Here is a 52,604-nt window from a genome sequence, read left to right as displayed (position 1 = left end):
AGTGTAAACCAGTATAAACCAGTGTGAACCAGTATAGACCAGTATAGACCAGTATAAACCAGTGTGAACCAGTATAAACCAGTATAGACCAGTATGAACCAGTGTGAACCAGTGTGAACCAGTATAAACCAGTAACACCAAACGCCAAACCAGTATAAACCAGTATAAACCAGTGTGAACCAGTATGAACCAGTATAGACCAGTATAAACTAGTGTGAACCAGTATGAACTGCTATAAACCAGTATAAACCAGTATGAACCGGTATAAACCACTATAAACCAGTATAGACCAGTATAAACCAGTAACACCCAACGCCAAACCAGTACAAACCAGTACAAACCAGTAACCCCAGCTCCCCTTTTCCCCCCTCCCAGTACAAACCAGTACAAACCAGTAACCCCAGCTCCCCTTTTCCCCCCTCCCAGTACAAACCAGTACAAACCAGTAACCCCAGCTCCCCTTTTCCCCCCTCCCAGTACAAACCAGTACAAACCAGTAACCCCAGCTCCCCTTTTCCCCCCTCCCAGTACAAACCAGTACAAACCAGTAACCCCAGCTCCCCTTTTCCCCCCTCCCAGTACAAACCAGTACAAACCAGTAACCCCAGCTCCCCTTTTCCCCCCTCCCAGTACAAACCAGTATAAACCAGTCCAAAGCAGTCGCTCACCCCCAGCGCCAGGGGCTCCCCCCACAGCCCCGCCCCCTTCTTGGGGTGGGGGAGGGGTCCCGGGGGGGGTGGGGGAGGGGCCGCGGCCCCCGCCCCTCCCCCCGCGCCCGGCACCACCCGCGTCAGCAGCAGCAGCTCCGCCATGGACCAGTACGGACCAGTATGGACCAGTATAAACCAGTATGGACCAGTATAAACCGGTATGGACCAGTATGGACCAGTACGGACCAGTATAAACCAGTATGGACTGGTATGGACCAGTAACACCAGTCCCTCCCAGTCCGTCCCAGTCCCGCCCAGTTCCCTCCCAGTAACCCCAAATTCCAAACCAGTAACAAACCAGTATAAACCAGTAACCCCCAGTCCCCTCCCAGTCCCTCCCAGTTCCCTCCCAGTAACCCCAAACTCCAAACCAGTACAAACCAGTAACCGCAAATCCCCTCCCAGTCCCCTCCCAGTTCCCTCCCAGTCCCTCCCACTTCATCCCAGTCCCTCCCAGTTTGTCCCAGTCCCTCCCAGTCCCCTCTCAATCCCTTCCCAGTTCCCTCCCAGTAACCCCAAATTCCAAACCAGTACAAACCAGTACAAACCAGTAACCACAAATTCCCTCCCAGTCCCTCCCAGTCCCTCCCACTTCATCCCAGTCCCTCCCAGTTTGTCCCAGTCCCTCCCAGTTCCCTCTCAATCCCTTCCCAGTTCCCTCCCAGTAATCTCAAACTCCAAACCAGTAACAAACCAGTACAAACCAGTATAAACCAGTAACCCCAGATCCCCTCCCAGTCCCCTCCCAGTACAAACCAGTAACAAACCAGTATAAACCAGTAACCGCAAATTCCCTCCCAGTTCCTCCCAGTCCATCCCAGTTCCCTCCCAGTAACCCCAAACTCCAAACCAGTAACAAACCAGTAAAAACCAGTACAAACCAGTATAAACCAGTAACCCCCAGATCCCCTCCCAGTCCATCCCAGTCCCCTCCCAGTACAAACCAGCAACCCCAGATCCTCTCCCAGTTCCCTCCCAGTATAAACCAGTATAAACCAGTACAAACCAGTATAAACCAGTAACCCCAGATCCCCTCCCAGTCCCCTCCCAATCCCCTCCCAGTATAAACCAGTATAAACCAGTACAAACCAGTGTAAACCAGTACAAACCAGTAACCCCAGATCCCCTCCCAGTCCCCTCCCAGTCCCCTCCCAGTACAAACCAGTACAAACCAGTATAAACCAGTAACCCTTTATGGTCCCCCTTTTAAAGGCGGGGAGAAGGGGACAAAAGGGGGCGTGGCCAAACCAAACCCCGCCCCCGATTCAGGCCACGCCCATCCCTCAAAATGGCGCCGAAATGGCCCCAAAATGGCGCCGAATTTGGCCCCTCCCCCGTCCCAAAAGGCCCCGGATTTTCCCAATTTTGGGGCTAAAAATTCCGAATTTGGGGTAAAAAATAAAAATTTCCCCTTTTTTTTTTTGGTTTTCAGCAGCCGGGAGACGAAATTTGGGGTTGAAAATCTTTATTTTGGGTCAAAATTCACAAATTTGGCTGAAAAATCACAAATTTGGGTTAAAAAATCACAAAATTTGGGTTAAAATTACAATTTTGGGGTTAAAAATCACAGCTTTTGGTAACAAATCGCAATTTTGGGGTAAAAATATCCCAAATTTTGGGTTATAAAATCCTGATTTGGGGGCTTTAAAAAAATCCCAACTTTTGCCTATAAAATCCGAAATTTTGGGTTACAAAATCCCAATTTTTGCCTTACAAAATTCAAATTTTTGGCCAATAAAATTCCAATTTTTAGGCTATAAAATCCCAATTTTTGGGTTATAAAATCCCAATTTTTGCGTTACAAAATCCCAACTTTTTGGGTTATAAAATCTCAATTTTTTGCCTATAAAGTCCCAATTTTTGGGTTACAAAATCCCAATTTTTTGCCTATAAAAATCCCAATTTTGGGGGCTATAAAACCCCAATTTTTACCCACCAAATCCCAATTTTTTGCCTATAAAGTCCCAATTTTTGGGTTACAAAATCCCAACATTTTGCCTCTAAAATCCCAATTTTTTGCCAATAAAAATCCCAATTTTTGGGCTATAAAATCCGAAATTTTGGGTTACAAAATCCCAATTTTTTTGCCTACAAAAATTCCAATTTTTGGGTTATAAAATCCCAATTTTTTGCCTATAAAAATCCCAATTTTTGCCTATAAAAATCCCAATTTTTGGCCTATAAAATCCGAAATTTTGGGTTACAAAATCCCAATTTTTTGCCTATAAAATCCCAATTTTTGGGGCTATAAAATCCCAACTTTTTCCCTATAAAATCCCAATTTTTGGGTTATAAAATCCCAATTTTTTGCCTATAACAATCCCAATTTTTTGCCTATAAAGTCCCAATTTTTGGGTTACAAAATCCCAACTTTTTGCCTATAAAAATCCCAATTTTTGGGCTACAAAATCCGAAATTTTGGGTTATAAAATCCCAATTTTTTGCCTATAAAGTCCCAATTTTTGGGTTACAAAATCCCAATTTTTTGCCTATAGAAATCCCAATTTTGGGGGCTATAAAATCCCAATTTTTTGCCAATAAAAATCCCAATTTTTGGGGCTATAAAATCCCAATTTTTACCCACCAAATCCCAATTTTTTGCCTATAAAGTCCCAATTTTTGGGTTACAAAATCCCAGCTTTTTGCTCTAAAATCCCAATTTTTTGGCTACAAAATTCCAATTTTTTGCCTACAAAAATCCCAATTTTTGGCCTATAAAATCTCAATTTTTGGGCTACAAAATCCCAATTTTTTGCCTACAAAATCCCAATTTTTGGGTTATAAAATCCCAATTTTTTGCCGAAAAAATCCCAATTTTTTGCCTATAACAATCGCAATTTTTGGGGCTATAAAATCCGAATTTTTGGGTTATAAAATCTCAATTTTTTGCCTATAAAGTCCCAATTTTTGGGTTACAAAATCCCAATTTTTTGCCTATAAAAATCCCAATTTTTGGGCTATAAAATCCGAAATTTTTGGTTATAAAATCCCAATTTTTTGCCAATAAAATCCCAATTTTTTGCCAATAACAATCCCAATTTTTTGCCTATAAAGTCCCAATTTTGGGGCTATAAAATCCCAATTTTTTGCCTATAAAATCCCAATTTTTGGGGCCAAAAAATCCCAATTTTTTTGCTTTCAAAAGCGTCGATTTTGGGGTCCAGCTCCGGATTTTTGGGGTTAAAAGCAGCGGATTTGGGGCTGGGGCTCCCCCAGCAGCGCCACCCGTGGAGCCCCGAGCGTCACCAGCGCCGGCGGCGGCAAAATGACGTAGGCGGGGACGGCTGACGTCATCGGCGACGTCGGCGGTGACGTCATCGGTGGGCGGGGCAGCTGCGGGGGGGGAAGAGAGGGGGAAAAAAGGGTTAAAAATGGGGAATTTTGGGGGTAAAAATGGGGATTTTGGGGGGTAAAAAAGGGGAATTTTGGGGGTTAAAAATGGGGATTTGGGGGGGTTAAAAATGGGGATTTGGGGGGTTAAAAAATGGGGATTTTGGGGGGTAAAAATGGGGAAATTTGGGGTTAAAAATGGGGATTTTGGGGGGTTGAAAATGGGGAATTTTGGGGTTAAAAATGGGGATTTTGGGAGGGTAAAAAAGGGGAATTTTGGGGTTAAAATGGGGAATTTGGGGTTAAAAATGGGGATTTTGGGGGGGTAAAAAAGGGGGATTTGGGGGTTAAAAATGGGGGATTTTGGAGGGTTAAAAATGGGGATTTGGGGGGTAAAAAGGGGAATTTTGGGGTTAAAAATGGGGAAATTTGGGAGGGTAAAAATGGGGATTTTGGGGTTAAAAATGGGGATTTTGGGGGGTAAAAATGGGGATTTTGGGGGTTGCAAATTGGATTTTTTGGGGTAAAAAAGGGGAGTTTTGGGGTTAAAAATGGGGAATTTTGGGGTTAAAAATGGGGATTTTGGGGGTTGCAAATTGGATTTTTTGGGGTTAAAATGGGGATTTTGGGGGTTAAAAATGGGGAATTTTACGGGGTAAAAATGGGGATTTTGGGAGGGTAAAAAAGGGGATTTTTTTTGAGGTTAAAATGGGGATTTTTGGTGTTAAAAATGGGGATTTTGGGGGTTGAAAATGGGGAATTTGGGGGGTAAAAAAGGGATTTTTTTCAGGTTAAAACGGGAATTTTTGGGGTTAAAAATGGGAAATTTGGGGAGGGTAAAAAAGGGGGATTTTAGGGGGTTGAAAATGGGGAATTTGGGGTTAAAAAAATCGGATGTTTGGGGGCGTAAAAAATGGAATTTTTGAGTTGAAAAGTGGGGATTTTGGGGCTAAAAAATTGAATTTTGGGGTGTTTAAAAACGGCATTTTTGGGGGGTTGCAAATTGGATTTTTTGGGGTTAGAAAGGGGAATTTTGGGGGGTTAAAAATTTCTATTTTTAGGGTTAAGAATGGGATATTGGGGGTAAGAAAAAAACAGGATTTGGGGTTAAAAAGGGGAATTTGGGGCGTAAAAAAATTGAAATTTTTGCGGTGAGAAATGAAACGTTTGGGGCTAAAAATGGGAATTTTTTGGGGTTAAAAAATCGGATGTTTGGGGGCGTAAAAAATGGAATTTTTGAGTTGAAAAGTGGGGATTTTGGGGCTAAAAAATTGAATTTTGGGGTGTTTAAAAACGGCATTTTTGGGGGTTGCAAATTGGATTTTTTGGGGTTAGAAAGGGGAATTTTGGGGGGTTAAAAATTTACATTTTTAGGGTTAAGAATGGGATATTGGGGGTAAGAAAAAAACAGGATTTGGGGTTAAAAATTTTGAAATTTCGCGGTGAGAAATGAAACGTTTGGGGCTAAAAATGGGAATTTTTTGGGGGTTAAAAAATCGGATTTTTGGGGGGTTAAAACCTGAAATTTGGGGGGGTTAAAAATGGAATTTTGGGGGGGCTGAGGAACTGAAAATTTAGGGGATAAAAATGGTAAATTTGGGTTAAAAAAGGGGGAATTTGGGGACTTACCTGGGCTGGGGGAGGGGAGCAGGGCCGGGGGTGGCGCTGGGCCCTGGGGGGAGCCCGGGGGGGACCCTTGGGGTGACTTTTGGGGTGACCCCGGGAGGGGCCCTTGGAACGGCCCCGGCGGCGGCGGCAGCAGCGGCAAAGGCGCCCCATGGCCTCAGAACTGGGGGAAAACGGGGGGAAAATCGGCCAAAAACGAGCCAAAATGGGCAAAAAATGAGGCAAAACCCAAAAACAGTCAAGGTAAACCCCAAAAAAACCGGCCCAGAATGACCCAAATAGGCCCAGAATCGCCCCGAAATTGCCAAAAATACGCCCAAAATGAGCGAAATATTTTAAGTATTCCGGGATAGCCCAAAATTACCCGAAATAAGGCAAAAAAAATTCTTAAAATTCTTCAAATCCCACACGAATCCAACTCACCCCAAAATTCCCCCAAATCCCCCAAAAAAATCACCCTAAGAGTCCCAAAATTCCCCTAAAAATTCAAATCTCCCCCAAAACCTCCTGAAATTGCCCCAAATTTCCCCCAAATCCGCCCAAAAAACCCAAATCCCCCCAAGCCCTCGCTGCCTCCACAAAATCCCAAAATTCCCCAAAATTCCCCCAAAATTCCCCCAAAATTCTCCCCAAATCCCCCTAAAAAACCCAAATCCCCAAAATTTCCTCAAACCCCCCCGAACCTCCCCAAATTCCCCTAAAAACCCCAAATTCTCCTCAAATCCTCCTCAAATTTCTCCCAAATCCCCAAAAATCTCCCAAATTCTCCCCAAATCCCCCCAAATCCCCCAAAACGTCCCAAATTTCCCCTAAAAATCCCCAAAATTGCCCCAAAACCTCCCCAAATCCCCCCAAAATCCCCTGAATTCCTAAAAAACCCAAAATCCCCCCAAAATCCCCAAATCTCCCCAAAATCTCCCCAAATCCCCCCAAATTTTCTCCCCTAAACCTCCCAAAATCCCCTAAAAATCCCCATTAAAAATGCCCCAAATTCCCCCCAAAACCGCCACAAATTCCCCCCAAAATTCCAAATTTCCCCCCCCCAAAAAACCCCAAAATTCCCCCAAACCTTCCCAAAAAAAAAAATCCCCAAATTCCCCTAAAATGTCCCCAAAATCCCCCAAAATTCCCCTCCAAAAAACCCCAAATTCACCTAAAAAGCCCCAAATCCCCAAAAATCTCCAGAATTCCTCTCCCAAAAACCCCAAATCCCCCTAAAACATCCCAAAATCCCCAAAATCCCGAAAACCCCCAAAATTCCCCTCCAAAAAACCCCAAAATCCCCAAAATTCCCCCAAAATTCCCCTCCAAAAAACCCCAAAATTCCCCGAATTTCCCCTTAAAACCCCAAAAATCGCTTTGAAAATCCCCACAAAACCCCCAAAATTTTCCCCAAATTTCCCCCAAAACCACCCCAAAAACCCCAAATTTCCCCTCAAACCCTCCCGCACCCCAAAATCCCCCAAATTTCCCCCAAAACTTCCCCAAATCCGCCCAAATTTTCTCCCCTAAATCTCCCAAAACTCCCCTAAAAATCCCCAAAATTCGCCCCAAAAACTCCACAAAATCGCCCCAAAATCCCAAATTTTCCCCCAAAAAAACCCCAAATTTCCCCCAAACCCTCCCGCACCCCAAAATCCCCCAAATTTCCCCCAAAATTCCCATTTTCCCCTTGCCTGATCTCGAGCAGTTTCACCCCAAATTCGGCCGCGGCCGCTCTGGGATTTTTGGGGTGTGTGTGGGGGGCGGGGTCGCATTTTTTGGGGCGCGGTGACGTCATCACCGCAACCCCTTCATTCCCACCCTTATGACGTCATCAGCGCCCCAAAAAAAACCCCCTTTAATTAAAACCCCTCCAAACCTTTAATTAAAACCCCAAAAAACGAGGTCGATCCTAAAAAACAAAAAAACCCCAAAACCGGTCCGGGCACCCCAAAAACCGGCTCGGGAGCGTGATGACGTCATCGGGGCGCCGATTTAGGTCACGGAGCCCCAAAATGGCCCCGGGCACCCCAAAAATTGAGGCGGAAACCGCAAAATTGGGGGAGGGGAGGGGAGGGGAGAGAAGGAAAGAAAATGGCGGCGGTGACGTCATCGGGGAGGCGGGAAAGGGGCGGGGCTTGGGAAAGGGGGCGGGGCTTGGGAATGGGGACGGGAATTGGGGGATTTGAGGCCAAAAATCGGGGATTTCGCCCCAAAATTTGGGGATTTCACCCCAAAATTGGGGATTTCTGAGGGCAAATCGGGGATGGGGACCCGGAATTTGGGGATTGGAGCCCGAAATTTGGGGATTTGAGCTCAAAATTTGGGGATTTTAAACCCAAAATTTGGGGATTTCAGGCCAAAAATTGGGGATTTAACCCCAAAATTTGGGATTTGAGTGCAAAAATTTGGGGATTTCACCCCAAAATTGGGGATTTTTGAGGGCAAATCGGGGATGGGGACCTGGAATTTGGGGATTGGAGCCCGAAATTTGGGGATTTGAGCTCAAAATTTGGGGATTTTAAACCCGAAATTTGGGGATTTCAGGCCAAAAATTGGGGATTTAACCCCAAAATTTGGGATTTGAGTGCAAAAATTTGGGGATTTCACCCCAAAATTGGGGATTTTTGAGGGCAAATCGGGGATGGGGACCTGGAATTTGGGGATTGGAGCCCGAAATTTGGGGATTTGAGCTCAAAATTTGGGGATTTTAAACCCGAAATTTGGGGATTTCAGGCCAAAAATTGGGGATTTAACCCCAAAATTTGGGATTTGAGTGCAAAAATTTGGGGATTTCACCCCAAAATTGGGGATTTTTGAGGGCAAATCGGGGATGGGGACCTGGAATTTGGGGATTGGAGCCCGAAATTTGGGGATTTGAGACGAAAATTTGGGGATTTCACCCCAAAATTGGGGATTTTTGAGGCCAAATCTGGGATGGGGACCCGGAATTTGGGGATTTGAGCTCAAAATTTGGGGATTTAACCAAAAAAATCCAGGAAGGGACCCAAAAATTGGGGATTTAACCCCAAAACTTGGGGATTTGAGTGCAAAAATTTGGGGATTTCACCCCAAAATTGGGGATTTTTGAGGGCAAATCAGGGATGGGGACCCGGAATTTGGGGATTGAACCCCGAAATTTGGGGATGGGGGCTCAAAATTTGGGGATTTTAAACCCAAAATTTGGGGATTTGAGCCCAAAAATTGGGGATTTCACCCAAAAATCCGGGAAGGGGAGTGGAAATTTGGGGACTGGACTCCGAAATTTGGGATTTTGAGCCCAAATCTGGGAAGGGAACCAAAAATTGGGGATTTAACCCCAAAATTTGGGGATGGGACTCCAAAATTTGGGGATGGGACCCAAAATTTTGGGCATTCTGCCCCAAAATGAGCCCAGGAGCCCCAAAATTCGGGGAATTGACCCCAAAAATGGGACCTGGACCCCAAAATTTGAGATCTTAACCCCAAAATCGGACTGGGAACCCCAAAATTTGGGGATTTAACCCCAAAATCCGGAAGGGGACCCAAAATTTGGGATCTGGACCCCGAAATTGGGGAATGGGACCCGAAATTCTGGGATTTCACCCCAAAATTTGGGGATGGGACCAGAAATTTGGGGATTGAACCCCAAAATTTGGGAATTGGACCCCAAAATTTGTGAATGTGAGCCCAAAATTTGGAACTGAGCCCCAAAATTTGGGAATTTTGTCCCAAAAATTTGGGAAAGGGACCCAAAATTACGGGATTGGACCCCAAAATTGGGTTCTGGACCCCAAAATTTGGGAATTTCACCCCAAAATTTGGGATTTGCCTCGAAAATTTGGGAATTTCGGCCCCAAATCCCCCAGTGACATCACCGCCTCATTTGCATATGGCTCATTTGCATAGCCCACCCCACCGCGGCTCTCCATTTGTGCGTCCCTCATTAGCATAAATCTAATTTGCATATCGGCGCCCCACCCACACCAAGGAGTCGAGGCTCGGCAATCCAGCTCATTTGCATGTTCATTTGCATGTTCATTTACATATCGGGGCTTGGCACAATAAATCCGTTAATTATGGCACTCATTTGCATACGGGCGTTCATTTGCATACAGCGATGTGTAGACACGGCGGTGCTCATTTGCATACGGTGCTCGGTGCTCATTTGCATGCCCCGCCTCATTTGCAGGTTCATTTGCATATCGCAGTTAAGTGAGATGTGCATTTGTGCGGCTGTGTCAGTGCTCATTTGCATAATGCTTGTTTATGTACAGCTCATTTACATATTAAATAACCCGCGCTCACAATTGTCGTCCCTCATCTCCATCTCATTTGCATATCGACATTACAACGTCCCATTTGCATATAACCTCATTTACATATATTTACACATCCCTCATTTGCATATCACCCTCACTTGTATTGCCACACCCCCCTCATTTGCATAAAGTGCTGTTGAGGTCTTGTCCTCTTGACTCATTTACATATTGCTCTTTTAAATATCGCTCATTTGCATACAGCTCATTTACATACAGCTCATTTACATGCACACTCTCTCTCACACTGGGGGGGGGGATCGACCCCAAATTTGGGGAATTTGACCCCAAAATTTTGGGGATTTTCCCCAAAAATTTGGGGGTTTTTTAATCCCAAATTTTGGATTTTTCACCCCAAAATTTTGGGGGAATTTCAGGGCAATTTTGGGATCGTTTTTTTCTAAATTTTGAAAGATTTTATCCCAAATTTGGGGTATTTTTATACTAAATTTTGAGAGGTTTTGTCGAAATTTTGGATTTTTTTTCTCCCAAATTTTGTAGGATTTTTTTTCCTAAATTTTGGCTTCTTTTCCCTCAAATTTTGAGGCTTTTGCCCCCAAACTTTGGGATTTTTTTCCCCAAAATTTTGGTATTTTTTCCCCCTAAATTTTGGAATTTTTCCTCTCAAGTTTTTGGGAATTGTTCCCTCCAAATTTTGGGATTTTTTTCCCCTCAATTTTTCGGGAAATTTTCCTTAAAATTTGGAATTTTTCTGCTCCAAAATCTGGGATTTTCTTCTCCAACTTTTAAGGAAATTTTCCCCAAATTTTGCAGAATTTCCCCAGAAATTTTTGTATTTTTTCCCCTAAATTTTGAGATTTTTTCATCCAAATTTTGTGACTTTCCCTCTCGAATTTTTCTGATTTTCCTCCAAATTTTCAGATTTTTTTACCTCCAAATTTTCGGATTTTTTTACCTCAAATTTTCGAATTTTTTCTCTCAATTTGGGGCATTTTCCCTCCCAATTTTGTGGATTCCCCTCCCTCCCCCCTCCCAAATTTTTGAGATTTTATTCCTCAAATTTTTGATGTTTTTTCCTCCAGCTTTTGGGAATTTTTTTCCCCAAATTTTGGGGATTTTTCCCCCGGGATTTTGGGAAATTTTTGGTGGATTTTTGGTGATTTTTCCCTCCAACTTTTGGGACTTTTTTCCCCAAATTTTTGGTGTTTTTCCCTCCAGCTTTTGGGAATTTTTTTGCCCAAATTTTGGGATTTTTCCCCAAGATTTTGGGAATTTTTTTCCCCAAATTTTGTGGATTCCCCCACCCCACCCCCCCAAATTTTTGAGATTTTTTTCCCTCAAATTTTTGGTATTTTTTGGTGTTTTTCCCTCCAACTTTTGGGATTTTTTTTGCCCAAATTTTGGGAATTTTCCCCCAAGATTTTGGGAATTTTTTTCCCCAACTTTTGGGAATTTTCCCCCAGATTTTGGGAATTTTTTTTGCCCAAATTTTTGAGATTTTTTCCTCAAATTTTTGGTGTTTTTCCCACAGATTTTGGGAATTTTTTTGCCCAAATTTTTGAGATTTTTTTCCTCAAATTTTTGGTGTTTTTCCCCCAGATTTTGGGAATTTTTTTCCCCAAATTTTGGGATTTTTCCCCCGAGATTTTGGGAATTTTTTTCCCCAACTTTTGGGAATTTTCCCCCGGATTTTGGGAATTTTTTTGCCCAAATTTTTGAGATTTTTTTCCTCAAATTTTTGGTGTTTTTCCCACAGATTTTGGGAATTTTTTTCCCCAACTTTTGGGAATTTTCCCCCAGATTTTGGGAATTTTTTTGCCCAAATTTTTGAGATTTTTTTTCCTCAAATTTTTGGTGTTTTTCCCACAGATTTTGGGAATTTTTTTGCCCAAATTTTGGGATTTTTCCCCCAGATTTTGGGAATTTTTTTGCCCAAACTTTGGAAATTTTCCCCCGCGATTTTGGGAATTTTTTTCCCCAACTTTTGGGAATTTTCCCACAGATTTTGGGAATTTTTTTGCCCAAATTTTTGAGATTTTTTTCCTCAAATTTTTGGTGTTTTTCCCACAGATTTTGGGATTTTTTTTCCCCAAATTTTGGGATTTTTCCCCCGAGATTTTGGGAATATTTTTCCCCAAATTTTGGGATTTTTCCCCCGAGATTTTGGGAATTTTTTTCCCCAAATTTTGGGATTTTTTCCCCAGATTTTGGGATTTTTTTCCCCAAATTTTGGGATTTTTCCCCCGAGATTTTGGGAATATTTTTCCCCAAATTTTGGGATTTTTCCCCCCAGATTTTGGGAATTTTTGTGCCCAAATTTTGGGGATTTTTCCCCAATTTTGGGGTCTTGGGGGGAGGGGGATCGGGGCCATGCGGGGTCAGGGTGGGGCCCCCCCGGGGGGGGTTATTGCAGGGGGGGGCCTGGGGGGGTCAGGGGTCACTCGGGGTCACTCGGGGTCACTCGGGGTCACTCAGGGGTCACTCGGGGTCACTCGGGGTCACTCGGCCACCTGGACGCCGCCGCAGTTTTCTTTGCTCTCCGAGGTGATGGCCAAATACTCCGACCTGAGGAGGGGGGAGGGGAGAAATTCGGGGTGTGGGAGGGGCCCCAAAATTCCGGGAAGCCCAAAATCCCAAAAATCCCACCCCCAAAATGCCCGAAAATAAAAAAAAATCCGGTGCAAAAAGGGCAAAAATCGCCAAAATTCCCACCCCGAAAAGTCCCCAAAAAATTCGCCCGAGAAAATCCGGAAAATTCCAGCCCGAAAAGTCCCAAAATCAAAAAGGAATTCCAGCCAAAATCCCAAGAATTTCACTGGAAAATGTCCCAAAATAAAAAAAAAAAACCACCCCAAAAAGCATCAGAATTAAAAAAATTCCACCTAAAAATCCCCAAAAATTCCACCCAGAAAATCCCAAAAATTCCACCCCAAAATGCCCCAAAATGTCGCCCAAAAATGCTCCAAAATCTCAGAAATTCGACCCCGAATGGTCCCAAAAATCCCACAAATTCCACCCCAAAAAGTCCCAAAAATCCCCAAAAATTCCCCCCAGAAAAATTCCACCCCAAAAAGTCCCAAAATCAAAAAGAAATCCCAGCCAAAATCCCAAGAATTCTGCCCAAAAATGTTCCAAAATAAAAAAAAATCCGGTCCAAAAAGTCCCAAAAATCTCAAAAATTCCGCCCCAAAATGTCCCCAAAAAATCCCAAAAATTCCATCCCAAAATGCCCCAAAAATGCTCCAAAATCCCAGAAATTCGACCCCTAATGGTCCCAAAAAATCCCAAAAAATTCCACCCCAAAAAGTCCCAAAAATCCCCAAAAATTCCCCCCAGAAAATCCCAAAAATTCCATCCCAAAAAGTCCCGAAATCAAAAAGAAATTCCAGCCAAGAATCCCCAAAATTTCCCCAAAAAAATCCCACAAATTCCACCCCAAAAAGCCCCAAAATCCAAAAAATCCAGTTTTTTGCGTTTCCCCCCCAAATCCCAACCCAAACCCCTCCAAATTTAAACCACGCCCCTTTGGACCACACCCTCTCCCAAAGCCACGCCCCCACGCTTTAAGCCACGCCCCCTCCCACCATTTTGAGACCCCATTTTCCTCCCAATTTCCCCATTTTTCGCCCCATTTTCACCCAATTTTTTACATTTCCCCCCAAATCCCAACCCAAACCACTCCTAATTTAAACCACGCCCCCCACGCCCAAAGCCACGCCCTCACGCCTTAAGCCACGCCCCCTCCCACCATTTTGAGACCCCATTTTCCTCCCAATTTCCCCATTTTTTGCCCAATTCTCACCCAATTTTTTACATTTCCCCCCCAAATCCCAACCCAAACCACTCCTAATTTAAACCACGCCCCCACTCCCAAAGCCACGCCCTCACGCCTTAAGCCACGCCCCCTCCCACCATTTTGAGACCCCATTTTCCTCCCAATTTCCCCATTTTTCGCCCCATTTTCACCCAATTTTTTACATTTACCCCCAAATCCCAACCCAAACCACTCCTAATTTAAACCACGCCCCCACTCCCAAAGCCACGCCCTCACGCCTTAAGCCACGCCCCCTCCCACCATTTTGAAACCTCGTTTTCCTCCTAATTTCCCCATTTTTCGCCCCATTTTCACCCAATTTTTTACATTTACCCCCAAATCCCAACCCAAACCACTCCTAATTTAAACCACGCCCCCACTCCCAAAGCCACGCCCTCACGCCTTAAGCCACGCCCCCTCCCACCATTTTGAAACCCCGTTTTCCTCCTAATTTCCCCATTTTTCGCCCCATTTTCACCCAATTTTTTACATTTACCCCCAAATCCCAACCCAAACCACTCCTAATTTAAACCACGCCCCCACTCCCAAAGCCACGCCCTCACGCCTTAAGCCACGCCCCCTCCCACCATTTTGAGACCCCATTTTCCTCCCAATTTCCCCATTTTTTGCCCAATTCTCACCCAGTTTTTTACATTTCCCCCTCAAATTCCAACCCAAACCACTCCTAATTTAAACCACGCCCCCCACTCCCAAAGCCACGCCCCCTCCGCCATTTTGAAACCCCGTTTTCCTCCTAATTTCCTCAATTTTTTCCTTTTTTCCGCCCGTTTTTTTTTTCATTTTTCCCCCCCCAAATTTCGCCTGCTGGTTAAGCCCCGCCTCCCCCCCTTCCTGGCCCCGCCCACTCACGCGCTGTCGGGGGGCGGGGACGCGGCCGCCACCTTGCGGTAGCAGTAGAGCATCTCGGCGGCGAGCCAGAGCGTCAGCACCACGATCAGCACGTACATCAGGATCTCGGACACGATGGACGCCAGGTCCCGCCGCGCTTCAGGGGGGGAAAAGGGGGCACCAAAAAATTCCCAAAACCCTCAGGAATTGTCCCCAAAAAGTTTCCCTCAAAGTTCCCAAAAAAATCCCCCCAAAAAATGCCCGGAAAATTCCGCGGTTTTGGAGGTAAAATTGTCCTTCTGGGGCTAAGCCACGCCCATTCCCGCCTAAGCCACGCCCACCTGCTGCCTTATATGGGTATGGAGCCTTCCCAGTGCTGGCCAGCAGCTTCCAGTGAGGCCCAGTTTGATCCCAGTTTGATCCCAGTTTGATCCCAGTGCCCTCCCAGTGCAATCCCAGTGCTCCCAGTTTGATCCCAGTGCCCTCCCAGTTTGATCCCAGTGCCCTCCCAGTGCTCCCAGTTTGATCCCAGTTTGATCCCAGCGCTCCCAGTTTGATCCCAGTTCCCTCCCAGTTTGATCCCAGTGATCCCAGTACGATTGAAATGTGATCCCAGTGATTCCCAGTCCCTCCCAGTTTGATCCCAGTGCTCCCAGTTTGATCCCAGTCCCCTCCCAGTCCCCTCCCAGTAACGCCCAGTGCTCCCAGTATGATTGAAATGTGATCCCAGTGATTCCCAGTCCCTCCCAGTTTGATCCCAGCGCTCCCAGTTTGATCCCAGTCCCCTCCCAGTTTGATCCCAGTGATCCCAGTCCCCTCCCAGTAATGCCCAGTGCTCCCAGTATGATTGAAATGTGATCCCAGTGATTCCCAGTCCCTCCTAGTTTGCTCCCAGTTTGCTCCCAGTTTGATCCCAGTCCCCTCCCAGTTTGATCCCAGTGATCCCAATGCCCTCCCAGTAACGCCCAGTGCTCCCAGTATGATTGAAATGTGATCCCAGTGATTCCCAGTCCCTCCCAGTTTGATCCCAGTCCCCTCCCAGTTTGATCCCAGTGATCCCAGTCCCCTCCCAGTAACGCCCAGTGCTCCCAGTATGATTGAAATGTGATCCCAGTGATTCCCAGTCTCCCTCAATGAACTCCCAGTGTCTCCCCCTGGTGGCGGCTTTGGGAATTGAAGCGTCCTCCCAGCGCCTCCCAGTAATTCCCAGTCCCTCCCAGTCCCTCCCAATCCATCCCAATCCCCTCCCAGTCCATTCCAACCAACTCCCAGTCCCTCCCAGTTTATCCCAGTCCCTCCCAGTCCATCCCAGTTCCCCTTTAATCCCTTCCAGCTCCATTCCACTCCCTCCCAGTCCCTTCCAACCAACTCCCAGTCCCTCCCAGTTTATCCCAGTCCCTCCCAGTTTATCCCAGTCCCTCCCAGCACCTTTCTCCACCACGGCCAGCCGCAGGGTCTGGTTCCTGGCCAGGCTCTGGGTGTAACCCAATTCCCTCCCAGTCCATTCCCAGTCCCTCCCAATCCCTTCCAACCACATCCCAGTTCATCCCAGTCCCTCCCAGTTTATCCCAGTGCCTCCCAGTTCATCCCAGTGCCTCCCAGCACCTTTCTCCACCACGGCCAGCCGCAGGGTCTGGTTCCTGGCCAGGCTGTAGGTGTAGCCCTCGAAGGTCAGGTTGCGTTTCAGCCGGCACACGTACTGCCCGGCGTGGCTGCGCTTCACCTCCATCAGCCACACCGACAGGTCCTGCAGGTCCCGCGTGCCCCGCGAGCCGTTCCAGGAGATCACCCCGAAAAACGGCCCAGGAGCCACCCACTCGCCCTCCTCGGGGCTGTAGTGCAGGATCTGCACCGGTAAGAACCAGTAAGAACCAGTAAGAACCAGTAAAGGTTGGTGGGGAGGGATTGGAAATGGGCTTGGTTCAGTGGCACCCTCTGGTGGTTGAGTTTGGTATTGCAATTGTGGCGCAAGTAATTCCCAGTAGCTCCCAGTTTAGCCCAGATCGGCCCAGTGAGTCCCAGTATGGCCCGGGGCTCTTTAGGGTCTCTCCAGTGCCTCCCAGTAGCTCCCACTTCATCCCAGTCCATCCCAGTTCCCCTCAATGAACTCCCAGTGTTTCCCCAGCTCCCCCTGGTGGCGCCACTGGGAACTGCAGCGTCCTCCCAGTAACTCCCAGTCCCTCCCAGTTTATCCCAGTTCCCCCCAGTCCCCTCCCAGTTTGTCGCAATCCCATCCCAGTCCTCCTCAATTCCCTCCCAGTGTTTCCCCAGCTCCCCCTGGTGGTGCCATTGGGAACTGCAGCGTCCTCCCAGTTCCTCCCAGTCCCCCCCAGTCCATCCCAGTTTGTCCCAATCCCATCCCAATCCCTCCCAGTCCTTCTCAATTCGCTCCCAGTGTTTCCCCAGCTCCCCCAGTGTTGCCTTTGGGAACTGCAGCATCCTCCCAGTCCCTCCCAGTTTATCCCAATCCCCTCCCAGTCCCTCCCAGTCATTCCCAATCCCCTTCCAGTTTATCCCAATCCATTTCCAGTCCATTCCCAATCCCTCCCAGTGTTTCCCCAGCTCCCCCTGGTGGCGCCATTGGGAACTGCAGTGTCCTCCCAGTCCCTCCCAGTTTATCCCAATCCCCTCCCAGTCCCTCCCAGTTTATCCCAGTTTATCCCAATCCCCTCCCAGTCCCTCCCAGTCATTCCCAATCCCATCCCAGTCCCCTCCCATTTCATCCCAATCCCATCCCAGTCCTCCTCAATTCGCTCCCAGTGTTTCCCCAGCTCCCCCTGGTGGCGCCATTGGGAACTGCAGCGTCCTCCCAGTAACTCCCAGTCCCTCCCAGTTTATCCCAATCCCATCCCAGTCCCTCCCAGTTTATCCCAATCCCATCCCAGTGCCTCCCAGTGACCTTCTCGAACTGGGGGGCCCCCTCAGGACGGAAGAACCACTCGCTCTCGGCCTCGGCCGGGGTCTCGCTGCGGCGCTTGCAGGCGATGCAGAGCAGCCGGAACGGCGCCCCCAGCACGGCCTCGGTGCCCGAGGCCACCTCCACGCACCCCCCCAGGGCCCCCGAAACTGCAGGGAGGGGGGGAAAAAGATGGGGGGGAGGGATCAGGACAGAATTCCAGAATTTTCCTGAAATTCCCAAAAAAATTGGTGAAATTCCGTAGAAATTTGATGGAAATTTGGTCCAAAAATCCACCCAGAAATGGTTAAAATTGACCCAAAATTGACCCAAAATCCACCCCCAGGACTCCCAAAATTGTGGAGAGGGGAGGGAAGGGGCGGATCAGGAGAGAATTCCCGAATTTTCCTGAAATTCCCAAAAAATTCCCCAAAAATTCCTGTGAAATTCCATTGAAGCTGGAGCGAAATTTGGTCCAAAAAACCACCCCAAAAATGGTTAAAATTGACCCAAATTGGAGTCAAAGTTCAGCCCCAAAATCCGAAAAATGGGGCAGAGGAGAAGAGGAGGGTCAGGAAGAAATTCCCAAATTTTCCCAAAATTCCCCCAAAATTCCTGTGAAATTCTGTTAAAATTTGAATGAAATTTGGTCCAAGAACCACTAAAAATTGTTAAAATCGACCCAAAGTGGAGTCAAAATCCACCCCCAGGACCTCAAAATTACAGGGAGGGGGAGAAAGGGGGAGGTCAGGAAGGAATTCCCAAATTTTCCTAAAATTCAAAAAAATTCCCAAAAAAAAATCCCCCAAAAATTCCTGTGAATTTCTGTTTAAATTTGATGGAAATTTGGTAAAAAAAAGCATTAAAAATTGTTAAAATCGACCCAAATTTGACCTAAAATCCAGCCCCAAGATGCCAAAAATGGGGTCAGGAAGAAATTCCCAAAATTTCCCAAAATTCCCCAAAAATTCAGTGAAATTTGACAGAGATTTGGTCAAAAAATCCACCCAGAAATGGTTAAAATTGACCCAAAATTGACCCCAAATTGACCCCAAATTGACCCCAAATCCACCCCCAGAACCCCAAAATTGTGGAGAGGGGAGAGAACGGGAGGGGTCAGGAAAGAATTCCCGAATTTTCCCAAAATTCCCCCCAAAATTCCTGGGAAATTCCAATAAAATTTGGTCCAAAAATCCACCCAAAGATTTGGGGACATTTTTGGGGTCCCAGGTGACATTTTGGCCACATTTTGGGGACATTTGGGGACATTTTGGGGGTTCCAAGTAACATTTGGGGACATTTTGGGCACATTTTGGGACATTTTGGGGTCCCAGGTGACATTTTAGGACATTTTGGGGGTCCCGGGTGACGTTTGGGGACATTTTTTGACTCATAGGTGACTTGGGGGGGGTCCCAGGTGACATTTAGGGACATTTTGGGGTCTCAGGGGACATCTGGGCATATTTTGGGACATTTTGGGGACATTTTGGGGGTCCCAGTTGACATTTGGGAATATCTCGAGGGTCCCAGGTGACATTTTGGGGACATTTGGGCACATTTTGTGGACATTTTTGGACATTTTGGGGTCCCGGTGACATTCGGGGAGTCCCGAACTCACCCTCGAGGAGCCCGAGGAGAAGCGGCAGCAACATGGCGGCACTTCGGCAATTTCCGGACACCTTCGGCTCTTTCCGACCCACTTCGTCCCCGGTTCGGCTCTTTCCGACCCTCCCCGCTCTTCCTTCGTCTACTTCCGGCCCGCTTCCCTTACTTCCGGCCCAGTTCGGTTCTTTCCGTCCCACTTCGCCTCTTTCCGGCCCGGTTCGGTTCTTTCCGTACAGCTCCGTCCGCACTTCGTTTATCCCGCTCCCTCTTCGGCTCTTTCCGGACAACTTCGCCTCTTTCCGGCCCGGTTCTGATTTCTCCGGCCTAGTTCGGCCCAGTTGAGCCCAGTTGGGCCCAGTTTGGGCCCAGTTCAGCGTCTCCGGTTCCCCTCGGCCCCCTGCCCGGCCCATGGGCCCCTCCCCCTGCCGCAGGAGGAGGATGAGGAGGAGGAGGAGGAGGAGGAAGAGCCCGGGACGGGTCGGAGGAGCCGGTTCAAGGCATGGCCGGACCCTCAGGCGGGTCCGGTTCGGCTCCGCTTCGGCTTTTTTCGCTCCCCGGCCTTCGGCTCTTTCCGCCTCCCGGTTCGTCGGCGTTCGGCTCCGCTTCGGCTCTTTCCGGCTCTTTTCGGCTCCGCTCGGTCCCGGCGCACTGCGGCGCCCGAGGGGGGGGGGCGGAACCGAGGGATTTACGTCATCGAAGTGGGCGTGGTTTCGACCGAGCCGCTCTTGGCCCCGCCTCTCCCGTTGTCCCCAAAAGTGTCGCGATGTCCCCAAGGCCACCCCGAGGGGTCCCCGAGGCTGGCGCCGTGTCCTGGGGGCCACAAGGAGCGCCCAGGTGTCCCCAAGGTGTCCCCGTGTCTCCAAGGTGTCCCTGAGGTTCTCCCAATGTCCCCAAGGGTGTCCCCAGGTCGCTCATGGTGACCCCTGTCATGTCCCAATGTCCCCAAGGGTGTCCCCAAGTCCCTCCTGGTGTCCCCAGGGATGTCCCCCATGTCCCTCCCAGTGTCCCCAAGGGTGTCCCCAAGTCCCTCCCAGTGTCCCCAGTAGTGTCCCCAAGTCCCTCCCAGTGTCCCCAGGTCCCTCCCGGTGTCCCCAAGGGTGTCCCCAAGTCCCTCCCAGTGTCCCCAGGTCCCTCCCGGTGTCCCCAGGGATGTCCCCCTGTCCCTCCCGGTGTCCCCAAGGGTGTCCCCAAGTCCCTCCCGGTGTCCCCAAGGGTGTCCCCAAGTCCCTCCCAGTGTCCCCAACTCCATCCCAGTGTCCCCAGGAGTGTCCCCACATCTCCCCCAATGATGTCCCCATGTCCTTCTCAGTGTCCCCAAGTCCATCCTGGTGTCCCCAGTAGTGTCCCCATGTCCCCAGGACGTCCCCAAGTCCCTCCCAGTGTCCCCAGTGATGTCCCCGTGTCCTCAGGGATGTCCCCATGTCCCTCCCAGTGTCCCCAAGGGCCATACCAGTGTCCCCAAGGGAGTCCCCATGTCCCTCCCAGTGTCCCCATGTCCCTCCCAGTGTCCCCAGGTCCCTCCCAGTGTCCCCATGTCCCTCCCAGGGATGTCCCCAGGCCCCTCCTGGTGTCCCCATGTCCCTCCCGGTGTCCCCAAGGGCCATCCCAGTGTCCCCATGTCCCACCCAGTGTCCCCAGGTCCCTCCCGGTGTCCCCAGGGATGTCCCCAAGTCCCTCTCAATGTCCCCAGGAATGTCCCCAGGTCCCTCCCGGTGTCCCCAAGGGCCATCCCAGTGTCCCCATGTCCATCCCAGTGTCCCCAGGGATGCCCCCAAGTCTCTCCCGGTGTCCCCAGGAATGTCCCCATGTCCCTCTCAGTGTCCCCAAGGGTGTCCCCAAGTCCCACCCAGTGTCCCCAGGGATGCCCCCATGTCCCCCCTCAGTGTCCCCAGGGATGTCCCCAGGCCCCTCCTGGTGTCCCCATGTCCCTCCCAGTGTCCCCAGGAATGTCCCCATGTCCCTCTCAGTGTCCCCAAGGGTGTCCCCAAGTCCCACCCAGTGTCCCCAGGGATGTCCCCATGTCCCCCTCAGTGTCCCCAAGGGTGTCCCCAGGTCCCTCCTGGTGTCCCCAAAAAGGCTCCCACGCTCTCACTCCGGTCTCAGCTTTATTTGAACGTCCCCAGGTGTCCCCGGGGGGTTCCTCCAGGTGTGCCCAGGGTGTCCCCAAGGTGTCACTTGTAGAACTCGTGCTCCTGCTCGTCCTTCTTGATGACGGTTTTGTACGCCTTCTCAAAGTCCTTGGCCAGCACGATGTACCTGTTCTCCCTGACCGCCAGCATGCCACCCTGGGGATGTCACCTGAGTGTCACCTGGGACACCTGAGTGTCACCTGTGTCACCCACAGCCACCCACAGCCACACCTGTGCCAGCACCGTGTACCTGTTCTCCCTGACCGCCAGCATGCCACCCTGCGAATGTCACCTGAGTGTCACCTGGGACACCTGAGTGTCACCTGTGCCACCCACAGCCACACCTGTGTCACCTGTGCCAGCACCGTGTACCTGTTCTCCCGGACCGCCAGCATGCCACCCTGGGAATGTCACCTGAGTGTCACCTGGGACACCTGAGTGTCACCTGTGCCACCCACAGCCACACCTGTGTCACCTGTGCCAGCACCGTGTACCTGTTCTCCCCGACCGCCAGCATGCCACCCTGGGGACAGGGACACCCCAGTGTCACCTGACTGTCACCTGGGACACCTGAGTGTCACCTGTGCCACCCACAGCCACCCACAGCCACACCTGTGTCACCTGTGCCAGCACCGTGTACCTGTTCTCCCCGACCGCCAGCATGCCACCCTGGGGACAGGGACACCTGTGTCACCTGTGTCACCCACAGCCACCCACGTGTCACCTGCACTGAGCTACAGCCACACCTGTGTCACCTACAGCCAGCCCTGTGTCACCTGTGCCAGCACCGTGTACCTGTTCTCCCTGACCGCCAGCATGCCACCCTGCCAATGTCACCCCAGTGTCACCTGGGACACCTGAGTGTCACCTGTGTGACCTACAGCCAGCCCTGTGTCACCTGCACTGAGCCACAGCCACACCTGTGCCACCCACAGCCACACCTGTGTCACCTGTGCCAGCACCGTGTACCTGTTCTCCCTGACCGCCAGCATGCCACCCTGGGGACAATGTCACCCCAGTGTCACCTGAGTGTCACCTGTGTCACCCACAGCCACACCTGTGTCACCTGGGACACCTGAGTGTCCCCTCAGTATCAGCCACACTGAGCTACAGCCACACCTGCCCCAGCTCCACCCAGGCGTGCCCAACACCTGTCCCAGGTGTGCCCAGCTGTGCCCAGGTGTGTGCCAGGTGTGTGCCAGGTGTGCCCAGGTGTGTGCCAGGTGTGTCCAGGTGTGTGTCAGGTGTAGCCAGGTGTGTGTCAGGTGTGTCCAGGTGTGTGTCAGGTGTAGCCAGGTGTGCCCCACACCTGTCCCAGCTGTGCCCAGGTGTATCCCAGGTGTGTCCCAGGTGTACCCAGGTGTATCCCAGGTGTGTCCCAGGTGTACCCAGGTGTGTACCCAGGTGTGTCCCAGGTGTACCCAGGTGTGCCCAGCTGTGCCCTCACCTCCTGGCAGATGGAGTTGATGTCGGCCCCCGAGATCTTGTCCGGCCGCGCCACGTCTGGGTCAGGGGTCAAGGAAACGGCGCAGCTGTGCCCAGGTACCCTCAGGTGTGCCCAGGTGTGCCCAGAGCACGTCCAGGTGTGCCCAGGTGTGCCCAGGGCATGTCCAGGTGTGCCCAGAGCACGTCCAGGTGTGCCCAGGTGTGCCCAGGGCATGTCCAGGTGTGCCCAGAGCACGCCCAGGTGTGCCCAGGTGTGCCCAGGGCATGTCCAGGTGTGCCCAGAGCACGTCCAGGTGTGCCCAGGGCATGTCCAGGTGTGCCCAGGTATACCCTCAGGTGTGCCCAGGGCATGTTCAGGTGTGCCCAGGTGTGTGCCCAGGTGCATGCCCAGGTACCCCCAGCTGTGTTTCTAACCCCATCCACCTGTGCCCAGGTGTGTCTTGAACCCCATCCAGGTGTGCCCAGCTGTGCCCAGGTGTGATTCTAACCCCCTCCAGGTGCCCCCAGGTGTGCCCAGGTGTGTTTCTAACCCCATCCAGCCTTGCCCAGGTGCCCCCAGGTGTCTTGGTAACCCCCCCAGGTGTGCCCAGCTGCCCGCAGCTGTGCCCAGGTGTGCTTTTAACCCCCTCAGGTGTGCCCAGGTGTGTGCCCAAGTGCCCCCAGGTGTGTGCCCAGGAGTGCCCAGGTGTGGCTTTAACCCCCCCAGGTGTGTGCCCAGGTGCCCCCAGCTGTGCCCAGGTGTGCCCAGGTGTATGCCCAGGTGTGTGCCCAGGTGCCCCCAGGTGCGTGCCCAGGTGCGTGCCCAGGTGTGTGCCCAGGTGTGTGCCCAGGTGCCCCCAGGTGTGCCCAGCTGTGCCCCCCGGTATGCCCAGGTGTGTGCCCAGGTGTGTGCCCAGCTGTGCCCAGGTGTGTGCCCAGGTGTGTGCCCAGGTGCCCCCAGGTGCGTGCCCAGGTGTGTGCCCAGGTGCGTGCCCAGGTATGCCCAGGTGTGTGCCCAGCTGTGCCCAGGTGTGTGCCCAGGTGCCCCCAGGTGCCCCCAGGTGTGTGCCCAGGTGCCCCCAGGTGCCCCCAGGTGTGCCCAGGTGTGTGCCCAGGTGTGGGATACAATCCTCCAGGTCCACCTCCTCGGACAGGTTCATCTTGCCGGTGATGGTGGAGAAGATGAGGCGCTTCTGCCGCCGGTCGGGCAGCGGGAACTCGATCTTACGGTCCAGGCGGCCGGGCCGGAGCAGAGCCGGGTCCAGCGTGTCCGCCCGGTTGGTGGCCATGATCACCTGGGCACAGGTGAGGGGTCAGGACACACCTGAGATCCTCAGAACCCCATAAAAATCCATGAAAACTCCATAAAACCTCATAAAACCCCAAAAATACCCCAAAAAACCCCATAGTTCATGGCCCAGGTGTCCACCTGGTTGGTGGCCATGATCTCCTGGGGACAGGTGAGGGGTCAGGACACACCTGAGATCTCCAGAACCCCATAAAAATCCATAAAGACTCCATAAAACCTCATAAAACCCCATAAAACTCCATAAAACCCCCATAGTTCATGGTCCAGGTGTGCCCATGGTTGGTGGCCATGATCTCCTGGGCACAGGTGAGGGGTCAGGTCACACCTGAGATCTCCAGAACCCCATAAAAATCCATAAAAACTCCATAAAACCTCATAAGAACATCTAAAACCCCATAAAAACCCCCAAAAACCCCCATGGTTCATGGCCCAGGTGTCCACCTGGTTGGTGGCCATGATCTCCTGGGCACAGGTGAGGGGTCAGGACACACCTGAGATCTCCAGAACCCCATAAAAATCCATGAAAACTCCATAAAACCTCATAAAACCCCAAAAATATCCAAAAAACCCCATATTTCATGGCCCAGGTGTCCACCTGGTTGGTGGCCATGATCTCCTGGGGACAGGTGAGGGGTCAGGACACACCTGAGATCTCCAGAACCCCATAAAAATCCATAAAAACTCCATAAAACCTCATAAAACCCCAAAAATACCCCAAAAAACCCCCATAGTTCATGGCCCAGGTGTGCCCATGGTTGGTGGCCATGATCTCCTGGGGACAGGTGAGGGGTCAGGACACACCTGAGACCCTCAGAACCCCATAAAAATCCATAAAGACTCCATAAAACCTCAAAAAAACCCCAAGTTCATGGCCCAGGTGTGCCCATGGTTGGTGGCCGTGATCTCCTGGGCACAGGTGACAGGTGAGGACACACCTGAGGTCCCTCCAGAACCATGAGAACCCCAGAACTTCATCTCCAGGTGTCTCCAGGTTGGTGGCTGTGGACACCTGGAGATACCTGAGGACACCTGAGGCCACCTGAGGCCACCCGGTCCCACCTGGGGTCACCTGGGCGCACCTTGACGTTGACGTTCTGGTCGAAGCCGTCCATCTGGTTGAGGAGCTCCAGGAGGATCCGTTGGACCTCGCGGTCGGCTTGGGGCGAAAAACGGCGACTTTGGGACCTCTGGGTTCCGGGGGTTCCGCCCAAAAACCCCAAAATTCCACCCAAAACCCCAAATCCTGGGAAAGCGACCCCAAAATTCCACCCAAAAACCCCGAAATTCCACCCAGGTGCTCCTGAGTTTCATCCCGAGGTTCTCCAGAAGGTTCCTCACCCCAAAATTCCACCAAAAACCCCCAAAATTTCACCCAAAACCCCAAAATTCCGTCCAGGTGACCCCAAAATTCCACCCAGGTGCTCCTGAGCTTCATCCCGAGGTTCTCCAGAAGGTTCCTCACCCCAAAATTCCACCCGAAACCCCCAAAATCCACCCAGGACCTCCCAAATCCACCCAGGTGACCCCAAATTCCACCTAGAACCCCAAATCCTGGGAAAGTGACCCCAAAATTCCACCCAAAACCCCGAAATTCCGTCCAGGTGCTCCTGAGTTTCATCCCGAGGTTCTCCAGAAGGTTCCTCACCCCAAAATTCCACCTAAAACCCCAAATTCTGGGGAAGTGACCCCAAAATTCCGTCCAGGTGACCCCAAAATTCCACCCAAAAACCCCAAAATTCCACCCAGGTGCTCCTGAGCTTCATCCCGAGGTTCTCCAGAAGGTTCCTCACCCCAAAATTCCACCTAAAACCCCCAAAATTCCACCAAAACCCCCCCAGACTCCACCCCAATGGAGACCCCTCCCCAGTCTGGGGGTCCTTGATCTCCTCCCATACTCCAAGACCACCCAAAGGGTCCCCAAATCCCACCCAGGTCTCCATCCTGATGTTCTCCAGAAGGTTCCTCACCTTCAAAACCCACCCCAAATCCACCTGGGACCTCCTAAACTCCACCCCACTGGAGACCCTAGCCCAGGTTGGGTGCCCTGGGCCTTCACCCCTGATCTGGGGCCCTCAAACCCCACCCAGGTGTCCCCAGACCCCACCTTGGTCTCCATCGTGAAGTTCTCCAGAACGTTCCTCAAGCCCAAATCCCACAAAAGACCCTCAAAATCCCACCCGGGACCACCCAAACTCCACCCAGGACCACCCAAACTCCAACCAGGACCACCCAAACTCCACCCAGGACCACCCAAAGTCCAACCAGGACCACCCAAACTCCACCTGGGACCTCCCAAAGTCCAACCAGGACCACCCAAACTCCACCATGGACCACCCAAAGTCCAACCAGGACCACCCAAACTCCACCTGGGACCACCCAAACTCCACCATGGACCTCCCAAACTCCAACCAGGACCTCCCAAACTCCACCCAGGACCACCCAAAGTCCAACCAGGACCACCCAAAGTCCAACCAGGGCCACCCAAACTCCACCTGGGACCTCCCAAACTCCACCCAGGACCACTCAAACTCCAACCAGGAGCTCCCAAACTCCACCTGGGACCTCCCAAATTCCAACCAGGACCACCCAAAGTCCAACCAGCAGCACCCAAACTCCACCCGGGACCTCCCAAACTCCAACCAGGACCACCCAAACTCCAACCAGGACCACTCAAACTCCACCCGGGACCACCCAAAGTCCAACCAGGACCACCCAAACTCCACCTGGGACCTCCCAAAGTCCAACCAGGGCCACCCAAACTCCACCTGGGACCTCCCAAACTCCACCCAGGACCACCCAAACTCCACCTGGGACCTCCCAAACTCCACCCACTGGAGACCCTTGCCCAGGCCGGGGTCCTCACCGCCGGTCTGGGCGTCGAAGCGCTTGGTGGCGATGGCGTCGATCTCGTCGATGAAGATGATGGCCGGCGCGTTCTCCTTGGCCAGGCGGAAGACGTCGCGGACCATGCGCGGGCCCTCGCCCAGGTACTTCTGCACAAACTCCGAGCCCACCACGCGGATGAAGGCGGCTGGAGGAGACCCAGAGGAATCCAAGGTTTGGGATGTCCAAAATGCCACCGGGAATCCATGGACACCACCAAGAACCCAAAACATCTCCCCAGAAACCCCAAAAATCCCACCGGGAATCCATGGAGACCACCAGGAACCCAAAACATCTCCAGAAATCCCAAAAATCCCACCGGGAATCCATGGAGAACGCCAGGAACCCAAAACATCTCCAGAAACCCCAAAAATCCCACCGGGAATCCATGGAGAACGCCAGGAACCCAAAACATCTCCAGAAACCCCAAAAATCCCACCGGGAATCCATGGAGACCACCAGGAACCCAAAACATCTCCAGAAATCCCAAAAATCCCACCGGGAATCCATGGAGAACGCCAGGAACCCAAAACATCTCCAGAAATTGCAAAAATCCCACCGGGAATCCATGGAAACCACCAGGAACCCAAAACATCTCCAGAAATTGCAAAAATCCCACTGGGAATCCATGGAGACCACCAAGAACCCAAAACATCTCCACAAACCCCAAAAAACCCATTGGGAACCCATGGAGAACGCCAGGAACCCAAAACATCTCCACAAACCCCAAAAATCCCATTGGAAATCCATGGAGACCACCAGGAAGCCCAAAGCTCCCACCAGGAGCCAATGGACACCACCAGGAACCCAAAACATCTCCAGAAATCCCAAAAATCCCATTGGGAACCCATGGAGACCACCAGGAAGCCCAAAGCTCCCACCAGGAGCCAATGGACACCACCAGGAACCCAAAACATCTCCAGAAATTCCAAAAATGCCACCAGGAACCCATGGAGACCACCAGGAATACAAAGCAACCTGCAGAACTCCATGGAGACCACCAGGAACCCAAAACATCTCCAGAAACCCCAAAAATCCCACCAGGAACCCAAAACCAACTCGAGAACCCCATGGAGACCACCAGGAACCCAAAACATCTCCAGAAACCCCAAAAATCCCACCAGGAATCCAAAACCAGCTCGAGAACCCCATGGAGACCACCAGGAACCCAAAACATCTCCAGAAACCCCAAAAATCCCACCAGGAACCCAAAACCAGCTCGAGAACCCCATGGAGACCACCAGGAACCCAAAACATCTCCAGAAACCCCAAAAATCCCACCAGGAACCCAAAACCAACTCGAGAACCCCATGGAGACCACCAGGAACCCAAAACATCTCCAGAAACCCAGGTGACCCCAAACCCCATCCGGGTGTTCTTGACCTTCATCCTGAAGATCCCCAGAAGGTTCCTCACCCCCAAAATCTCCTCAAACCCCTCCCAGATGACCCCAAACCCCACCCAGATGACCCCAAACCCCTCCCAGGTGTCTCCAAACCCCACCCAGGTGTCCCCAAACCCCTCCCAGATGACCCAAACTCCACCCAGGTGTCCATGACCTTCATCCCGATGTTCTCCAGAAGGTTCCTCACCCCCAAAAACCACCCAGAACCTCCTCAGACCCCACCCAGATGACGCCAAACCCCACCCAGATGATCCCAAATCTCACCCAGGTGTCTCCAAACCCCACCCAGGTGTCTCCAAACCCCACCCAGGTGTCCCCAAACCCGTCCCAGGTGTCCCCCGGTGTCCCCAGGTGTCCCCAGGAGCTCACCTGTGGTGTGGTGGGCCACGGCCTTGGCCAGCATGGTCTTCCCGCAGCCGGGGGGGCCGTACATGAGCACCCCCCGGGGGGGGTCGATGCCGATCTGCGCCACGAGAGGACACGCGTGAGGACACGCGTGAGGACACGCGTGAGGACACCCGTGAGGACACACCCGCGGGCCTCAGGGGGACCTGGGGACCTCCAAGGTGTCCTGGAGATCACCTGAGGGGCCTCAAGGTGACCTGAAGGTCCTCAAGGTGTCCTGGAGATCTCCAAGGTCACCTGGAGATCACCTGAAGGTCCTCAAAGCCACCTGAGGGTCTCCAAGGTGACCTGAGGAGCCTCAAGGTGTCCTGGAGGTCACCTGAGAGTTTCCAAGGTCACCTGAAGGGTCTCCAAGGTGTCCTGGAGGTCACCTGAGGGGCCTCAAAGCCACCTGAGGGGCCTCAAGGTGACCTGAGAGCCTCAAGGTGTCCTGGAGATCTCCAAGGTGACCTGGAGATCACCTGAGGGGCCTCAAGGTGACCCAGAGGTGATCTGAGGCCACCTGAGGTCCTCAAGGTGACCTGAGGGTCTCCAAGGTGACCTGGAGATCACCTGAGGGGCCTCAAGGTGACCTGAAGGTCCTCAAGGTGTCCTGGAGATCACCTGAGGGTCTCCAAGGTGACCTGAAGGTCCTCAAGGTGTCCTGGAGATCACCTGAGGGGCCTCAAGGTGACCTGGAGGTCCTCAAGGTGTCCTGGAGATCTCCAAGGTGACCTGGAGATCACCTGAAGGTCCTCAAGGTGTCCTGGAGATCTCCAAGGTCACCTGGAGATCACCTGAAGGTCCTCAAAGCCACCTGAGGGTCTCCAAGGTGACCTGAGGAGCCTCAAGGTGTCCTGGAGGTCACCTGAGAGTTTCCAAGGTCACCTGAAGGGTCTCCAAGGTGTCCTGGAGGTCACCTGAGGGGCCTCAAAGCCACCTGAGGGTCTCCAAGGTGACCTGGAGATCACCTGAGGGGCCTCAAGGTGACCTGGAGGTGATCTGAGGCCACCCGAGGTCCTCAAGGTGACCTGAAGGTCCTCAAGGTGTCCTGGAGATCACTTGGGCATCTCCAAGGTGACCTGAAGGTCCTCAAGGTGCCCTGAAGATCTCCAAGGTGACCTGGAGGTGACCTGAGGGTCCCCAAGGTGTCCTGGAGGTCACCTGAGGGTCTCCAAGGCCACCTGGAGGTCCTCAAGGTCACCTCAGGGTCCTCAAGGTCATCTGAAGGTCCCCAAGGTGCCCCGGAGATCACCTGGAGATGACCTGAAGGGACCCTGAGGGTTCTCAAGGTGACCTAGGGATCACCTGAGGAGCCCCAAGGCCACCTGGAGATGACCTGGAGGTCACTTGAGGGTCCTCAAGATGACCTAGGGATCACCTGAGGATCTCCAGGGCCACCTGGAGATGACCTGGAGGTCCCAGGAGGTCCCCAGGATGTCCCCAGAAGGTCCCCGGAGGTGCCCAGGACATCCCCAGGATGTCCCCAGGATGTCCCCAGAAGGTCCCAGAAGGTCCCAGAAGGTCCCAGGACGTCCCCAGAAGGTCCCAGAAGGTCCCAGGAGATCCCCAGGACATCCCCAGGATGTCCCCAGAAGGTCCAGGAGGTCCCCAGGATGTCCCAGAAGGTCCCAGGAGATCCCCAGGATGTCCCAGAACGTCCCAGGAGATCCCCAGGATGTCCCAGAACGTCCCAGGAGATGATGTCCCCAGAAGGTCCCCAGAAGGTCCCAGGACATCCCCAGAAGGTCCCAGAAGGTCCCAGGACATCCCCAGAAGGTCCCCAGAAGGTCCCAGGACATCCCCAGAAGGTCCCAGAAGGTCCCAGGACATCCCCAGAAGGTCCCCAGAAGGTCCCAGGACATCCCCAGAAGGTCCCAGAAGGTCCCAGGATGTCCCCAGAAGGTCCCAGAAGGTCCCAGGACATCCCCAGAAGGTCCCAGAAGGTCCCAGGACATCCCCAGAAGGTCCCAGAAGGTCCCAGAAGGTCCCCAGGATGTCCCCAGAAGGTCCCAGAAGGTCCCAGGATGTCCCCAGAAGGTCCCAGAAGGTCCCAGGATGTCCCAGAAGGTCCCAGAAGGTCCCCGGAGGTGCCCAGAAGGTCCCAGGACATCCCCAGAAGGTCCCCAGAAGGTCCCAGGACATCCCCAGAAGGTCCCAGGACGTCCCCAGGATGTCCCCAGAAGGTCCCCGAAAGGTCCCCAGGATGTCCCCAGGATGTCCCCAGAAGGTCCCAGAAGGCCCCAGGACATCCCCAGAAGGTCCCAGAAGGTCCCAGGAGGTCCCCAGGATGTCCCCAGAAGGTCCCAGGAGGTCCCCAGAAGGTCCCAGGAGGTCCCAGAAGGTCCAGAACATCCCCAGAAGGTCCCCGGAGGTGCCCAGAAGGTCCCCAGAACATCCCCAGAAGGTCCCAGAAGGTCCCAGAAGGTCCCAGGATGTCCCCAGAAGGTCCCAGGACATCCCCAGAAGGTCCCAGAAGGTCCAGAACATCCCCAGAAGGTCCCCAGAAGGTCCCCGAGGTGCCCAGGCCTCACCTGCTTGTAGAGCTCGAAGTGGGTCAGGGGCAGCTCCACGGCCTCGCGCACCTCCTGCTTCTGGATGTCCATGCCCCCGATGTCCGCGTAGACCACGTCCGGCTTCTGGTCTGGGGACACCGGCACCGCTGGGACGGACTGGGACGGACTGGGATGGACTGGGACGGACTGGGACCAACTGGGATGGACGGGGATGGACGGGGATGGAACTGGGAGGGACTGGGAGGGACTGGGAGGAACTGGGAGGGAACTGGGACGGACTGGGACGGACTGGGAGGGACTGGGAGGGAACTGGGAGGGACTGGGATGGACTAGGATAGACTGGGATAAACTGGGAGGGAACTGGGATAGACTGGGATGGACTGGGGGCAACTGGGATGGACTGGGACAGACTGGGACAAACTGGGACCAACTGGGGGCAAACTGGGACCAGTTTGGGGCAACTGGGACAGACTGGGACAGACTGGGGGCAACTGGGGGCAACTGGGACAGACTGGGGACAACTGGGACAAACTGGGACAGACTGGGACCAACTGGGACCAGTTTGCGGCAACTGGGACCAACTGGGACAAACTGGGGACAGCTGGGACCAACTGGGAGCAACTGGGGACAACTGGGACAGACTGGGACCGACTGGGACCAGTTTGGGGCAACTAGGGGCAACTGGGACAGACTGGGACAAACTGGGGACAACTGGGGACAATTGGAGGCAACTGGGGGCAACTGGGACAAACTGGGGGCAACTGGGACAGACTGGGACCAACTGGGGGCAACTGGGATGGACTGGGACCAACTGGGACCAGTTTGGGGCAACTGGGACCAACTGGGGGTAACTGGGACCAACTGGGATGGACTGGGACAAACTGGGGACAACTGGGACCAACTGGGACAGACTGGGGACAACTGGGACCAGTTTGGGGCAACTGGGAGCAACTGGGACAGACTGGGACCAACTGGGATGGACTGGGAGCAACTGGATCTTCTCCAAGGTCAACTGGAGACACCAAGGAGTGACCAAAAGGTGACCAAAGGGTGACCAAGGAGTGACCAAGGGGTGACCAAAGGGTGACCAAGGGGTGACCAAGGGGTGACCAAAGGGTGACCAAGGGGTGACCAAGGGGTGACCAAGGAGTGACCAAGGGGTGACCAAGGAGTGACCAAAAGGTGACCAAGGGGTGACCAAGGGGTGACCAAGGAGTGACCAAAGGGTGACCAAAGGGTGACCAAGGAGTGACCAAGGGGTAACCAAGGGGTGACCACCATGTCCAGCTCCTGGTCTGGGGGGGTCGCAAGGGGGCAACTGGGATGAACTGGGAACCAACTGGGACCAAGCCCAGGTGTGCCCAGGTGTGCCCAGGTGACCTCAAGATGGATCCACTCAACATCTCATGAACCTAAGGTGACCCCAAACCCCATTTTTTCACCCCAAAAACGACGTTTTATGGACCCCAGGTGTGCCCAGGTGTGCCCAGGTGTGCCCCAGGTGACCCCAAGACGGATCCACTCAACATCTCATGAACTTTAGGTGACCCCAGTTGACTTTTGGTGACCCCCAACCACCATTTTTGGACCCCAAACTCCATTTTTTCACCCCAAAACGACGTTTTACGGACCCCGGGCGTGCCCAGGTGCCCTCACCTGAGGTGAGCATCATGATGCTGCTGTCGGCCTCGGGCGGCAGCACGTCCACCAGGGCGTTGCTGTGCTTGTGCAGCGCCACCGAGGCGTTGGGCTTGAGCAGCTCGCGGTCGATGGTGCTCAGGATGCGCACGTAGTAGTTGGAACCTGCGGGGACGCACCTGGGGCTCACCTGGGGCTCACCTGGGGCTCACCTGGGGCTCAGGGCGGGGTGAGGGGAACGTGGTCTGGGGATGGTTGGGGTGGACACGGGGAGGTGGGGGCATGGCCAGGTTGGGTGGTGAAGGTGCAAGCCTGCATCCTCAGGTGTGCCCAGGTGTGCCCAGGTGTGTGCCCAGGTGTGTGCCCAGGTGTGTTCCTCACCTGTGGTGGAGCCCACCATGGCCGTGTTCTGGTCCATGCCCAACAATGACCAACTGGACACTCCAAACCCACGTTCCCACCTACCCCAGGTATCTCCAGGTGTGCCCAGGTGTGTCCCCAGGTGTGTGCCCAGGTGTGTGCCTCACCTGTGGTGGAGCCCGCCACAGCCACGGTCTGGTCCGTGCCCAACAATGACCAACTGGACACTCCAAACCCACGGTCCCACCTATCCCAGGTGTGCCCAGGTGTGTCCCCAGGTGTGTGCCCAGGTGTGTGCCCAGGTGTGTGCCTCACCTGTGGTGGAGCCCACCATGGCCGTGTTCTGGTCCATGCCCAACAATGACCAACTGGACAGTCCAAACCCACGTTCCCACCTACCCCAGGTATCTCCAGGTGTGCCCAGGTGTGTGCCCAGGTGTGTGCCCAGGTGTGTCTCACCTGTGGTGGAGCCCGCCACGGCCACGGTCTGGTCCGTGCCCAACAATGACCAACTGGACACTCCAAACCCACGGTCCCACCTATCCCAGGTGTGCCCAGGTGTGTCCCCAGGTGTGCCCAGGTGTCCCTCACCTGTGGTGGAGCCCACCATGGCCGTGTTCTGCTCCACGGCCTCCAGGAACTGCCCGATGACCAGCGGGACATGGCCAACCCCATCCCCTGCGTCCCTCACCCATCCCAGGTGTGCCCAGGTGTGTCTCACCTGTGCCCAGGTGTGTCTCACCTGTGCCCAGGTGTGTCTCACCTGTGGTGGAGCCCACGATGGCCGTGTTCTGGTCCACGGCCTCCAGGAACTGCCCGATGACCAGCGGGATGCTCTGGATGCGCTTCACCTCCTCCTGCGCGTGCAGGAACTCCTTCTTGAGGTTGCGCTGCTCGTCCTTGATGTACTCCTCCTGCACCTCCAGGAACTCCAGCTCCTGCTGCAGCTTCTGCAGGTGAGACAGGTGAGACACACACCTGAGACACGCCTGGGATAGAGCTAAAACACCTGGGGTACACCTGGGATACACCTGGAGTAGAGCTAAAACACCTGGGGTACACCTGGGATACACCTGGGATAGAGCTAAAACACCTGGGGTACACCTGGGGGACACAGGGCAGGGCTGAGCTCCTCCTGCACCTCCAGGAACTCCAGCTCCTGCTGCAGCTTCTGCAGGTGAGAGACACACCTGAGACACACCTGAGACACACCTGAGACACAGCTAAAACACCTGGGATACACCTGAGATACACCTGGGGTACACCTGGGATACACCTGAGATACACCTGGGGTACACCTGAGATACACCTGGGGTACACCTGGGATAGAGCTAAAACACCTGGGATACACCTGGGACACACCTGAGACACACCTGGGACACACCTGAGACACACCTGGGACACACCTGGGATACACCTGGGATACACCTGGGATACACCTGGGGGACACAGGGCAGGGCTGAGCTCCTCCTGCAGCTTCTGCAGGTGAGACACACCTGGATACACCTGAGACACACCTGAGATAGAGCTAAAACACCTGGGATACACCTGGGATACACCTGGGGGACACCAAAACCACCTTAGGGACAGGTAAAACACCTCAGGGACACCTGAGAGACACCTGAGCCATGGGGACCTTGGCACACAGGTTGTCACTCACCTTGTACCGACTGTACAGGTGCCTGTAACCCCTCACCTGTCCCAGGTGTGTCCCCAGGTGTGTCCCCAGGTGTGTCACACCTGTCCCAGGTGTGTCACTCACCTTGTACCTGCTGTACAGATCCTCCAGGTCCTCGGGCTCCGGCACCAGGAAGGAGAGGCCAGGGAGGGGCCGGGGGGCGGCCGAGGCCGGGACATCGTCCTGGACAGGTGAGACACGGACAGGTGAGGTGGGACAGGTGACACAGGTGACAGATGGGGACAGGTGACACAGGTGAGATGGGACAGGTAAGACATGGACAGGTGAGGTGGGACAGGTGACACAGGTGACAGATGGGGACAGGTGACACAGGTGAGGGGGGCATCCCAAAATGGGGGCGGGGCATCCCCAGGTGAGGGAGCACCTGAGGGTGGGGGAGGGGAGCACCTGGACGGACCCAAAAATGGGGGAGGGGCCCTCAAAGGTGAGGGGGGAAGGGCTCCTAAAAAGGGGGAGGAGCCACCTGGGATTGGGGGGGGGGGCACCTGCGGGGGACCTGGGGGAAAAACTTCCCAAATTTTGAGGTCCCAGGGGGAAAATTCCCGAATTCTGGGGGATCCTGAGTGAAAAATTCCCAAATTTCGGCGGAAAATCCCCAAACTTCGGGGGGTCCCTGAGGGGTTTTGGGGGGAGCCCACCCCTAATTGCTATCACCCAAAAAAGGGGGCGTGGCCAAAACCGGAAGTAGGCTGAGCTCCACAAAGCGGGGACACACACATACACACCCCCCCCCCGCGCCCTCTCGCGCCCTTTTTTGGGTTTTTTTGGGTCCTTTGGGTGCTCCCCCCTGCCCCTCCCCCCCAAAGGTTTTGGGGACCCCCCCCCGGCCCCTTTCTCCCCCCCCTCTCCCTCACCTGCGGCTTCTCCCCGAGCAGCCCCAGCTCCTCCATCGTGATGCGGCTACACGGAAGTGACGTCAGAGCGTCAGCGCCGGCGTGCGTGAGGACGCTGCGCGGCGACTTCCGGTTTGGGCTCTGCGCATGCGCGGTGGCGCACACGGAGCTCCCTGTGGCTCCCGGTTGCGGCCGCTTCGTCCCAGGAACTCCCAGCGCCTCCCAGTAACTCCCAGTTCGGTCCGGAGCCCTCCCAGTCGGATCCCAGTTCCCTCCCGGCCTCTGCCGGTGTGAAATTCCAAAGCTTGTGGCACAAACGGGCGATGTGCGTGTGTGTTTGTGAGCGCGAAATGTGTGGGCCCCGACGATGGGAGAGCTGCGAATTCTGATAATAACCGAGGAAAATAAAGCACGGAAAAAAGGCCTTTGGACCGATCTTTTGTTTGCAATTTAACCCTGCTTGATTTAGGAGCGTTGGAATTAAGGATGTTGCTTTTTGCTTGCAGTTAATCCACAAAGAGCTCTGCAATAAAAACCTTTTGAAGTATAATTTTAGAATATTGCTCGTATTCTTGAAACTATAGCTTTGGGATATACTAAATAAAGGAAATATATGCTTATGTCACGCCGTATGAAGCAGAGAAAAACAGCTCGAGAAGGGAAGATGAACATCGCCTCAGGGATTTTTGGTTTTGGTCGAAACCAAAATTATTGCAGGACAGCTGAATCTCTCAGAGAAACAGAATTCATGGCCCCTTTATCAGGAGAAACGAATTTCTTCCCTCCCAAGGCGATGCCCAGACAGAATCCTGCGTTCGAATCGAATTTATGCATAATTTATTTTATTATACGCTATTATAATTTATTATAATGAGGTGCATGAATAATAAAATAATAATAAAAAAAAAATAAAAGCAACAGGCTGTTGTTTTTAAGGCTTAACCCTTTGCTAATCCGGGGCCTTTTTCGGGCTCGTGCTGCCCGGACTGTCTGCAACTCTTTGTATTTATTGTCTCATATCGCCCTAATTCAAATTATTCAAATTATTATTACTCTAATTAATATTTTTATTACCGTTTTATTACTATTAAAGTTTTGAAAACGAGCGATTGGCGTTTTTCTCACCGGACTGTCTGCAACTCTTTGTATTTATTGTCTCATATCGCCCTAATTCAAATTATTATTACTTTAATTGTGTTACTATTTTTATTACCGTTTTATTACTATTAAAGTTTTAAAAACGAGCGATTGGCGTTTTTCACACCGGACTGTCCGTAACTCTTTGTATTTATTGTCTCATATCGCCCTAATTCAAATTATTATTACTCTGATTGCGTTGCTATTTTTATAACCGTTTTTTTACTATTAAACTTTAAAGTTTTAAAAACGAGCGATTTGCGTTTTTAACAGGGGGAGGTCCCAAATTTGGGTTTTTTTGGGGTTCCTCAGGTGTGTCCAGGTGAGGCCGCCCCGTCCCCGCCGTTCTTTGCTCAGCAATTAAAGGGAGGAGAAACCGGAACCGGAAGCGGATGCGGACCCGGAACTGAAACCGGAACCGGAACTGGACCCGGAAGTGCCCAAAATCCCCCCCGGGGGGGGGGGGGGGGGCTCGAAATTTTCGGGGGGTTCCCAAAATTTTCGGGGGGGTTCCCAAAATTCCCGAGGGATCCCCAAAATTCCCGGGAGGGAGGGGGTCCCCGATTTGATTTTTGGGATTTTTTTGGGGGGGAATTTTGGGGCTTTTTTGGGGTTTTTTTTGGTCCCCCCCCCCATAATTTTTTCGGGGTTTCTGGGTGCCCCCCCCTCGATTTTTGGGAAACCCCCAAATTTTTTGGGGAACCCCCCCCAAATTTTGGGGAGCCCCCCCCCCAAAATGTTGGGGTCTTCAAGTGCCCCCCCCCCCGGTCGATTTTTGGGTGCTTTTCCCCAAATTTTGGGGTCCTTTGATGCCTCTCCCCAAATTTTTGGGACCCCTCTCAAATTTTTGGGTCCCCCCAAATTTTTTGGGACCCCCTCGATTTTGGCAACCCCCCAAATTTTTGGGGACCCCCCGCCTGGTTTTTGGACCCTCCAAAATTTTTGGGCTCCCCCCAATTTTTGGATCCCTCCCCCCGATTTTTGTTGCCCTCCCCCTTCAATTTTTGGGGCTCCCTCCCCCCCAATTTTTGGGCTCCCTCCCCCCAAATTTTTGGGTCCTCCCCGATTTTTGGGTCTCCCCCAAATTTCTCCAATCCCCCCAAATTTTTGGGTTCCCCCCAAATTTTTGAATTCTCCCCAATTTTTTGCTTCCCCCCCACGAAATTTTTGGCCTTCCCCCCAAATTTCTGGGTTTTCCCCCCAAATTTTTGAGTTCGAATCCCCCCAATTTTTGTGGATCCCCCAATTTTTTGCCCGCACCCCAATTTTTCGATCCCCCCCAAATTTTTGGGTTCCCCCCACAATTTTTGCCCCCTCCCCCAATTTTTGGGGCTCTCCCCAAATTTTTACCCCCCCCAATTTTTGGGTCCCCCCCGAATTTTTTGAATCCCCCCCAGTTTTTGGGTTCCCTCCCCCCCAAAATTTTTGGGTGTCCCCCAATTTTTGGGTGCCCCTCCCTCATTTTTTGGGGTTCTTGGGGGTCCCCCCCCAATTCTTTGGGTCCCCCCCATTGTTCCCGGTCAATTATGGTAATTATGGTAATTATGGTAATTATGGTAATTACCCCAATTATCGCAATTATCGCAATTATCGCGGGCGGGGAGCAGGAGGAGGAACGAGGGGGGGAAAAATGGGGGGAAAAAATGGGAATTTGGGAGGGAAGAAAAAGGGAAATTTTGGGGGGGAAATGGGAAAAAAATGAGAAAACAGGAGAGGAAAAAATGGGAAATTTGGGGAAAAAATTGGGGGGAAATGGGAAATTTGGGGGAAAATGGAAAAAAAGGGGGGGAAATGGTGGGAAAATTGGGGGGGAAATGGGAAAATTGGGGGGGAATAGGAAAAAATGGGGAGAAAAAATGGGGAAATTTGGGGGAAAAAATAGGAAAAATGTGGGGAATGGGGGAAAAATGGGAAATTTGGGGAGGGGAAAAAAAGGGGAAAATAGGGGGAAAGAATTGGGAAATTTGGGGGAAAAGGGGAAAATTCGGGGAGAAAATTGGGGAGAAAAAAAAGGAAAAATGGGGGGAAATTGGGAAATTTGGAAAAAAAACCCCGGAAAATATGGGTGGGGAAAATGGAGGGAAAATGGGAAATTTGGGGAGGGGAAAAAAAAAAGGGAAATTTGGGGAAAATGGGGACAAATGGGAAATTTGGGAAAAACCTTGGGGGAAATGGGGAAAATGGGGAATTTGGGAGGAAAAAAAGGAAAAATGGGGGGAAAATTGGGAAATTTGGGGAGGAGAAAAATGGGAAAAAATGAGGAATGGGTGGGTGAAGATGAAGATGAAGATGAAGATGAAGATGAAGGCGTGGAGGGACACGGGCAGTGAGGGATGAGGATGAGGATGAAGAGGAAGATGATGAAGATGAAGGTGATGATGAAGGTGATGATGATGGAATGGATGGATGAAGATGAAGACGAAGATGAAGATGAAGGCATGGAGGGACACGGGCACTGAGGGATGAGGATGAGGATGATGAAGGTGAAGATGAAGGTGATGATGAAGATGATGGAATGGGTGGGTGAAGATGAAGATGAAGGTGAAGATGAAGGCGTGGAGGGACACAGGCACTGAGCACGATGATGAAGATGAAGAGGAAGGCGATGAAGATGAAGGTGAAGGTGATGATGAAGGTGAAGGTGATGATGATGATGGAATGGATGGGTGAAGATGAAGATGAAGGCATGGAGGGACACGGGCACTGAGGGATGAGGATGAGGATGAAGATGACAATGAAGGCGAAGACGAAGATGATGAAGATGAAGGTGATGGAACGGATGGATGAAGATGATGAAGGTGAAGATGAAGGCGATGATGAAGGTGATCCACATGGAATGGATGAAGATGAAGATGAAGATGAAAGGCATTGAGGGACACGGGCACTGAGGATGAGGATGACGATGAGGATGATGAAGGTGAAGTTGAAGATGAAGGTGATGATGAAGGTGATGATGAAGATGAAGGTGAAGATGAAGGCGTGGAGGGACACTGGCACTGAGGATGATGATGATGATGATGATGAGGATGAGGATGAAGATGAAGGCCTGCAGGGACAGAGGCGCTGAGGATGAGGATGGAGGCGAGGATGAAGGCTGTGTTGGGAAGATGAGGATGAGGAAGAGGAAGATGAAGGTTGATGAAGATGAGGAAGGGCTGGGGCTGGAGGGGGGAGGGACCAGCAGAGGAATTCACTGGGGGTGGAGCCCAGTTCAAACCAGTTCAAACCAGTTCAATCCCAGCTCAAACCAGTTCAATCCCAGTTCAAACCAGTTCAAACCAGTTCAAACCAGTTCAATCCCAGCTCAATCCCAGCTCAAACCAGTTCAATCCCAGCTCAATCCCAGCTCAAACCAGTTCAAACCAGTTCAATCCCAGCTCAAACCAGTTCAAACCAGTCCAAACCTGCTTAAACCAGTCCAAACCAGTTCAATCCCAGTTCAAACCAGTTCCATCCCAGTTCAAACCAGTCCAAACCGGTTCATCCCAGTTCAAACCAGTTCAATCCCAGTCCCCCCCAGTATCGCCCCCTCCCCCTCCCAGATCTTATCTCTGATATCCCGGAGGGGGCGTGGCCAGGAGCGGGCGTGTCCAAAGGGGGGCGTGGCCCAACCTGGGGGCGTGGCCAATCCTGGGGGGCGTGGCCAGGCTCCCATAAATTCCCGGCAATTCCCGGGGGAGCCGGAGCAGAGCGGGGAAGGTGAGGCCGGGTTTGGGGCATTTTGGGGCATTTTGGGGCATTTTGGGGCATTTTGGGGCATTTTGGGGCATTTGTGGGGTCCCCCTGGATTTTCGGGGGGAATTTTGGGGGTTTTCACCCAAATTTTGGGGGAATTTTTGGGGTTCCCTTTGAATTTTGGGGGGAATTTTGGGGTCGGGATGGGGATTTTTGGGGGTTCCCTTTAAATTTGGGGGGGGATTTTGGGGTTTCACCAAAACTATGAGGGGATTTTTGGGGGTTCCCTTTGAATTTTGGGGGCGAATTTTGGGGTTTTCACCCAGATTTTGGGGGCATTTTTGGGGATTCCCTTTAAATTTGAGGAGATTTTTTGGGGGGGGGGGCTCCTCTTTAATTTGGGGGATTTTTTGGGGTTCCCATTGAATTTTGGGGTTCCCTTTGAATTTGAGGGGATTTTTGGGGTTCCCATTGAATTTTGGAGGGAATTTTGGGGTTTTCACACAAATTTTGGGGGAGATTTTTTTGGGTATTCCCACAAATTTTGGGGGGAATTTTGGGGTCGGGATGGGGATTTTTGGGGGTTCCCTTTAAATTTGAGGGGAATTTTGGGGTTTTCACCCAAATTTTGGGGGGGCTCCCTTTGAATTTTGGGGCAGATTTTTGGGTTTTCTCCCCCCCAAATTTTAGGGGTCTCCTTAATTTTGGGGCGATCTCCTTTAACTTGGTGGGGATAATTTTGGGGGGATTTTTTGGGGGGGGGGGGAATTTTTGGGGTCGGGAGGGTCCCCAAATCCCGGGGTCCCCCCTTTTCTCACGCCCCTCCCCCACGGGCAGATGGGGCCCCCCCGGGTTTTGCTCCTCTGGGCCTTGGTCCTGCTCGGCTGCCGTGAGTCCCAAATCCCAAATTTTCCCTCAAAATCCCAAATTTTCCCTCAAAATCCCAAATTTTCCCATCCCAATCCCAATTTTTCCCACCCAAAACCCCAAATTTCCCCACCCCAATCCCAAATTTCCCCACTCCAAATCCCAAATTTCCCCACCCCAAATCCCAAATTTTCCCTCAAAATTCCAAATTTTCCCCACCCAAACACCCAAATTTTCCCACCCCCAATCCCAATTTTCCCACTAAATCCTGAACTTTTCCCTGCAAAATCCCCAAATTTTCTCTCAGAATTCCGAATTTTCCCATCCCAATCCCAATTTTTCCCGCATAAATCCCAAATTTTTCCCATTTTCCCCAAATCCCCCCTAATTTCCCATTTTCCCCTAAATCCCATTTCCCCCCAATTTCCCCCGCATTTTTTCTCTCAATTTTTCCCATTTTTCCAATTTCCCCCACAATTTTCCCCCAATTTTCCCCCCTTTTTCCCCCAAATTTCCCCCCAATTTTCCCTCCAAATTTCCCTAATTTTCCCCCCAATTTCCCCCACAATTTTTCCCCCAATTTTCCCCCCAAATTATTCCTCAATTTCCCCCCAATTTTCCCATATTTCCCCCCCAATTTTCCACAATTTCCTCCACAATTTCCCCCACAATTTTCTCCCCAAGTTTTCCCCAAATTTTCCCCCAATTTTCCCCCCAATTTTTCCCCAATTTCCCCCCATTTTCCCCCCAAATTTCCCCAATTTTTCCCAAATTCCCCCCCAAATTTCCCCATTTTTCCCTCAAATTTTTCCCAAATTCCCCCCCAAATTTCCCCATTTTTCCCTCAAATTTTTCCCCAATTTTCCCCAATTTCCCCCCCAATTTTTCCCCTAATTTCCCCAAATTTCCCCCCAATTTCCCCAAATTTCCCCCCAATTTCCCCCAATTTTCCCCAAATTTCCCCAATTCCCCCCATTTTTTCCCCAAAATTTCCCCAATTTTCCCACAATTTTCCCCCCATTTTCCCCACAATTTTTCCCAAAATTTCCCCCCATTTTTTTCCCCATTTTTCCCCCCAAATTTCCCCATTTTCCCCCAATTCTCCCCCATTTTTTCCCCCCAGGTGCCGTCCCCCATTCCCAGCCCGGCTGCTCCGGTGTCACCTGCGGCCCTGGTGGCACCTGCCAGGTGACCGATGTGGGACCCAGGTGTGTCCCCGTCCCCTCGTGTGACAACGTCCGGTGCCACCAAGGGACACGGTGTGAGATGGCCCAAGGGTGGCCCAGGTGTGTCCCCGATGTCCCCTCGTGTGACAACGTCCGGTGTGGGGAGGGGACACGGTGCCAGGTGACCGATCTTGGACCCAGGTGTGTCCCCGATGTCCCCTCGTGTGACAACGTCCGGTGCCACCAAGGGACACGGTGCCAGGTGACCGATGTGGGACCCAGGTGTGTCCCTGTCCCCTCATGTGACAACGTCCGGTGTGGGGAGGGGACACGGTGTGAGATGGCCCAAGGGTGGCCCAGGTGTGTCCCCAACCCTTCGTGTGACAACGTCCGGTGTGGGGAGGGGACACGGTGTGAGATGGCCCAAGGGTGGCCCAGGTGTGTCCCCGATGTCCCCTCGTGTCCCCTGCCCGGCTGTCCCCAATGCAAGATGGCCGACGGGTGGCCGCTCTGTGTCCGGCGTCACGGCCGGAGCGTTTCGTGTCCCCGATGTCCCCGAGGCGCCGCGTGTGACCTCACCCGCGGGTGGCCCCGCTGTGTCCCCGCCAAGGTGTCCCCAGGGCCGCCGGCCTGCGGCGACCTCCGGTGTCCCCAGGGCACCTCGTGCCAGGTGCTGGACGGTGACCCCAGGTGCGTCCACGAGCCGCCGTCGTGTGACAACGTCCGGTGTCCCCAGGGCTCCTCGTGTCACCTGCTCCAGGGGTGGCCACGCTGCGTCCAGAACAAGGTGGCACCAAGGCCACCGTCCTGCCATGATGTCCACTGTCCCAAGGACACCTCGTGCCAGATGACCAATGGTCACCCCAGGTGTGTCCACACCAAGGTGTCCATCAAGAGTCCATCCTGTGCTGACCTCCAGTGTCCCAAGGACACCTCGTGCCAGATGACCAATGGTCACCCTCAGTGTGTCCACGAGCCGCCGTCGTGTGACAACGTCCGGTGTCCCCAGGGCTCCTCGTGTCACCTGCTCCAGGGGTGGCCACGGTGCGTCCAGAACAAGGTGGCACCAAGGCCACCGTCCTGCCATGATGTCCACTGTCCCAAGGACACCTCGTGCCAGATGGTCAATGGTCACCCTCAGTGTGTCCACACCAAGGTGTCCATCCAGAGTCCATCCTGTGCTGACCTCCAGTGTCCCAAGGACACCTCGTGCCAGATGACCGATGGTCAACCCAGCTGTGTCCACACCAAGGTGGCACCAAGGCCACCGTCCTGCCATGATGTCCACTGCCCCAAGGACACCTCGTGCCAGATGGTAAGTGGTCATCCCCAGTGTGTCCACACGAAGACGTCCATCAGGAGACCTTCCTGCCATGACCTCCACTGTCCCAAGGACACCTCGTGCCAGATGAACAATGGTCACCCTCAGTGTGTCCACACCAAGGTGTCCATCAAGAGTCCATCCTGTGCTGACCTCCAGTGTCCCAAGGACACCTCGTGCCACATGACCAATGGTCAACCCAGCTGTGTCCACACGAAGACGTCCATCAGGAGACCTTCCTGCCATGATGTCCAGTGTCCCAAGGACACCTCGTGCCAGATGGTCAATGGTCACCCCATGTGTGTCCCCACCATGATGTCCATCAAGAGTCCATCCTGCAGTGACCTCCAGTGTCCCAAGGACACCTCGTGCCAGATGACCAATGGTCAACCCAGGTGTGTCCACACCAAGGTGTCCATCAAGAGTCCATCCTGTGCTGACCTCCAGTGTCCCAAGGACACCTCGTGCCAGATGGTCAATGGTCACCCCAGGTGTGTCCACAAGCGGCCATCGTGTGACAACGTCCGGTGCCAGAAGGACACCACGTGTCAGGTGATTGATGGGTGGCCACGCTGTGTCCACACCAAGGTGGCACCAAGGCCACCGTCCTGCAGTGACCTCCAGTGTCCCAAGGCCACCTCGTGCCAGATGACCAATGGTCAAGCCCGATGTGTCCACACCAAGGTGTCCATCCAGAGTCCATCCTGTGCTGACCTCCAGTGTCCCAAGGACACCTCGTGCCAGATGACCAATGGTCACCCTCAGTGTGTCCACGAGCCGCCGTCGTGTGACAACGTCCGGTGTCCCCAGGGCTCCTCGTGTCACCTGCTCCAGGGGTGGCCACGGTGCATCCAGAACAAGGTGGCACCAAGGCCACCGTCCTGCCATGATGTCCACTGTCCCAAGGACACCTCGTGCCAGATGGTCAATGGTCACCCTCTATGTGTCCACACCAAGGTGTCCATCCAGAGTCCATCCTGCAGTGACCTCCAGTGTCCCCAAGGAACTTTGTGCCAGATGACCAATGGTCACCCCAGGTGTGTCCACAAGCGGCCATCGTGTGACAACGTCCAGTGCCAGAAGGACACCACGTGTCAGGTGATCGATGGGTGGCCACGCTGTGTCCACACCAAGGTGGCACCAAGGCCACCGTCCTGCCATGATGTCCACTGTCCCAAGGACACCTCGTGCCAGATGACCGATGGTCAAGCCCGATGTGTCCACACCAAGGTGTCCATCAAGAGTCCATCCTGCAGTGACCTCCAGTGTCCCCAAGGAACCTCGTGCCAGATGACCAATGGTCACCCCATGTGTGTCCACACCAAGGTGTCCATCAAGAGTCCATCCTGTGCTGACCTCCAGTGTCCCAAGGACACCTCGTGCCAGATGACCAATGGTCACCCCATGTGTGTCCACAAGCGGCCATCGTGTGACAACGTCCGGTGCCAGAAGGACACCACGTGTCAGGTGATCGATGGGTGGCCACGCTGTGTCCACACCAAGGTGTCCATCCAGAGTCCATCCTGCAGTGACCTCCGGTGTCCCCAAGGAACCTCGTGCCAGATGACCAATGGTCACCCCAGGTGTGTCCATGAGCCACCATCGTGTGACAATGTCCGGTGTCCCCAGGGCTCCTCGTGTCACCTGCTCCAGGGGTGGCCACGGTGCGTCCAGAACAAGGTGGCACCAAGGCCACCGTCCTGCCATGATGTCCACTGTCCCAAGGACACCTCGTGCCAGATGACCGATGGTCACCCCATGTGTGTCCACACCAAGGTGGCACCAAGGCCACCGTCCTGCAGTGACCTCCAGTGTCCCAAGGACACCTCGTGCCAGATGGTCAATGGTCAACCCAGGTGTGTCCACACCAAGGTGTCCATCCAGAGTCCATCCTGCAGTGACCTCCAGTGTCCCAAGGACACCTCGTGCCAGATGAACAATGGTCAACCCAGCTGTGTCCACACGAAGACGTCCATCAGGAGACCTTCCTGCCATGACCTCCACTGTCCCAAGGACACCTCGTGCCAGATGGTCAGTGGTCACCCTCAGTGTGTCCACACCAAGGTGTCCATCCAGAGTCCATCCTGTGCTGACCTCCAGTGTCCCAAGGGCTCCTCATGTCACATGGTCAGTGGTCATCCACAATGTGTCCACAACCGGCCATCCTGTCACAATGTCCACTGTCCCAAGGACACCTTGTGCCACATGGTCAGTGGGTGGCCACGGTGTGTCCAGACCAAGACGTCCATCAGGAGACCTTCCTGCAGTGACCTCCACTGTCCACAGGGAACCCAATGCCAGATGACCGATGGGTGGCCGCAGTGTGTCCATCACCGTCCATCCTGCAGCGATGTCCACTGTCCCAAGGGCACCAAATGCCAGATGACCAATGGGTGGCCACAGTGTGTCCATCACCGTCCATCCTGCCAGGATGTCCACTGTCCCAAGGACACCTCGTGCCACATGGTCAGTGGTCATCCCCAGTGTGTCCTGACCAAGACGTCCATCAGGAGACCTTCCTGCCGTGATGTCCAGTGCTCCAAGGACACCTCCTGCAGGATGACCGATGGGTGGCCACAGTGTGTCCACCACCAACCTTCCTGCAGTGATGTCCACTGTCCACAGGGAACCCAATGCCAGATGACCAATGGGTGGCCGCAGTGTGTCCACCACCAACCTTCCTGCAGTGACCTCCAGTGTCCCAAGGACACCATGTGCCGCATGGTCAGTGGTCATCCCCAGTGTGTCCACACCAAGACGTCCATCAGGAGACCTTCCTGCCGTGACCTCCACTGTCCACAGGACACCACATGTAGGATGACCGATGGGTGGCCGCAGTGTGTCCACTACTCTCCATCCTGCCAGGATGTCCAGTGCCAGAAGGACACCACGTGTCACATGGTCAGTGGGTGGCCACGGTGTGTCCAGACCAAGACGTCCATCAGGAGACCTTCCTGCAGTGACCTCCACTGTCCACAGGGCACCAGGTGTAAGATGACCAATGGGTGGCCCCAGTGTGTCCATAACTCCCCGTCCTGTAGTGATGTCCACTGTCCCCAGGGCACCACGTGCCAGATGGTCAGTGGGTGGCCACGGTGCGTCCCCACCAAGCTGACCCCAAGGAGACCTTCCTGCAGTGACCTCCACTGTCCCAAGGACACCCAATGCCAGATGACCGATGGGTGGCCGCAGTGTGTCCATCACCGTCCATCTTGCCAGGATGTCCAGTGCTCCAAGGACACCTCCTGTCACATGGTCAGTGGTCATCCCCAATGTGTCCACACCAAGACGTCCATCAGGAGACCTTCCTGCCGTGATGTCCAGTGCTCCAAGGACACCTCCTGCAGGATGACCAATGGGTGGCCGCAGTGTGTCCATCACCAACCATCCTGCAGTGATGTCCAGTGCTCCAAGGACACCACGTGCCAGATGGTCAGTGGGTGGCCACGGTGTGTCCACACCAAGACGTCCATCAGGAGACCTTCCTGCAGTGACCTCCACTGTCCACAGGGCACCACATGTAGGATGACCGATGGGTGGCCGCAGTGTGTCCACTACTCTCCATCCTGCAGTGATGTCCACTGTCCCAAGGACACCACGTGTCACATGGTCACTGGGTGGCCACGCTGTGTCCAGACCAAGGTGTCCCCAAGGAGACCTTCCTGCAGTGACCTCCACTGTCCACAGGGCACCACGTGCAAAATGACCGATGGGTGGCCGCAGTGTGTCCACTACTCTCCATCCTGCCAGGATGTCCAGTGCCAGAAGGACACCACGTGTCACATGGTCAGTGGGTGGCCACGGTGTGTCCAGACCAAGACGTCCATCAGGAGACCTTCCTGCAGTGACCTCCACTGTCCACAAGGAACCCAGTGCCAGATGACCGATGCGTGGCCGCAGTGTGTCCACCACTCTCCATCCTGCCAGGATGTCCAGTGCCAGAAGGGGACAATGTGCCAGATGGTCAGTGGGTGGCCAAGGTGTGTCCAGACCAAGGTGACCCCAAGGAGACCTTCCTGCAGTGACCTCCAATGTCCCAAGGACACCCAATGCCAGATGACCGATGGGTGGCCGCAGTGTGTCCATCACCAACCGTCCTGCCAGGATGTCCACTGTCCCAAGGACACCACGTGCCACATGGTCAATGGGTGGCCAAGATGTGTCCAGACCAAGACGTCCATCAGGAGACCGTCCTGCCGTGATGTCCAGTGCTCCAAGGACACCTCCTGCAGGATGACCGATGGGTGGCCACAGTGTGTCCATGACCGCCCATCATGTCATGATGTCCGCTGTGCCAAGGACACCACGTGTCACATGGTCAGTGGGTGGCCACGGTGTGTCCAGACCAAGACGTCCATCAGGAGACCTTCCTGCAGTGACCTCCACTGTCCCCAGGACACCAGGTGTAAGATGACCAATGGGTGGCCGCAGTGTGTCCATAACTCCCCGTCCTGTAGTGATGTCCACTGTCCCAAGGACACCACGTGCCAGATGGTCAGTGGGTGGCCACGGTGCGTCCCCACCAAGGTGACCCCAAGGAGACCGTCCTGCAGTGACCTCCACTGTCCCAAGGACACCCAATGCCAGATGACCGATGGGTGGCCGCAGTGTGTCCATCACCGTCCATCTTGCCAGGATGTCCAGTGCTCCAAGGACACCTCGTGCCACATGGTCAGTGGTCATCCCCAGTGTGTCCAGACCAAGACGTCCATCAGGAGACCTTCCTGCAGTGACCTCCACTGTCCACAGGGAACCCAATGCCAGGTGACCGCAGGGTGGCCGCAGTGTGTCCACCACCAACCTTCCTGCAGTGATGTCCAGTGCTCCAAAGGGTTCACATGCCAGGTGGTCAGTGGGTGGCCACGCTGTGTCCAGTCCAAGCTGACCCCAAGGAGACCTTCCTGCAGTGACCTCCACTGTCCACAAGGAACCCAGTGCCAGATGACCGATGGGTGGCCGCAGTGTGTCCACCACCAACCGTCCTGCCAGGATGTCCACTGTCCCAAGGACACCTCGTGCCAGATGGTCAGTGGGTGGCCACGGTGTGTCCAGTCCAAGACGTCCATCAGGAGACCGTCCTGCCAGGATGTCCAGTGCTCCAAGGACACCACGTGCCAGATGGTCAGTGGGTGGCCACAGTGCGTCCCCACCAAGGTGACCCCAAGGAGACCGTCCTGCAGTGACCTCCACTGTCCACAGGGAACCCAATGCCAGATGACCGATGGGTGGCCGCAGTGTGTCCATCACCGTCCATCTTGCCAGGATGTCCAGTGCTCCAAGGACACCTCCTGCCACATGGTCAGTGGTCATCCCCAGTGTGTCCTGACCAAGACGTCCATCAGGAGACCTTCCTGCCGTGATGTCCAGTGCTCCAAGGACACCTCCTGCAGGATGACCGATGGGTGGCCGCAGTGTGTCCACCACTCTCCATCCTGCCAGGATGTCCAGTGCTCCAAAGGGTTCACATGCCACATGGTCAGTGGGTGGCCGCAGTGTGTCCAGACCAAGCTGACCCCAAGGCCACCGTCCTGCAGTGACCTCCACTGTCCCCAGGGCACCACGTGCAAAATGACCGATGGGCGGCCGCAGTGTGTCCACCACTCTCCATCCTGCAGCGATGTCCACTGTCCCAAGGACACCACGTGCCAGATGGTCAGTGGGTGGCCACAGTGTGTCCACACCAAGGTGTCCCCAAGGCCACCGTCCTGCCGTGACCTCCACTGTCCCAAGGCCACCTCGTGCCGCATGGTCAGTGGTCATCCCCAGTGTGTCCAGTCCAAGGTGTCCATCCTGGCTCCGTCCTGCCGTGACCTCCACTGTCCCAAGGCCACCAGGTGCCAGGTGACCGCAGGGTGGCCGCAGTGTGTCCGTGTCCAGCGCCGTGTCCGTGCCGTCCCCGCCCTGTCCTGCTCTGACGTCACCTGCGAGCCAGGTGCCACCTGCCAGGTGCTGCAGGGCTGGCCCAGGTGTGTCCCCAAGGAGGCCTCGACCTGCCAGGACCTCACCTGCCCACCTGGATCTACCTGTAGAATGGAGAAATCCACGCCCAGGTGTGTCCCCATCACTGTGACCTGCCAGGACCTCACCTGCCCACCTGGATCCACCTGTACAATGGAGAAATCCACGCCCAGGTGTGTCCCTGTCAAACTCACCTGCCAGGACCTCACCTGCCCACCTGGATCCACCTGCCAGATGGACAGAACCACGCCCAGGTGTGTCCCTGTCAAACTCACCTGCCAGGACCTCACCTGCCCACCTGGATCCACCTGTAGAATGGACAGAACCACGCCCAGGTGTGTCCCGGTCACTGTGACCTGCCAGGACCTCACCTGCCCACCTGGATCCACCTGTCAGATGGACAGAACCACGCCCAGGTGTGTCCCCAAGGTGGCCTCCACCTGCCAGGACCTCACCTGCCCACCTGGATCCACCTGTATAATGGAGAAATCCACGCCCAGGTGTGTCCCTGTCAAACTCACCTGCCAGGACCTCACCTGCCCACCTGGATCCACCTGTACAATGGAGAAATCCACGCCCAGGTGTGTCCCTGTCAAACTCACCTGCCAGGACCTCACCTGCCCACCTGGATCCACCTGTAGAATGGAGAAATCCACGCCCAGGTGTGTCCCTGTCACTGTGACCTGCCAGGACCTCACCTGCCCACCTGGATCCACCTGTCAGATGGACAGAACCACGCCCAGGTGTGTCCCCAAGGTGGCCTCCACCTGCCAGGACCTCACCTGCCCACCTGGATCCACCTGCCAGGCCCTGCCCTGCCCACCTGGCCTCACCTGCGGCCCCACCTGCGCGCCGGCCCCGCCCCTCGTGTGTCACGTCCTGAGCCGGCGCCGTTTCCGCGCCTTCGACGGCCTCACCTGGCGGCTGCCGCTCACCTGTCCCTTGGTGGCCGCCTGCGACGGCTCACCTGAGCTCCAGGTGTGGCTCTCGGGCCAGGTGGGCTCCGGCCCCGGCGCCGCCTTCGGGCAGGTGAGGGTGGCCGGAGCCGGGGTCCAGGTGGAGCTGAGGCACGGAGAGGGGAGAACGGCCAGGGTGAGTGAGGCACCTGCACAGGTGTGCGGTGTCCCAGGTGTGGCCCTGTCCCTGTCCCAGGTGTGTCTCACCTGTCCCAAGGGTGTCCTTGTCCCTGTCCCTGTCCCAGGTGTGGCCCTGTCACTGTCACAGGTGTGCCCCACCTGTCCCAGGTGTGTCCCCGTCCCTGTTCCTGTCCCAGGTGTGTCCTTGTCCCAGGTGTGTCTCACCTGTCCCAGGTGTGCCCCGTCTAGGTTTGTCCCAGGTGTGTCCCACCTGTCCCAGGTGTGTCCCTGTCCCTGTCCCAGGTGTGTCAGACTTGTCCTAGGTGTGTCTCACCTGTCCCAGGTGTGTCCCTATCCCAAGCATGTCTGTCTAGGTTTGTCCCAGGTGTGTCTCACCTGTCTCAGGTGTATCCCAGGTGTCTGACCAGCTGTGTCCCACCTTTTCCAGGTGTGTCCCACCTGTCCCACCTGACCACGTGTGTCCCACATGTCCCAGGTGTGTCCCAGGTGTGTCTCCCCCATTCCAGGTGTGTCCCACCTGTTCCAGGTGTATCCCATGTGTCTCACCAGCTGTGTCTCACCTGTCTCAGGTGTCTCTCCCCTGTCTCAGGTGTGTCCCAGCTGTGTCTCACCTGTCCCAGGTGGGTCTCACTTGTCCCAGGTGTGTCTCACCTGTCCCAGCTGTGTCTTACCTGTCCCAGGTGTGTCCCATGTGTGTCTCACCTGTCCCAGGTGTGTCCCAGGTGTGTCTCCCCCATCCCAGTTGTATCCCAGGTGTGTCTCACCTGTCCCAGGTGTCTCACCTATCCCAGGTGTGTCTCCACTATCCCGTCTGTCTCACCACGTGTGTCCCACCTGTCCCAGGTTTGTCCCACCTGTCCCAGGTGTATCCCATGTGTCTCACCAGCTGTGTCTCACCTGTCCCAGGTGTGTCCCAGGTGTGTCTCCCCCATCCCAGGTGTATCCCAGCTGTGTCTCACCTGTCCCAGGTGTGTCCCACCTGTCCCACCTGTGTCTCACCTGTCCCAGGTGTATCCCAGGTGTGTCTCACCTGTCCCAGGTGTGTCCCAGGTGTGTCTCCCCCATCCCAGGTGTGTCCCAGGTGTGTCCCACCTGTCCCACCTGACCCCCTGTGTCTCACCTGTCCCAGGTGCGAGGCCGCCCCGTGCCCCTCCCCGTGTCCCTGGCCGGGGGTCGGGTCCAGGTGCGGCGCCGGGGGGGGCAGCGGCAGGTGCTGCTCACCTGGGCGGGGCTGCAGGTGAGCCTGGCAGGCGACGGCGCCGTGACCGTGACAGCGACGGCAGCGACGGCCGGGGGGCTCTGCGGGGCCTGCGCCGGGCAGCGCACCTGTGCCACAGGTAAGGGCACACCTGGGCACACCTGGGGACACCTGGGAGGGCACCTGTGCCACAGGTAAGGGCACACCTGGGGACACCTGGGCACACCTGGGCACACCTGGGAGGGCACCTGTGCCACAGGTAAGGGCACACCTGGGCACACCTGGGGACACCTGGGCACACCTGGGAGGGCACCTGTGCCACAGGTAAGGGCACACCTGGGCACACCTGGGCACACCTGGGGACACCTGGGAGGGCACCTGTGCCACAGGTAAGGGCACACCTGGACACACCTGGGGACACCTGTGCCACAGGTAAGGGCACACCTGGGGACAGGTAAGGGCACACCTGGGGACACCTAGGGACAGGTAAGGGCACACCTGGGCACACCTGGGGACAGGTAAGGGCACACCTG

The 52,604-nt window shown here is 54.0% G+C and overlaps 3 protein-coding genes across 5 annotated transcripts; all 3 read right to left on the bottom strand.

Annotated features, from left to right (window-relative positions):
• Nucleotides 1-2,158: 2,158 nt before the first annotated feature.
• Nucleotides 2,159-7,718, bottom strand: LOC136570250 (uncharacterized). Of its 2 annotated transcripts, XR_010785514.1 has the most exons (4): nucleotides 7,343-7,718; nucleotides 5,670-5,829; nucleotides 3,533-4,043; nucleotides 2,159-3,466 (listed from the first exon to the last, which is right to left on the bottom strand). XR_010785514.1 is itself a non-coding variant. In XM_066570761.1 (3 exons), the coding sequence occupies exons 1-3, from the start codon at nucleotides 7,444-7,446 to the stop codon at nucleotides 3,891-3,893; spliced, it is 417 nt and encodes a 138-aa protein (XP_066426858.1). In that variant the 5' UTR covers nucleotides 7,447-7,718; the 3' UTR covers nucleotides 2,159-3,890. The 2 variants fall into 2 exon arrangements, 1 of the variants encoding a protein (XP_066426858.1); XM_066570761.1 differs by having other exon boundaries at nucleotides 2,159-4,043.
• A 4,603-nt stretch (nucleotides 7,719-12,321) lies between these two features.
• LOC136570211 (sodium channel subunit beta-1-like) lies at nucleotides 12,322-19,673 on the bottom strand. Its single transcript, XM_066570710.1, has 5 exons — nucleotides 19,085-19,673; nucleotides 17,470-17,636; nucleotides 16,176-16,416; nucleotides 14,592-14,727; nucleotides 12,322-12,472 (listed from the first exon to the last, which is right to left on the bottom strand). The coding sequence occupies exons 1-5, from the start codon at nucleotides 19,479-19,481 to the stop codon at nucleotides 12,406-12,408; spliced, it is 1,008 nt and encodes a 335-aa protein (XP_066426807.1). The 5' UTR covers nucleotides 19,482-19,673; the 3' UTR covers nucleotides 12,322-12,405.
• Nucleotides 19,674-21,163: 1,490 nt separating this feature from the next.
• PSMC4 (proteasome 26S subunit, ATPase 4) lies at nucleotides 21,164-35,765 on the bottom strand. 2 transcript variants are annotated; one of them, XM_066570687.1, is made up of 11 exons: nucleotides 35,674-35,765; nucleotides 34,883-34,981; nucleotides 33,884-34,070; nucleotides 32,779-32,925; nucleotides 31,141-31,250; nucleotides 28,592-28,685; nucleotides 26,798-26,965; nucleotides 25,014-25,090; nucleotides 23,752-23,920; nucleotides 22,648-22,703; nucleotides 21,164-21,356 (listed from the first exon to the last, which is right to left on the bottom strand). In XM_066570687.1, exons 1-11 carry the CDS (start codon nucleotides 35,707-35,709, stop codon nucleotides 21,243-21,245), a joined length of 1,257 nt encoding a protein of 418 aa, XP_066426784.1. In that variant the 5' UTR covers nucleotides 35,710-35,765; the 3' UTR covers nucleotides 21,164-21,242. The 2 variants fall into 2 exon arrangements, with proteins under 2 accessions (XP_066426784.1, XP_066426782.1); XM_066570685.1 differs by lacking the exon at nucleotides 21,164-21,356 and adding an exon at nucleotides 21,991-22,198.
• Between the last annotated feature and the right edge of the window lie 16,839 nt (nucleotides 35,766-52,604).

Source organism: Molothrus aeneus, unplaced genomic scaffold, assembly GCF_037042795.1.
Source record: "Molothrus aeneus isolate 106 unplaced genomic scaffold, BPBGC_Maene_1.0 scaffold_30, whole genome shotgun sequence".
Taxonomy (NCBI): domain Eukaryota; kingdom Metazoa; phylum Chordata; class Aves; order Passeriformes; family Icteridae; genus Molothrus; species Molothrus aeneus.
The sequence above is the reverse complement of the archived record's forward strand: the minus strand, read 5'-3'. Positions and strand labels throughout refer to the sequence as shown.

Bases quoted from the DNA above. Each gene is read 5' to 3' on its own strand.
- PSMC4 (XM_066570685.1), bottom strand. From the start codon at position 35,709: ATGGAGGAGCTGGGGCTGCTCGGGGAGAAGCCGCAG. The intron at 32,926-33,883 runs GTGAGACACACC...GCGTCCCCGCAG, and splicing joins CATCGTGGGCTCCACCACAG to GTTCCAACTACTACGTGCGC. The intron at 22,199-22,647 runs GTGAGGGCACAG...CATTGTCCCCAG, and splicing joins TCAACTCCATCTGCCAGGAG to GGTGGCATGCTGGCGGTCAG.
- LOC136570211 (XM_066570710.1), bottom strand. From the start codon at position 19,481: ATGGGCCGGGCAGGGGGCCGAGGGGAACCGGAGACGCTGAACTGGGCC. The intron at 17,637-19,084 runs GTGAGTTCGGGA...CCCTCCCTGCAG, and splicing joins TCTCCTCGGGCTCCTCGAGG to TTTCGGGGGCCCTGGGGGGG. The intron at 12,473-14,591 runs GTGAGTGGGCGG...CCCCCTCCTCAG, and splicing joins TCCCCGCCCCCCGACAGCGC to GTCGGAGTATTTGGCCATCA.
- LOC136570250 (XM_066570761.1), bottom strand. From the start codon at position 7,446: ATGACGTCACCGCGCCCCAAAAAATGCGACCCCGCCCCCCACACACAC. The intron at 5,830-7,342 runs GCAAGGGGAAAA...GTTTTCCCCCAG, and splicing joins GTGAAACTGCTCGAGATCAG to TTCTGAGGCCATGGGGCGCC. The intron at 4,044-5,669 runs GTAAGTCCCCAA...CCCCCCCCGCAG, and splicing joins GCTCCCCTCCCCCAGCCCAG to CTGCCCCGCCCACCGATGAC.